At 42.9% G+C, this 72,089-nt stretch overlaps 2 protein-coding genes and 1 non-coding gene across 4 annotated transcripts; 1 reads left to right on the forward strand and 2 right to left on the reverse strand.

The window, feature by feature from the left end:
- The first annotated feature begins 3,359 nt into the window (after positions 1-3,359).
- LOC134483442 (uncharacterized) lies at positions 3,360-8,000 on the forward strand. Of its 2 annotated transcripts, XM_063278709.1 has the most exons (5): positions 3,360-3,537; positions 4,564-6,038; positions 6,673-6,839; positions 7,562-7,667; positions 7,791-8,000. In XM_063278709.1, exons 2-4 carry the CDS (start codon positions 5,938-5,940, stop codon positions 7,624-7,626), a joined length of 333 nt encoding a protein of 110 aa, XP_063134779.1. In that variant the 5' UTR covers positions 3,360-3,537; positions 4,564-5,937; the 3' UTR covers positions 7,627-7,667; positions 7,791-8,000. The 2 variants fall into 2 exon arrangements, 1 of the variants encoding a protein (XP_063134779.1); XR_010060306.1 differs by having other exon boundaries at positions 7,562-7,994.
- Positions 8,001-13,658: 5,658 nt separating this feature from the next.
- LOC134483677 (disks large homolog 5-like) lies at positions 13,659-33,397 on the reverse strand. The gene is made up of 4 exons (XM_063278884.1): positions 32,915-33,397; positions 31,573-31,716; positions 30,785-30,940; positions 13,659-13,668 (listed from the first exon to the last, which is right to left on the reverse strand). Exons 1-4 carry the CDS (start codon positions 33,124-33,126, stop codon positions 13,659-13,661), a joined length of 522 nt encoding a protein of 173 aa, XP_063134954.1. The 5' UTR covers positions 33,127-33,397.
- LOC134483705 (U6 spliceosomal RNA) lies at positions 20,494-20,600 on the reverse strand. Its single transcript, XR_010060589.1, has one exon. It is a non-coding gene; the product is annotated as a U6 spliceosomal RNA (small nuclear RNA).
- Positions 33,398-72,089: the final 38,692 nt, after the last annotated feature.

Consider the following 72,089-nt stretch of genomic DNA (forward strand, 5'->3'; position numbering starts at 1 on the left):
CAGCTGAAATATCCAGCCTTATGGACAAAACCGTTGGGGTTCAGGAGTTGCCCCATAAACCACACAAACTCTGACCTCAAGTAGAGAGGGATGGTTTTTTGAATGCCCGCCCTAAGACTGATCATCAGAGACGTAGCTGAGAATTTGTCAGGCTAGGACCCTGGACATTTTTCTATGTCAGTTTATAAAGACTAAAATGTGAGCTCATAGGCAGGTGCTGGAAGGGCTGTCTGGTTGTCAGCCCTGACTCAAGCCATTTTAGACAACAAAGGTTCATACTGACTTTTTATCTGCTTAAAGATTTATTTATTTACATATAAGTATACTGTAGCTGTCTTCAGACACACCAGAAGAGGGCATCGGGTCTCATTACAGATGGTTGTGAACCACCATGTAGTTGCTGGGATTTGAACTCAGGACCTCTGGAAGAGCAGTCAGTGCTCTTAACCATGGAGCCATCTCTGCAGGCCTCATATTGACCTTTAATTTTATTGGTCCTACATGAAGCTTATACTTATGGAATTTAAGATTAAGAAACCTCACAACATAAACAACTTCCTCCCAGTGGTTTGGGAACGGGTGGGTGGGGGAGCACCCTCGAGGGGGCTGGGGAAAGGGGTGGAATGCAGGGTTTTTGGAGGGGAAACTGGAAAGGGGGTTAACATTTGAAATATAAATAAACAAAATAACCAATAAGAAAAACATACACAAGTTATGTGATCATGCCTGACCCTGCTGTGAGTTAAATTATTTTCAGACAACAATGATAGGCGACATATTACGGCAAGAATATGAACTATCTGGCAGGCATGGAACAAAATGGCTACAGCTATGCTAGGGGCGTTGGCTTCAACAGGGATAACTACTGCGTTTTAGACCTTCCATTCCTTGTTGAATTAGCTGTACCACAGCCTATAAGGCATTCTAATAAATTTTCTTTCTCTATATACAGAGTCATTCTAGGAGAGATGATTTGTTATGTATTATTAAATGCAATGCTGATCATGAAACCCCACCACTTCCAAAGCAATATGCAAGTGTAAGTAAGTTACTGAACAATTGAACAGAAATTAAAATTTACTGCATTTATTGCCTGTGTTGGCAGGCATAGGGAACACCTGGTTGCTAACATCTCTTGGTCTCTATAGAGTAGTGGGAGAACTGAGACCCACTGAGGAGGTCTCTCTCTCTCTCTCTCTCTCTCTCTCTCTCTCTCTCTTGGTTCTTTTTTTTCTGGGGGTGGGGACCGAACCCAGGGCCTTGCCCAGGGCCTTGCACTTCCTAGGCAAGTGCTAAATCCCCAACCCCCTGAGGAGGTCTCTTAAGCAAAGACCAAACTCCTTGCAGTTACACTGGGTTCCAGGCTTGTTCTCCTGTTTAGGCCTCACTGTGGTCTATGTACACTCTATGCATTCTCCCCATGCAGGTTCACATGGACTGAACTCAGAAAGCTGGGGTTGGCAGAAAGATGCATGGTTAAATAGCCCACCAGGTTCACATTGTATCAGCTTGATTTAATCTAAGGACAAAGAAGTGGAGTTTCTCTGATGGCTTTCTTCTAAACCCTTGAAAGGATCCCTGGGGTTTGACCTCAGTACTTCATACTTCTTGCTGGGTCAGCAACACTCAGAGAAGCTTGAGATTGCCATAGGCACAGTATTAGGCTAGATATACTGAGTAGATGATACTAAGTTGTTCAGATGGTCATACCCATTTGCATGGGTTCTTAATGTGCACCTAAGGAAAGAGAGATTAATGTCCTGAGAATAAGAAGATCATTTCCAGTTCTTTTCTATCATTCCAGACTGAAAGACTGGTAGGGAGAGAATGGTAAATAATCAAGAATTCACAGATGATGCTTTGAATGAAGGGTGGGTTTCTATGCTGGTTTTAGAGAGGGTCTCAAGTATCACATGTTGCCCTCTACATGGCTGGCCAGGTTCACTTTGAGCTCAGATGAACCTCCTTCCACTTTCCAATAAATAGGCTTACAAGAGTAGCCTTCAAGGACTGTGAGGACAGCATTAGCCTTTGACAGTTGAGGTGTGTAACCCACAACTATAGTTTTAGCCACCTTTTTCCATGTCTACCAGCTATTTCAGATTGTTGCTGTTCTATGCCTGACAATCAAGGACACAGAAAAATACCCTGATAGAGAGCAAGGACATGGTGATCACATCCTTTCCTCTTCTGTATGTTCTGTTGAGGTTTGTTAAAATTCCAATATTGCAAAAAGCTTTATATAGGGCCCATCACATCAAGGGTCACTATGCACTGTTCTATCTAAAATGGCCTAATCAGAACTGACTAACTTATAACACTTCCTGCAGTCCTCATATGAGAAGCTTGAGCTTTTTGCTTTGACTTTTTCTTTCCTCTTTCTTTCTTATTTTTTCTATAGAAGTTGAGAGAAAGATAGTTAGGGCCATGAATTTGCACCCAAAATTTGAACTATGGATGTGATCAATCAGTGTTAATGTATGAATTCTATACAGTATTCATTTTTTAATATGATAGATGCTTTTGTGTTTGGTAGGGTGGCCATTTCCCAGTGTACAGGTGCTGGGACATTGCTCTATCCACTTAATGATGTTTATAGCTTCATTTTAGACGTTTATGTGCACCCCCTATATCTCTTGACTATTTTATTTTTCTGACCGAAGCTCATGGTATATCTTACTCAGGCTTGTGAGCAGTGCTCCTTTGGCGACATTGGTGCAGAGAGGAGAACCCCACAAGCAACATGAGGTTCCCTTCACTGATGGCTCCAATATTGCACTTTCCTCTGCCAACTGGTCTCCACACTTTGCCTAGCACCATAAAGACTTCAACTCTTTCTCCTAAGGAATTTCTTGGCAATTGTCGATTGCTAAGCACATGACTTCATGAGTGTTCCCCTAATACACACGCATGTTGTAAACTACCATGCAGACTATTGATGTGATTTAAAGCACCTGTACATAATGAGACAGGAGAACTTTTGACTGCATATTCAAGCTGGTATGAAATCTCAGGAAGTTTTAATGGCTAACATTGGTGAATGAGGACAATGTGAGTTAGGATGAGACATTTTTTGGGCAAGATTTGAAAGGAAACATGCATTTAGATGCATTGGAATTACTAAGGTTTTTATAATCAAGCCTTGAGGAAAATTTGGCTTTGGAAGCAGGAGATGCTCAATGGCTCTGCCCCAGGAAAGTCTCCTGGAAAGGGCACCTCTGCTTATGCTCAGTACAGGGAGATTATTAGCAGGGAGGCAAAGTCTGCTCCCCATGACATCTGCTGTCCCTTCTTGGACATTCTATTGTCTCCTAGAGAGTTCTGGCATCCTCTGTGATGTCACCAGTGTTGTAGTGACAACCAGTGCCCTAGTTTCTCTCAGTCTGAGTCTGGCAGTTACAAGCTAAGACATGTTTTCCCGTCTTCACAAGCGTTTTGGGAGGGGGAACGTCGATTGTGGAGAGACTAGAGTGAAGGAGTCTAGCCTTTCCTCTCAAAGTAATGATGGACAAAGACAGCACTTCTGGGGAATGTTCAGTAAGTTCTGGGCAGTATATTTTGAGCTTCCTGTCAGGGGGGCTGGAGGCTTAAGCTGACCTTTCTAGCAATGGGCCACAACAACTGGAGCATCTGAAAAGGAATTGAATTCCATGAATATCACAATTCCTTAAAGTCAAGGATTTCAGAACTTTAGATTCACCATCCCCACTGGGAGGCTATGGTAAGGCCAATGCTATTATACTGTGAACTTCTGGTCTTTACTTTTCAGTTCATTTGTTCTGTTACATTGATATAATAACCTCATCAGGAGTCATGGAGGGTCCACCTTTTCTGAGTTTAGACAGGGCAGCAATGTGTTTCACTATCATTGCTTCTTTAAATACAGTGGACACCTGACAGTAGGAACAGGGAGAGAATTGTGCTCCAGGCAATAACCTTATGTTCTTAGACCTTCTCTGATTTATTCTAACTGGCAGGGTCGTCGTTAGCTTTATATATTAGAGGTTGTGTGTTACAAACATGTTTCTACAATACAAAAGCTATTTGGAACGTGTAGACCAAGATGCAGCCTGTAACCTATTGGCACTTCTGGGGTTTTGGTGTTTCAAATAGGGGAACAGATAAGTCTGTTGACCATGTCCTCCTTGGAAATGCATTTTAAATCTAAAGTTGTTTGCCTAGAGTATCAGGGTAGGACATCTGAGTGTCTCCAATCATTCAAATGTTGTAGATGGTGAATTTATCATCTGAGTTCTGAAACCACAGGGGTGAGGAAACTAAGCTGTACCCTGTTCAGCTGATAATAATCCTGGAGAAGCCATCTCCATCGTCCATGTAAGCACGTGATATTCGGCATAGGGAACACCTGGCTGCTTACATCTCTTGGTCTCTATAGAGTAGTGGGAGAACTGAGAACCACTGAGGAGGCCTCTTAAGCATAGACCAATCGCCTAGCAGTGACACTGAGTTCCAGGCTTGTTCTCCTGTTTAGGCCTAACTGTGGTCTATGTACACTCTATGCATTCTCCCCATGCAGGTTCACTTGTGTTCTTCTACCTACAGACGCTGGGAGAGAAACATCATCCCCTGGAACTGCCCTAAGCGAGAAGCAGGCCAAGAAGGAAAAGGAGAGGCTGATTAAAGAGCTGCAGCTCATTACCGAGGAGAGAAATGACCTGAGAGATCGCCTGAGGTTTCTGACAGAGAGATCCAAGAACAACAGGTATGGATCCCTCCAAGTGCTTTGTTACATTCCTGGGTCTGCAAGGTCACCTTCATCTTCTCCTATTAAGGTTTTGGGTTCTAGAAAGCTGTGCCTCCCTATCCACCCTGTGCTAAACCTCACCTCCCATATAGAGGAGATTCAGAACCTGACCCTGAGGAGCGAGATGGAAAATGGATTCATCTGTTTCCATTTATTGAAAAGCAGAACTTGTGGTCTGAATGAAGAATTCAGGAATAAAGTCAGGGAGAGTGAGTGCCCAGTGTGCATTTGCAAAGCCCTTGACAGCTGGTGGCTTTGCAAGATTGTACTTGCAGTGAGTTTATGGTGAGTCTCTGTACTGCTAGGCAGGGCACTGAGTGCTGGAAGATCCAGGCAGCAGCCTGAGGGGCCTGGTCCCAAACTGTTCATCTCAATGCTTGAGTAGAAGGTCTCAGGCTCAGGCCTGTTTGATATTGTCTGTGTGTCTTGCCCTCTGAGACAGCAATGGTGCATGCATTTCTCCTGGTTCTCACAGTGCTCTCTGTTTCCATATTTCTCTTTCTCTTTCTCTTACTCTGTTTACATTGCTCTTTTTTGTGGATATGTCTCAGTCTGTGAGTCTGTGTGTGCATACATCCAAATGCATACGGACAACTTTTGTATGTTTATATTTCCCTCCACACTTGGAATCTAGGGGTCTACGTCTTGGCCTGAGTATTTACCTGTAACACTTTCATGGTCATGTGAATGCTTTGTTCTGGGAGCCCCACTGTCAACAACACAGTTCTTTGCCTATGTGGACACGTTTGTCTGTTTATTTTTATTCTTTGTGCAGATTATAATTTTGTGTTGATATACGGTCTGTTATCAAAACAGGAGAAAAGAAATCACAGGTTTCTGGCTGTGTTGGGGTGGGGGAGCATGGAGAGGTGTGGCCTAGGCTCTTGATAGCTTAACTGGCTTGACTGCAGATTTCCTCTTGATTGAACAAGGGAGCCAGGGAACCCTCCCTCTGGATGCCAAGATTCTGGTGTCCTGGACGCAGAAAAACAGGTTTCTGAAGCTGAAGAAGACCCCAATATGTAGAATTCAGAAGGTGTCCTTCCAAGACTGGGGTAGTACAGGACCCACCCCGAGTTCATATATTCCTAAATGCTGATGTTCATAGGATTCTATCATTTGGGGCCAGGCCACACTTCAGGCCAAATCCATATTATGAAGACCTGGAGAGAATGGAGGAGGTGGTCATGTCAATTCTGCACAACTTAGAGATGGAGAACACTGAGATCCATGAGAACAGCCATAAGCTGAAGAAGGAGATTACCTTCTCTAGGTAAGTCCTGGTCAGAAAGGCTATCACCTGTGGAATGGCCATTTCTGACTTTCTTTGTTCTGGATTGGACGGTCTTCAGCTCTGGTTCTATCTCTTGTGCTGTTTACACATCAGTGTGCCAGGGTCATTAGGACTCAGTTTTCAGTTCCACAAAAGACTGTTACTCATCCCAGGATTGTCTACGCATCTTCAGAAGGCTCCAGATAGAACAGTAGTGATTGAAGTCAGCAGAAGGTTATTAGGCTGACCTGGACCTATGGTGTCATACCAGGTTTTACAAAACTTAGTGCGTGGACCACATGTTTAGCATGACCTTCTCTTGGTTCTACTGACCTGCTTTGAGGGAGTTTGCCAACTACTAATTGATGTTGCCCCCATGCATTGGGCTTTCATGGATAGTTGTAGATCCATGTTCTTTTTGAGAGATGCGGACACTAATTGGTGCTCGGCCCAAACAAACAATTTATTCTTCCTGGAATTTACTCTTTGTGGTTTGTGCAGCAGCCTTATATGTATCGAGATGTATTTTATTAACTCTTCAGGGGTATCTGGGACCTGGTAGACTTATTGGGATTTGGGAGTAGGAATGGGAGAAAGGGGCAGCATGATCTTATTATGCAGACTGTATTTCCAGAAACCTGCTCAGCCAGCTCCTGATGGAGAACACATGTAGGAAGAAGTTGGTCCCACTGAAGCAGGAGAGCAAGGAGGGACATCTTCAGTGTGCACTGAACCAGAAATATTTGGTTGCCTTCAACAAGAAAGATAAAGACCAGCAACGTCCAGATCCAGCATCATCAGGTAGGGACGAGCAGCTGAGTTAGCTTAACAATATCTGATAAAATTTGCCAATTTGATACATCTTTGCTCTCTCCTACCACCTTTCTAATTTACACTCACAACCAGCCAACCACCTCATGTAATGGAATTGTTCATTGCTCTGCCTATGCACAAGTATTCTGGGAAGTTAACCACTTTTCAGAAACTGAATTATTTTGCAAGTATATTTTGCTGCTCTTTTTGAATCTGCAGTATAGAAATGGTGACAGATGAATAACATACCTCATTATTGCATATCCATGTGATTGATTGGATCCTATGCAGAGATTTGAACAACTTCGTGGTCCTTTGACAAATGACACTCTGTGGTCATGTGACTTCTTGTGTAGGAAGCACCTTTCTGGGATAAGAACCAAGTGCAAATGTCAAATTAGTACTTGTCATTGGCTTTAACCTTGGTGACATATGGACATCTCCTTTCTTCCTGCAACCAAATGAGGTCTCTTCCCATTGCCCTGTTCTTGGTTTGCACTGGTATAAGTCTGGGTCCCAGATTGGCAGCCCACATTACTGTGAGGCTTGCCGGGGATTTTGCCCTACCTGCAGAGTTAGCAACAATGATATCAGTTAAAAGGTCCATGTCGACTGTCCAATAGAACTGAGGTGGTAGAAGGCAGCATTCTGACAGCTGGCTTGCATTTCCCCAGCAAATCAGTATCTGAAAAACTGCCTTCCTCTCCCAGGTCTCAGAAAGTGCAAGAGAGCTGGAATTGGACACACCCCAGTAAGAGAGCTTCCTGAAGAATGAGTTGCTTTCTCAGGAGTCCCTGATGACAAACATCCTGAATGGTAACAACATTTTTTGGATGAGTATTCTTCCTCAGAGTTAATTTGTCATTTCTTAGAGACCCTCAATTTATATAACACTAAGCCAGCCTGACTGATTGAGGTCTTACTCACTTTCTTTTTCAGAAAACAGCACTTGAGAGACAACTTGGGGGACTGCCTTTCATTATGTGTGCTAGAGGAGAAACAGCAATACGTCTATGCTTCTAAATGTTCGTTAAGAATATGCTGTTTAGAAATATTTTTGTTTTGATTTTCATTGAAGTTTTCTTTTTGTTGTTTCATATTTATATGTTCTTGTTACTATTTTTCACTTTGAAATATTTTTAAATATTTTTATTCATTTTAATCCTGTTTTGTTGTCAAAATGTATTTGTTATCAATAAAAATTGAATTCTATCTCTTGACTCTTAAGACCATCATTCTTACTCAAGGGTTCTGTCCCCTCCTGTGGACTTAGAACTGACAGCTAGAGATGGATCTCTGCCTGTTCCATGGAGCCTGGGCTAATTAGTGAATTCAAAGTCACCAAGGGGTACCCAGTGTCACAGTGTCTTTTGTGAGGAGAATGTGGCTTTTTCTCCGCACACACTTTATGATGTAATCACTGACATGCTTTACCCAATTGTTAGGGTCCATGTGGTTCTTCTGAGAGAGCAGCAGATGCTCTACCCTGTGAGTCATCACCACAGCTCCTGCAGGTGGCTTTTGTTATTCCACATGAGGTGCTGTATTAGGTGGACAGGATCACCTACAATTAAATAGAGAGATCTCAGGAGATGTGTGTTCACAGGGAACTTACTGAGCCGTGCATGCTCAACGTCTTAGGTTGCCAGGCATCCCTACAGGGCTCAGGTTCCCCACTGCTCATTGTGGGTCAGGATCATCCTCCAGCATCACTTAGTGTCCATATTAGAGCAGATCTTTCACCTGTTGTCAATGATGACCATATGTGTTATACACATCTGATAAAATACAGAATAGAAAGTAGCTTCCTGTAAGCCAGCTTGGCGTAATGAGTTCTTTTGGTAGCAAGAAAAGTATCTTAGTCTAAGCAGTTTAGGGAGGAACCTCAAGAGCATCCATAGTGAATGTAGCCTACAGCTGTGAACACAGGTTTCTGTTGGAGAGCAGGCCTGTGCAGGCCCAGAACCTAGGTGGGACAGTTCCAGCTACCCTTTTTCCATGGCCAATCTGGGATCATATTGAGAATGTATTTTTTCCAGGTGACTCATTTCCAATTTATGGAATGGAACTAACGTACTGAGATTGGAGGTGACTCAGAGAGTTAAAGTACAGAAGGAATAATCCAGAATGTCCACAAAAGCTTGGTGTCACACCAGGGCTTTTAAAAGCTCAGCAGGTAGAGAAGCAATGTAGTATTTGGTTATTCTCATGCTTAGGTCTAGTCATTCATTATAAGCTGACCATGACACAAAAAGTGTCATCTGTGTCAAAACTAGTTGTAACTAGATCCACCCCACACTGTCACATCACTACCGTATTTGAGGTTCTCCGTTACTATCTAAGAACCTGGAAGAGGCCTGGGTCTTGCTACGCAAACTCATAATTTATGTGTTCATGACACTGTGTGCTTTGTTCTGTAAATGCTACCATTGGCATACAACACCTTGGATACTTTGTACTGACATCTGTCACATGAGACAATAGTTCATGTCATCCTAACCTGAATAAACTGTCCTTAGAGTACAGTGTGGTATGGGGGGCCTTCTTTTCCTGTGATATAGGAAAACATTTCCAGTCTTCAGTCAAGTCTGTCAGCCATTGTCCAGTGCCTATCTTGAGATGTCCACCTTTTCAGCTGAGAGTCTTCATCCAGGCTGCTCTGTAATCTTGTAGAAGATTAATTGTGTTCCAGCCCTAGGATTTAATTCAGTGTCCCTGTACTTACCAGACATGCTCAAAGCCATAGGTTCTACCCTAACCGTGTGTTTTTTAGAGAAAAAAATAAAGAACCACATTGCACTTGAAGTTTCTCCTCCAACATAAGGAGAGCCTGCATAGGGCCTTTAAGTAACTCTAAGCCCCAGTTCCCCACAACTCCCTCTATTGATTCCATTATTGATGTGTTTCATAGCAGCTCACTTTATTTTTGGTGTGGAAAGAATGTGCACCATGTCAGTAAAGGCTCTGTGTGTGTGTGTGTGTGTGTGTGTGTGTGTGTGTGTGTGTGTGTGTAGTCCCTAGTGAAAACTGTCCAGGTGCAGGCAGACTCATGTTACTACTGTCCCATGGCACCTTGCAGGCATTGAAATGGTGGTCTACTTTAATACAGCCTAAACCGGGCTGTGCATGGTTTGCAGTGAGATTGTGATGTCATCCCCACTAGAGAGAGCAACATAAGCTTCATTTATTACATGCTACTTTTACCAAGGTGAGGCAAAGCCTCATCTTATAGAGTGTCTGGTAGGATTTGACAGCAGGAAATTAATTCAAGGCTCAAATCAAATCAATCGATTACAAACAAAGAGAAAAATACAAAGAGTCAAGGGAACCACAAGATGTGTGTTGGTTTTTTTGTTTGTTTGTTTGCTTGCTTTTTTTGTTTCTTTTTTTTTTTTTGTTGTTGAGAAGATCCACCAGAGAGACAACCCCTTCCTCGAACAAACTGCATACAAAGAGACAATACCTAAATTGACAAAATTAGAAATGAAAAGGGGATATAACAATAGACAATGAACAAATTCAACAATCCTCCCTGGTTTGAGTGCCCTGGGGAAGTTGGGAAGCCACTTTTCCCTGACCTGTGTGACTTTCCCTGCATAGTGAGCTCTCCTGCAGGCGATGCTTTCACATGCTTCTTTAAAAGCACCTGTTCCTCAGATCTAGATCAGCTGTGAAAACAGGCCTCTTCAAGATAGTGTGAGAGCTCCCCCTCCCAGCTCAGAGCTGCAACTCCATAGGATCCTCCAGCCCCAGTGCTGGATGGGTCCCATGGAGAAGTCAGAGCAAAGTGCCCCTTCTGAGAAGTGACTTAGAACAGAAGGTTCAGAAGTGACAGTCAACCCCCAAGTGCTTCTTCCAGGAGAAAGCAACCAGCTCTCCCCTTTAAACAGTGTAGGCTCCCACATGACCCAGGTCTGTGACTGGGAAAGATTTTCTGGAGCTTAGTTGCCCAGTCACAATGGGGCTACATTCTGGATCCATGCTCATTCCTACAACAAAAGGTCCTCCCCCTCCCTCCCAGGCCTTCAGTTGAACCCAGGTCCTTCCAGGACCAACAGACTTGAGAGAACAGAGTGCATCCCAGGGGAGAGAAGAGGCCCGAATGATTTTAAATTGGAGAAAAACCCCATATCCACCATCTAACAACGTTAGGGTTTGTGCGTGAGTTGACTTCAGAATCTCAAGGTCAGATTTTCTGATAACAGCTGCTGGTGAAGCTGAAGTCTACTGTGGGTGGGATTGTCCCAGGCAGGGAGGGGATCTGACTCTGCAGGCCTGGCCAGCTTCTTCATTCTCCTGAAACTAAGTGTTGGTCAGCTGTAAATCTGAAGTGAGAGTTGGTTTTTGTCAACAAAAAGGATGACATTTCAAGTCTCACACATTATGTGAGACACACATTTACCCACAGGGGATTTGAACTTACTTCTATAGAAGTAACTGGGAGCCAACAAAGGGAAAGCATTCTTGCCTTTAGCATTCTGTCTGTATCAGAGACGACAGGGACTGGCTTCCTGGACAGACACGGCCAAGCAGACACACATTTTAATGAGGGAAAACTGAGGTAAGAAATGTCCTGGGGACAGTGATTTCAGATTGTGCCTTCAGCCAGGAATCTCTGTTGCCATTAAGGCAAGCGGCCTTGGGCCTGCTAACTTGTCACTACTTCAGGGTGTCTCTGCTCTCACACCTGCATCAGGTCCTCCTCAGATGAAGGCTTCTCAAAAAAAAAAAGTATATAAAGCAATGTTTCTCAACCTGTGGGGAGCTACCACTCACAAAGATTTATATCAGATACCTTGCACATTATAACTTAGAAGAGTAGCAATATTAGTTATGAAGTAGCAATGGAATAATTTTGTGCTGGGGGTCACCACAGCATGAAGAGCTGCATTAAAGGGTTACATCATTAGGTGGGATTTGAACCACTGCCATAGAAACTGACAGATGGGAACAGACTCCTCAGATAAGTAGAGAACCACAGTAAGGGATACTGTGTCCCACCCTAGAACCCAGAGGCAGAATCTACCCCAGGAGTCTGTGGGTCACCTTGTCTTAAATTCTCCCAGGGTCAAGAATAGCATTGATCATCTCAGCAGAGTCAGCTTGCACAGCCCACGTCAGGCCCATGTCTTCCCTTTGCAGAGAAGGATGTGGGTCTAAGTGACAGTCAGTGAGACTGAGGGGACCCTGACACTCATTTGCTTTGAGCTGTGGTTTCTTCACCTGTAAAATGGACGTGTTTCTGCTGAATTGGGTTGTTGTGGAGATTAACAGAACATACAACCTGCTCAGTGTCTGCCTGGCATGGACCCTGTTGGTTAAATGGAAGCGCTCGATGGTGATGCATTTAAAAGTAGAATATCTAGCCCAGTAGTGTTAGATGCCGGGCCCCATACAGGGGTTGTAAGTATTTTGTGATGCTAAGACCACTTCAAGTTAAAACCAAAGGCTCTTGTTTTAAATTTAAAAAAAATCAAGTATAAAATGCCAATATGAAATAATCATAATCAGAAATGAGCTAATTCCTGTGAAATCATTTAGCTTTACATTTTCTGCTTCTATTTTCAAGGCATCTAGAGTAGCACTGTACGAGATCCTAAAGCCTTCTATTATGGTGCTACCCATTCATTCCTCTCTCCTTGAGGAATTCTCAGGTGACTTAAGAAAACCTGATTTCCCTTCAGATTGTCCCCAGCTGCTGTGATCTCTCTGTCCATGGCCCTTGCCAAAAGCTGCAGAGCCAATGTGTTGTTTTACAACACAAAATTCCAGACATCTTAACAATGAAGTCTAAGGAGTCAGATGCTGAATTCAAGTAAAGCGCCATACTGTCCTTCCTAATTCACTGTTCCCCCAGAAGAAGAGCGTTGTTGCTCTCTCTGCACACTTTCTTAAAAATCCTTCAACTCAAAGACTTTCCATTGCCCTAGTTATCTTCATTTCCTATCAAGTTGTGCCTTGATCTGCTCTAGACCTAAGTGCCCTTTAGCTTTGCAGTAAAGGTGTGAGGTAGGTGAGCTGAACAGTAATGAAGTCCATGTTCACAGTAAACAAAGAGCTCTTGCATTAAATGTCTGTGCCCTGTCGATGCTATATCACACAATAGTTTTTCATTAAATAATACATTAAGGGAGATCACAGTGTGATCAAATATTTTGTATCATAACTTAGTAATGTTCTCTCTATTACATAAGTCAAGTACTGTCCTGTGTATTCTGGTCTTTTTCTGTCATGTCTGTGTGCATCACGATGGGAATCCCAAGGGACATCAATCCTGGGCTTTTGAAACTGTTGCATACAGTCAACCGGGGACCAAAACTACCCAGGAGACTACTGATACTTGACACACATAAAGTCACCTCCCTATTTTCATATACTTTATGGCAAGAAGTCACCATTGCTGACCATGTCTCATTATCGAACGTGCTTCTAAATGGAAGATTTGGGGTCAAGGAGGTCACCAAAAGCACAAAACACCCATCTCAGATAAACATGTATGCTTTATTGAATCCAAACATCCATGGATTTCAGGACACAATTAAAAGTCCAACATAAGGATAAGAGACATAGAAGAGAATTGAGATTTCCAGTTCATAGGTCCAGTAAACATCTTCAACAAATCATAGCAGAAAACTTCCATAAGGTAAAGAAATAAAAGGCCGTAAAGGTACAGCAAGCCTACAGAACGCAAAATTAATTTAACCAGAAAAATTTCCTCCATTCACATAATAATTAAAACACTAAATGCACAGATAAAAGAAAGAATATTATACGGGGTAAGGTATAAATATCCAGTAAGAAATGAATTCAGACCTTTCTGAATTACACCAGATTGCTCAACGGAGACTCAAAAAGCCAAAAATCCTGGACAGATGTAATGCAGACCCAGGTTCTACCCAGCATAAATCGCAATCACCATGAATGGAGAAACCAAGATATTTTATGAGTAATCCAAATTTAAACAATATTTTTTCTCTAAGAAAGCATAACCGAGGATAATAGGAGGAAAACTCCAAGACAATGAGCTAAACTATACCCAAGAAAAAAAACAAGAAATTCATCACCTCACAATAATTTCAAAAAAAAAGAAGAGAAGCACACAAACATAATTTCACCTACAACCAGAAAAAGAAGAGACAGCAGCAACCATTGGTCTTTAATATCTAACCAGACCCTTTGTCACGAATTCCCAAGCTCCTAGGGACAAAATTGCCAGCCAAAGTATATGCAAGGATGGGTCTATGGTTCTAGGTAACTGTGTAGAAGACTTATCTGGCATCAATGTGGTGGTAAGCTATGCTGAGGCCTGTTCCCCCACCAAAAGGAGATCCTAGAGGTGTGAGGTGGGAATGGATATGTGTGGGTGGGGGAGCACTGTCATATAGGCAAAGCTGAGCAGAAATGGGATGTAAGATTTGATGAGGGGTGTCTGGAAAGCAGGACAACATTGGAAATATAAATAAATAAAATAACCAATTAATAAAAAAATAGCCGAAAATAAAGTAGAAAGTGAAAAGGTAAAAGAAAACTGACACCAAAACAAAACTAAAGAAATCCCTGCAGTGTATTGGCCTAATGCTGCTTGTATTTTAATGCTAATTTGTAGAACTCAGGACTGGTTAACCCCCAAAAGCTGACCCTGCTCCCAGTTAACTGTGATTATGAAGAAGCCAACAGCCAACAGCTGCCCAGCAGAGAGATGGGGGAGGTGATCTTTGAGGGCTTTGCTAGAGAGGATCATGAGGAGGGAAGAAGGAAGAAGAAGCTGCCAGAGAATAAAGGAAGAACGTGTGTGATGGAGAGGAGAGGAAGAGGACAGCAGCCATGGATAAGGGAGAGGAGCACCTGGTCCTGAGGGCTGTCCAAGGGGAACAAAGAGCAGCCAAGATGCTACACAGTCAGTAAGAGTTGAGCGTTATTGTTTGGAAAGTAGATCTGATACCATGGAGGGCAGGCACCTGCCCAGCTACTGTGCTGACGAATGCACACTAAAAATAAATTTAACACAATATGTATAACCAGTAAGACAGCTCTATAGAGGATCCTAAAAGGAATACTTTAGTTTGAAGGGAAGCATAAAATACTAGAGGTCACAGGAAATAATTTAACAAAACTATGACAGTCAATCAAAAGAGGCCAATAGAAACCACAAAAATTAACAAAATGACAAAATTTAATACATGTCACTAAACTCAATTCCCCAGTAAACAGACATACATTTAGCCAGAAACAGGATCACCATCATGAGAGATGTAGAGGATACACTAGGGAAACAGACCTAAGACACAGGTCCCTATAGCAATTCTATGCAGTTTCTCTATCTAGCTGACAGAATAGATTTCAAACCAATCCTGTCCACAACATGTAAGGACATTCACTTCATACTTTGCAATTATCAAAAGATACCACAACTCTAAATAAATACATATTAAACACAAGCTTCCTAATTTTAAAAGTACATACTATCAGATAGATATGAAACTACAGATTAGCTATAACAGTGGTTGTAATTGGTTTTAATAGTCCATTCTGACCACTTGACAGATCACATGCAAATAAACAAAAGAGGATGAGCAGAATTCAGTGACATCATCAGTCAAATGGACCTAACAAACTACACAGAACTATACATATATTTTCTATCAGCCTGTGCTTCTGTCTCCAAAATTGACTACGGGTTAGGACACAGAACAACCCTCAGCAAAGATAAGAAGGTTGAAGTAGTGTCGTGCATTCTATCTGAGCACAAAGGAATCAAACTGATATCACACAATTGAAAGTACAGTCAGTGCACACACTCATGGAAAGTCAGCAACACAAACAACACACTACTGAAAGGGCCACGGGAGAAATCCATAAGGAAAAATTAAAATTCCTAGAAACGAGTGACAATAAAAACACAAGCACCACAAATCTCTGTGATACAACATAGTTTTAGGATTTATGTTGCAATCAGCAAAGCCACGGGAGTGGACCCATCTAATCCCTTTGTCATTCATCAGAAGTAGCAAATTTGGAGTGCGCTCTTTTTGGTTTATGCCGTGAATTTACTCACCACATTCCCAATTTCCCATTGCAATGATAACATTTACTTTTGGCATTACACATTGGATGTGTATAATTTGCCTTTTGATTTTGTAGGGGGAATAATTAAGGGACTGCCTGGAGTATCATAAAGCACTGTGGATAAACTGTACAGAGACCGAAAGACTACAGGAGTCTTGGAAGCTGAGCTAATGTATTTTTTTATTATGATATGTTTAAGAACCTATGGGGAATTGGGAGTGGAATATGGTGATCTGAATGATAATGGCCCCCATAAACTCATATATAGGAATGATTATTCCTGGTTTGTGGAAATGTTCGGTAAGAATTATAAGATATGGATTTGTTGGAGGAATGTTATGGGATTGGGCATTGAGGTTTCCGAATTCAATACCATTTATAGTTAACAGTCACTTTCTGTGTCCAACTTGCAGATAAGATGTAAGATCTCAGCCAGTTCTTTAGAAACATGGTGTCCTACCTGCTGCCATGTACCCCAGCATAATAATCAAAGACTCATGATCTTGAAACTGTAAGCCGCAATAAACTTTCTTCTATAAGTTCCCTTGCTCATGGTGTCTCTTTGCAACATAGAAAAGAAAATAAGAGGCAGACAAGCCTGGGAAACCAGAAGAGACTGCTCCCTGCACACACATCTCGGACGCTAGAGGAAAAAGCCAAAGGCCATCTGGAACCCTGGTGCACTGAAGCTCCCGGAAACGGCGGCACAGATCTTCCTGGTTGCTGCCGCTGCAGAGAGCCCGTGGGCAGCACCCCACGAGCGAACTTGAGCCTCGGGACCACAGGTAAGACCAACTTTTCTGCTGCAAGAAAGCTGCCTGGTGAACTCAAGACACAGGCCCACAGGAACAGCTGAAGACCTGTAGAGAGGGAAAACTACACTCCCCAAAGCAGAACACTCTGTCCCCATAACTGAGTGAAAGAGAGGAAAACAGGTCTACAGCACTCCTGACACACAGGCTTATAGGACAGTATAGCCACTGTCAGAAATAGCAGAACAAAAAACAAACAAACAACCAAATTCTATTCTGAGCTGTATATGGATGTAATATCTTCTTTACGTATGATGAATATATACTTCAGGAAAGGACTGCTTCCTTGTTTCTATTAAGATCTAATATGACTAAAGGATTCTGATTAATATTCCAGAATCGTAGGCCACCAGGTTGGTATGTCATCACTCACTGAAGTGAGGTGAATTTTATAACACCTTTTGGCCACCCACTTTCAATGTCATTATGTGGTATTGCCTTAGGCTCTTTTCTACATTCCCCTGCCTTTGGCTGAATATATGTTTGAGGTCTCTCTGTGACTGTGCAAAGAAGTAAGAGCTAGGGCTGGGCCACAAAATAAGAAAGTACTTGTTCATCCAAAAACAAAAACAAAAACCAAACAAACAACCAAAAAAAACTCTAGGGTAAAATATCAGTGCTAGTGCTGAACTGAACTGCCAGAGGTAATTTTTTAAAGTAAATAACACTATCTTGGGGCTGATAATATGAATCAAATATCCTGCAACATAAGTTTGCAATGTTGCCTGCATTTTATAAATCAAGTCTGACCACCGTTTTGGTTCTTTCCAATCATGTCTGAGTGCATCATCTCGGGAACCCCAAAGAAAGTCAGGAATGGGTCCTTGAAGCTGATGCACAGGGCCAGTATAGACCTGAATATTACAGAGGACACCTTGATTCTTAACACAAGGGATCATTTCTCCATCCCTCTTGTCACATAATTTATGACAAGATGTCACCTTTCCTAACCTTAGCTTCTTTTCCTAAGTGCTGCTAAAGGGAAGATTTGGTGTCAAGAGGTCTGGACTCAGACCACAGGAACATTGAATTCATTTAAATAGTGTAGTTCATTGAATGCACACACCAATACAGTTCAACCAGAGCAACAGCTCACAACTGTGTACTGGACATTGCTAGGCCCAGCTCATTGCAAAATCCACATGGGCTAAAGCACAAGTGCTGGAAATGCTGCTGTCTATGGGCCCTGACTCGGGTCATTTTACACATAATTGTTCCTATTTTCCTTGAATCTAATGGGTCCTATGTGAAGCTCATAGTTGGGGAACTTGTTAAGATTAACAAACCTCGTAACATACAGAATATAACAGGGTATGTGACCAGCACTACACAGTTCAATGTCAGGTTTTTTTGTTTTTTGTTAGTTTGTTTGTTGGCATCCATGATGTGGAGTATCTCTGATGGCTTCCTTCTAATCCCTTGAAAGGATCCCTGGGGATTGGCCTCAGTACATCACACTTCTTGATGGGGCAACAACACTCAAGGAAGCTTGAGATTGTCATAGGCACAGTATTATGCTACATATACAGAGTAGATAATACTACGATGTTCAGATGATGATATCCATTTGTATGCACTCTTAAGGTGAACCTAAGGAAAGAGAGATCAAGGTCCTTAGAATAGAAAGATCAGTCCCAGTTTTTTTTTTCTACCATTCCAAACTGAACGACTGGTAGGGAGAGAATGGTAGATAATCGAGAATTGGTGGATGATGCTTTGAATGCAGGGTGGGTTTCTGTGCTGGTTTTAGACAGGATCTCAAGTATCTGTCTAGGAAATTGTCCATTTCCTGAAGATTTTCAAGTTTTGTTGAATATAGGTTTTTATAGTAAGATCTGATGATTTTTTGAATTTCCTCTGAATCTGTTGTTATGTCTCCCTTTTCATTTCTGATTTTGTTAATTTGGACGCACTCTCTGTGTCCTCTCCTTAGTCTGGCTAAGGGTTTATCTATCTTGTTGATTTTCTCAAAGAACCAACTTTTGGTTCTGTTGATTCTTTCTATGGTCCTTTTTGTTTCTACTTGGTTGATTTCCGCTCTGAGTTTGATTATTTCCTGTCTTCTACTCCTCCTGGGTGTATTTGCTTCTTTTTGTTCTAGAGCTTTTAGGTGTGCTGTCAAGCTGCTGACATATGCTCTTTCCTGTTTCTTTCTGCAGGCACTCAGCGCTATGAGTTTTCCTCTTAGCACAGCTTTCATTGTATCCCATAAGTTTGGGTATGTTGTACCTTCATTTTCATTAAATTCTAAAAAGTTTTTAATTTCTTTCTTCATTTCTTCCTTGACCAGGTTATCATTGAGTAGAGCATTGTTCAATTTCCAAGTATATGTGGGCATTCTTCCTTGATTGATATTGAAGACCAGTTTTAGGCCGTGGTGGTCCGATAGCACGCATGGGATTATTTCTATCTTTCTGTACCTGTTGAGGCCCGTTTTTTGACCAATTATATGGTCAGTTTTGGAGAAAGTACCATGAGGAGCTGAGAAGAAGGTATATCCTTTTGCTTTAGGATAGAATGTTCTATAAATATCTGTTAAGTCCATTTGGCTCATGACTTCTCTTAGTCTGTCGACATCACTGCTTAATTTCTGTTTCCATGATCTGTCCATTGATGAGAATGGGGTGTTGAAATCTCCCACTATTATTGTGTGAGGTGCCATGTGTGTTTTGAGCTTTAGTAAGGTTTGTTTTACATATGCAGGTGCCCTTGTATTTGGGGCATAGATATTTAGGATTGAGAGTTCATCTTGGTGGATTTTTCCTTTGATGAATATGAAGTGTCCTTCCTTATCTTTTTTGATGACTTTTAATTGAAAATTGATTTTATTTGATATTAGAATGGCTACTCCAGCTTGCTTCTTCTGACCATTTGCTTGGAAAATTGTTTTCCAGGCTTTCACTCTGAGGTAATGTCTGTCTTTGTCTCTGAGGTGTGTTTCCTGTAGGCAGCAGAATGCAGGGTCCTCGTTGCGTATCCAGTTTGTTAATCTATGTCTTTTTATTGGGGAGTTGAGGCCATTGATGTTGAGAGATATTAAGGAATAGTGATTATTGCTTCCCGTTATATTCATATTTGGATGTGAGGTTATGTTTGTGTGCTTTCATTCTCTTTCTTTTGTTGCCAAGACGATTAGTTTCTTGCTTCTTCTAGGGTATAGCTTGCCTCCTTATGTTGGGCTTTACCATTTATTATCCTTTGTAGTGCTGGATTTGTAGAAAGATATTGTGTAAATTTGGTTTTGTCATGGAATATCTTGGTTTCTCCATCTATGTTAATTGATAGTTTTGCAGGATACCGTAACCTGGGCTGGCATTTGTGTTCTCTTAGGGTCTGTATGACATCAGTCCAGGATCTTCTGGCCTTCATAGTTTCTGGCGAGAAGTCTGGTGTGATTCTGATAGGTCTGCCTTTATATGTTACTTGACCTTTTTCCCTTACTGCTTTTAATATTCTTTCTTTATTTTGTGCGTTTGGTGTTTTAACTATTATGTGACGGGAGGTGTTTCTTTTCTGGTCCAATCGATTTGGAGTTCTGTAGGCTTCTTGTATCCCTATGGTATCTCTTTTTTTAGGTTAGGGAAGTTTTCTTCTATGATTTTGTTGAAGATATTTACTGGTCCTTTGAGCTGGGAGTATTCACTCTCTTCTATACCTATTATCCTTAGGTTTTATCTTCTCATTGAGTCCTGGATTTCCTGTATGTTTGGACCAGTAGCTTTTTCCGCTTTACATTATCTTTGACAGTTGAGTCAATTATTTCTAAAAATATGGAACGCTTCACGAATTTGCGTGTCATCCTTGCGCAGGGGCCATGCTAATCTTCTCTGTATCGTTCCAATTTTAGTATATGTGCTGCCGAAGCGAGCACCAGGATAGACATGCTTTATCAGCAGGTCTCAGGGTAGAACTGGATATGTGACCCTGTTCTACAGCACTGTCCAGAGTGGTAAATGCAGCTTCTGAAGAGGAATGCAGGCCTGGCCTCTAGACCTCCACCTTCCAGGCCTGTCTGGAGAGCCTGATGCCCTGGCAAAAGAGGCTCCTTCTCTCCAGAGGAGCACTGCAGTCAAATGACATCTCAGTGATGAAAACTATCAGTCCCCAAAGGCATGCCACTGAGCAGAGATAGCCTCAGTCATGCACCTCTGCCCATCCCCAGTTCCTCGTGTCAATAACTCAACCCTTTCATGAACTAGATGGCAATACTTGAGGCAGGATGATCAGTAGTTTACTGGCCAATCTGGGCTCTATGAGACGCTCTCCCTGAAATCAGAGCCAGCAGGAAATTCAGTATGAAAGCTCTTTGTAGCCAAGCTCAACAACCCGGTTCAGAGCCTGGGACCCCACACGGTAGGATAAAGTGACTCCCATGCTTTTTCCTCTACCTTCAACACTCATGCTTTGGAATGCACACCCCTACAATGAGATCAATACACATGGAATAAAAATTAAACAGATAAATTAATGAAGACAATGCAGACAAGGTTTTAAAGGATCCTGGGAGTCCTCACTCTGCACTTCCCTTTCCTTTGCCTTGGGAACATCACCTGCACCAGAGGTTGAGACTTCCTCCAAGAGAGAGAGGAGAGATGCACTGTTCATTCCGCTGGAGCTGTGCAAAGACCAGAGCCACCTGCCTTTTCCTGATAGTGGGAGCTGGGCCCAAGTGTGGGGTGCTCCTACTAGAGGCACCACAAGAAGAGGACCACCTTCCTCAAACCTTCCTGGAAGTCAGAGCACTGGCTATGGACTTCCCTCAATCCTCAGAGGACTCTCTTTCAGTGATGGCTCAGAGCCTCTTAGGACAGAGAGGGACCAGAGCTTCCCCCCAAAGCAAGATTCCGGTCTTATCTGACAGTTATGAGGGCTTAGGGATAGGACAGAGGATGTGACAAGGTTACATGTAGCACAGGGGCTAGGTTAATAAAGAAATCAAAGAGGAAAGAAACCTGGAAAAATTCCTCATCTGTTCTTTTTGCTCTGTTCATAGAGATGAGGTGACAGTGTGGGGTAGAGGACTAGGACACAGCACAGCCTTCTCTGCTCATGGTTAGCTTTCTAGGCTGCCTGGTCACTGTGACCAGCATCTTTTCAACTGTGCCATTCTACTACCAAGGCTGACACAACTGGTGACCATGTAGCAATAGGACTGTACTGACTTAGCAACATTTGGAATCACACAATGATCATGTGTCACAGATGGGTTTCTTTTTTTAGAAAAGGATTAAAACAAAAACTATTTATTTTCTCCATATGAGTGAGTACACTGTCCCTGTTTTCAGACACAACAGTAGAGGGTAGAAGATGAGATTAGAAATGGTTATGAGACACAATGTGTGGTTGCTGGGGATTGAACTCAGATCCTCTGGAAGAGCAGTCAGTGGTCTTAACCACTGAGCCATCCCTCCAGCCCCAGTATATTGTATTTTCAATATTGTTTGTTTTATTTCTTTTCTCACCTATGTCTGTATGGTGTTTCTGTGAGTACAGGTACTCATGTGCCTGTGTAAAGGTCAGGGACAACCTGAGCACAGGTCCTCACCTTCTACCTCTCGTCCATGGCTGTGTATGCTAGGCTAGCCCTTCCCCCTAATCCTAGAGACTGTCCACTTTAGGCTCCTGTCTCCCTGTGGGAAATGTTGGATGACAGACTCTACTGCATCCAGGTTTATGTGGCTTCTAGGGACCTAAACTGTTGTTGGGCTCGTTCAGATGAAAATAAACACCATTTCACAGCCCTGGCTGGGCCAGTCAGCGCACGGGTCTTTGCTGCTCTTGCAGAAGACTTGGGTTCAGTCTCCAGCACCCGGGTCAGGTGGCTCACAACCACCTGAGACTCCAGGTCCAGGGACTTCCAAGCTCTTCTGGATAAACCTACATGGCAAAAGCAAGGCTGGGAGCTGGAGGCTTCTGGTGTTGGCTTCTCCCTGCAGTAGGGGGCAAATCATGGGCATGTGAGGTAACATGGATCCCTGTAATTCTACAAAGTGCAGAAGCTCCTGATGTCCCTCATGGTGCCCTAGAGTCTGTCCACCACACATGGAGGCTTCAGGAACATGGCCTTTTCCTGACCTGTGTGCACTGTGCATCCTCACTCTCTACCCCCTGCTTTTTGGGGTTGGAAATCTCAGGTGTAGGAGGTGCCTACCATAGGCCTCTTCTCTCAGCATTTCAGCATTTTACCCACTTGACCTTCACCAGGCATCCTTTGCTCTACACAGTTACCTCAGCCTGTGACCCTCGTCCTCCAGACTCTTGTGAAGCAAACACCCATGGGTGTGCAGCTCTCATAGTTAGCCAGGCTAAAGGGGAAGGCAGCAAATCCTTCATGAACTCTACAGCTCCTGAGGCCTAGGAAAATGTCTATACCGGGGCTAAATTCATGCTGCCCTGTAAGACTACATTTTTCCTTTAAACAGAAGGATGTGTGGTGGTGGTGGCACAGACCTTTGATCCTAACACTTGGGAGGCAGAGGCAGACAGATTTCTGAATTCAAGGCAGCTTCCTCTACAGAGCTAATTCCAGGTCAGCTACACAAAAAACAACACTGTCTCCAAGAGTAAAACAAAAAGAGAAAGAAAGAAAGAAAGAAAGAAAGAAGGAAGGAAGGAAAGAAAGTTAGGAAGGAAGGAAGAAAGAAAGAAGTGAAAAAAAGAAAGGAAGGAAGGAAGGAAGGAAGGAAGGAAGGATTCATATTTTGTATACAATGAGATGCCTGCCTGTCTATACCTGAACCACCATGTTAACTATAACTCTTGTCACATCTGTATTAATTCAAATACTGAAGGCCAAATGGTTAAATCTTAATGACTATACAATTGGGGGGTGGTGCTGAACAGATGGTTGGTTTAGTGGCTAAGAGCAGAAGACCAAGGTTCAGTTCCCAGTGTCCACATGGTGGCTCCTATTAACCTGTAATTGCAATTCTAGGGAATCAGTCTGGACTTCACGGGCACCACACATACCACATGGTGCACAAGCTTTTATTAGGTGAAACACTCAGGCCCATAAAAATAAGTAAATAAAATATATGGTTAACAGACACTGTGATTCAGGAAGTTCTTAGTGACTTTGGTTATCATTTCTCTCTCCTGGAGACCTGTCTGCCTCATGCTCAGCCTCCCTGGCTTCTAGGACATTTCCTAGCTCTGTGGAGCATGAAGTACTCAACACCATAAGCCAAGCATTGCAAAGCCATCTTTACCTTCACTGCTACACCTTCTCCATGGCTGTGTCTAAAGGGAGAGGCTTGGAATCTCACAGATGCAAGGCCAAACCTGTTGGGCTATGTGAGCCCACCCACCCAATAGTCAGATCTACTCCTGTCCTTGGCTATGGCATGAGGCTCTTAAGACAAATTAATCTGAAGGATCTCAACAGCTATGCTGTTAGACCTCTCATTGCTCTGCCCGACCTACAAGCTCCTTTCCTGGCTCAAATTCACACCCGAACTCCTCTCCTGCCTCAGCCACCATCAGCTCTTCTACTCCTCTCCACCTGTGCTCTGAATAATCCACACTAAGGTGGACGTTAACCTCTTGTGGACCTCCAGACGTATGCTTGTGATTACTCTTCATTGGCTGTTTTGTATAGGTAGGCGGGTTCTTCTAGTCTCATGCAGAAAACTGCTCACACATTTTGGATCTTACAACACCCTCTTGATTGAGAATCCTGACTAATGACTGACTGAGCCTTCCATCCCTGAAGCCACCCTCTGTCTCCCAGTCCAAGATAAGAATCCCCACCCTAACCCCAGGGTGTACAGTTTCATCTCAGAAGCTAGACTCTGCACTGCCCATTACCTTTTGTTTCTCTGCCTCTAATTCTGTTAAATCGTTCCTCTCTTCTTTAAAACAAATTCATTTTGTTGTTTATTTTTTGAGACAGGGTTTCTCTGTTTGGCCCTGGCTATTCTGACAGGCTCTCTGTAGATCAGACTTGTCAGGAAACCAGATATCTGCCTGCCTCGGCCTCTTAAGCACTGGGATTACTGGATTGTGCCAGCATGTTTAATTAAAAATTAATTAGTGGCAGTGCATGTTGGCACATGCCTTTAATTCCGTCCGTTGGGAGGTAGAGGCATTGTGAGTTCCAGGACAGCCAGGGCTATAAATTAACACCTTGTCTCAAAGAAAACAAGCCAAAAATGAAACAAAAATGTTGCAATATGGTCTTCCCTATGTAACTGAGTCTGTTCTTGAACTCTGAATCCTCCCACTTTCACTCAGGTGCTAATCAGCAGGCTTCTGTCTTGACTTTCACTGCGCACTCAGGGCTGCCAGGACTGTTACCTCTCCCAGTGTAACTCCTGACTCTCTCATCAGCATCATCACAAAACTCCTGCTAAGAATTAAGGAAACCTGAATTCTAAGGAACAGTCGGAGCTACAGTATTTCCAAAGCTCACTCTAATACAGATGGATCCTATGCTGCAGTAAAATGGTCACAGCTGGAGGTCTTAATTCCAGGACTTGGGACAGAGGGGTTGGAGGATCTTGAATTCAAGGTTATTTTTATGTTCCATTGTTGCTCAAAGCGAGTTGGGCTGCTACAAGATACCCTGTCTCAAAACTATACCAAACACACCTAAAATGAAACAGAGGAGTTTGAGTGGGCACAGATGGGAAAGCTCGGCACTTTATGGCTAAGCCACCTGCTGCCAGCACCAAAGTCCATGCACAGCCCCAATTCTGAGCTGTGTCTGGGACCCCACTTAGGAGCATGCACCAAAGTAGCTCAGATCCAGGGCTTTTGGTCTAAGAGGAATTCAGGCAGTAACACTTTGGATGCCAGTTCTCCAGCTCAACTGCCTGTCAGCCCAGGATCTGGTCTTAGTCATGGCTTGGCACCCCTAAATTCCTCCCAGCTGTGCTCTGAACTCACCCTGTGCCCCGTTCTGATGACTCTGCCATTCTCCATGGGAGTAGCCTCAAGAAGTCCCTCACATCTGAAGCACCAATCTGAGTGCACTAAATACTGCAGGGGAGGGGCGTGGCCAGCAGAGCACCCACCCCTTTCAGCTGTAGAACATTTAGCTCTAGAGTGAGCACTGCTGTGCATTGTGGAACTTAAGCAGTATTCCAGCCTTGGCCTGGGAAGAGCCGTTGACACCCACACTTTCTGGCGTGACATTGTCTCCTGAGGATAGAGTCAGGTCAGGAGCGGCAACTGATGTTCACGAGAGACAAACTTTCTTCACCACCTGCCCATGCTGGCCCTAGGATCTGGGCTTTTTGGGTGACATGAGTGCTGAGCCCCCCAGGTAGATGGGTTTTCAGGGGTCAGGTGGTTATTGTCACCAAAGGTATCCACAAGGATAAGTCATACTCTACTAATTCCCATATTAGATCCCTTCTCATGGGTCACAGAGGTCGTGCTGGGTCCTAAATGTGGACCCAGGTCCCTGGCACTTTTGAGGAGACTGGTCAGGGTGCAGGCTTCAGGATATTTTGTTTGAATTATTTTGGGGGATTTTATTTTTACTGTTGGGGGCAAACCTAGGGCTGCCATGTGCTGGGAAAAGGCTTTGCCACAGCTGTAGATCATCCCTAATTATAAACTCGTAAATTCTCCCAATCCTGGAACTTTCTAGGTCCCTCACATGATGCAACCTTTGGGGGATTCCTCACATAGAATCATGGGGTGGATTGCATCCCAAAGAGAGAAATGTTCCCCAGTGTCTGCCTGTGGCTGTGGTGATGAGAGTGGATGTAGTGACCAGTGGACGGCAGGGCCCTTGTGAAACCCTTTTGGTTTACACTTGAGTGGAACCTTCACCATGCCTTTTTTTTTTTCTTGAAACACAGGTTGGCCTGGAACTTACAGTCTTCCATCACTCTGACTCAGTTTCCCATGACTGGGATCACAGGCTTAAATTACTATGCCCATCTTTTTTTTTTTTTTTTTTGTATTTATAAATCTTCTAAAAGCCAGAGGATCTAGAATTTAAAATTTTGCGGTCCAAGGCATTTCCAACAGGGGATTCTTGACCTAGGAGTGTCCAGACCAGTGTTTATTGTGTGGCTACTTCATTCCCATAACAGCTTATTTTTGACAAAGAGTTCCAAGGTGTGATGTCACTGGGCATCAGGCGGTGTCCCAAATAGCAGCACTGACTCAGGTTGTAATTTAGGCTGGAGAAACTTACTAGGACCATGGTAATACTAGCATCCTGGGGCCTCACATGTCCTTAGTCTGATCTAGTGAAGAATCAACTGCTCTTGAGGGTGGATTGGAATTCTAGTCACTGTGAGGCAGGAGCATTAGTATCCTACAGCCACTCTGGGCTCCATAGGAAGACCCTGTTTCAATAGTAAAAGGGTCACCTGGGAGTTCTTATTGTCTTCCCTGAGGCCTTCCTGCTGGAGTTAGAATAGCTGTCTCACCAAGTTGAAGTAGAGGGCAGAATGTTGGTGCCTTCTATAATGAAGACTAGTGACAGATAGTTTATGGAAATTCTAGAAAGATCTACAGGTATTTATGTCCTGTGCATGGGAATTGCTGGCTTCCCTGTGTCCTTTGCCTTTAATTTGCAGTCCATGGGGCACCTGGGAATGTCCCCAAACCAGGCTGCACACAGGGCTTGTCCCATGATTCTCACTTGCACCCAGTGTCTGCCTGATTGTCATAAGTCTGACAGAGCCACTGTATGCTCTCCTGACACCTGCGGAGAGCAGTATATGGGACCCTACCATCCCCACAGTGCCCATCAGTGTCTACAATGTCCCTATATGGCACTGAGATGGTCTAAGCTCCTTCCCGCCTATATGGTGCATCAGAATCTGACCATTCCTAATTTCCTCCTCTCACACCCACACTAGAAGCCCTGTACCCACACTAGCCCCAGCTGGCCTGTTGCCTACTGACATCTCATGGACTCTGTCCCAATCCCCTGCCCAGCCCTGCCCTGCCCTGCCCCAATCCCCTGCCCAGCCCTGCCCTGCCCTGCCCCAATCCCCTGCCCTACCCTGCCCTGCCCTCACTCAGCTGACAATGTGGACATCTCAGGACAGTCACTGGACAATGGCTGACACACTTGTCTGAAGACTGGAAATGTTTCTCGATCTTGGAGAGGAAAGAAGGACCCTCCAACTACACTGTCCTCTAAGGAAGTTTATTCAGGTGAGGGATGACAGGGACTGTTTTGTCTCACGTCACACATGTCAGTAGTAAATATCCTAGGTATTGGATGGCGCTGTTAGCATTAACAGAACAAAGCACATAGTGTTGGGAAGGATAATAAATTATGAGTAGGATTAGAAAACCCCAAGCCTCTTCCAGGTACTAAGAGAGCAAAAAATGCCACCAAACCCAGCATTAATGTGATAGGTTGGTTAAATCTAGTTACTAGATTCTAGTGTGATACCTATGACTTTTTGTGTCATGCTCAGCTTATAATGACTAGAGGACCTAAGCTTGAGAGTCACCAATGCCTCTCCCTTGCTTCTCTAGCTGCTGAGCATTGAAAAGCCCTAATGAGCCAGCATCTGTTTGCAGACATACTGAATAAGTCTTCTGCACTTTATCTCTCTGAGTCACCTCCACTCTCAGTAAGTCAGTTTAATTCCATAAATTGTAAATGAGTCACGTGGAAAATATACTTTCTCAATACGATCACAGATTTCCATGTAAAAGGTGAAACATGAACTATCCCACCTAAGTTCTGGGCTAGCACAGACCTGCTCTGCAAAAGAAACATGTGGTCACAGCTGCAGTCTGCATTCAGTATGGGTGCTCTTGAGGACCTCCCTAAACTGCATAGATTAAGATAATTATCTTGCTTTCTATCCAAAGAATTCATTATGCCAAGTTGGCCTGTAGAAGGAGGCTAGTCTCTTCTGTATTTTATCAGATGTGCTTAATGTATATAATCATCGATAGTAAGTGAAAGATCTGTTTGGAATTGAAACTGAGTGATGCTGGAGGGTGATCCTGAATGCACAATGAGCAGTGGAGGCACCAGAGCCCAGTACGGATGCCTAGCAGGCTGCCACATTGAGCAGGCACCGCTCAACCACCTGTACATACACATCTCCTGAGATCTCTCTCCTTAATGGGAGATGATGGCGTCCATCTAGTATAGCACATGCCCTGGAAGGACAAAAGCTACCTACAGGAGCTGTGGTGATGGCTCACAGGTTAGAGCATCTGCTGCTCTCTCAGAAGAACCACATGGTCCCTAACAATCATCTACAATGGGGAATGCTATTCCCTCTTTTGGATCATGAGGGAAATGCACTCAGGAGTGGCCCAGACAAACATTTGAAAAAAAAGATCCATTGAGTTAAATGATAAAAATAAATATAATCAGCAACAATAAAAAACACAGCATATGAATGATCAAATGAAACAGCACCTATAAAAACCTATTTCCCAAAATGACGTTGATGGTCATTATCTTTGTGGTTTAATACTAATGCTGTATTGTAAGAAAAACAGAGGCACATGGTTCTTGATTAGGATTATTCTATATTCCTTTGTGAAAGTTGTCATTTTTTCTGCAGCTCTACAGGCATGAGTGTGTGTTACTCAATATCTGGGCAATCAGTCAATAAGGAATGTGTGTTGTAGACTGATATAGATTAGGATGAGCAGAACACATGACAGCATGGATACAGTATGTCAGTGATTACATCATAAAGTGTGTGTCCATAAAAAAAGTCACATTATCCACACAAAAGACACTATCACCCTGTGTACACCTTGGTGGCTTTAAATTCCCTATTTACTCATGCTGCCTGGACCATGCAAAGATCCATATCCAGCTGTCAGTTCTAAGTCTACAGGAGGGGAAAGGACCCTTGAATAAGATGGTCTTAAGAGTCAAGAGTTACAAATCAATTTTTATTCATAAGGAATACAATTTACAAAAAACAGGCATAAAATGAACAACTAAAATGGTATAAAAAATGAAAAACAGTTACAAGAATATATAACTATGATATAACAAAAAGAAAACTACAATGAAAATCATAACCAAAAACATTTCTTAACAGCATTTTCTTAATGAACATTTAGAAACACAGTTGTAGTGCTGTTTCTCCTCTAGGACACGAGATGTCAAGGCAGTCCCCTCAGATGTCTCTCAAATGGTGTTATCTGTATGAGAGAGGAGAAAGACCTCAATGAGACAGGCTGGCATACGGATACATAAATTTAGGGTCTCTATACAATGTGGAAATTAACTGAGAAGAAGAATATTCTCCCCAAAAAAGTCTTTGACTGTTGAGGATTGTCGTCAGCAGGGAACTCCTGACAGAGAAACTCACTCTTCAGGGGGCTGTCTTCCTGGGATCTGTCCTATTCCATGTCTCCTGCAGTTTCTGAGACCTGGGAGGAGAAGGCAGCTATTAAGACACTGATTTGGTGGGGACATGCATACCAGCTGTGAAGTTGCTGCCTTCTGTCCCTTCAGCTGCATTGGACAGACAGCACTGATCTTTTCACTGAAATCATTGCTGATATCTCTGCAGCCTGGGGAAAGTCACCAACAACCCTCACAGTACTGTGGGATAACAAGCTGCTCCTCAAACTTCTACCAGTGAAAACCAAGAACGGGGAAAGGAGAAGAGACCTAACTGGGTTGCAGGAAGAAAGGAGAAGGCCACATGATACTGAGATCAAAGCCAATGACCAGGACTCATTTGCCATTTGCACTTGGTTCTTATCCCTACAAGGTGCTTCCAACCATCACATGACCCCTGTATGACCTTTGTCACACGACCAAGAACTCGTTCAAAACTCTTCATAGCATCCAATCTATGACAGGGAAATGCAGTCATGTGATATGTTATTCCTCTGTCACCATTTCTGGACTGCAGTTACAAAAAGGGCAGAGAAGTGTACTTGCCCATAATTCAGTTTCTGAAGAGTGGTTAACATCCCAGAATACTTGTGCATAGACAGAACAATGAATAACTCTATCACATGAGGTGGGTGACTGATTGGGTGTGGGGAGATTAGAAAGATGATAGGGGAAGCAAAGATGTATCCAATAGGCAAATGGTATCAGACATTGTCAATCTGACTCAGCTGCTTGTTCCTACCACATTTTGCTGGGTCTGGAGGTTGCTGGTCTTCTCCTGTTCGTCTTCATCTTTCTGGTTCAATTCAAACAAATATCGCTGTAACTCCTTGCTCTCCTGCTTCAATGTGACCAACTTCTTCTTGATACATGCCTGGTCCATCAGGAGCCGGCTGTGCAGGTTGCTGGAAACACACTCTGCATAGTAAGATCCTGAAGCCTCTTCCTCCCATTCCAACTGCCAAATCCCACAAAGTCCACCAGGACCCAGATACCCATAAAGACTTCATAGAATACATCTCCATACATGTAAGGCTGTTGCACAAACAGCAAACGGCCAATCCAGGGAAGAATAAATTGTTTCTGTGACCCAAGCACCAATAAGAGTCCATGTCTGTCCAAAAGAACAAGGGATCTACAACTACCCATGAGAGCCCAATGCATCGGGACAGCATCAATTAGTAGGCAGCAAATAACCACAAGAGGACAGTAGAACCAAGGGAGGTCATGCAAACCATGTGGTCCACACATTGAGCTTTGTTAAACCTGGTATGACCCCAGAGCCGCAGGTTGGCCTAATAACACTCTGATGCCTAAATCAGTGTAGTTCTATCCAGAGCCTTCTAAAGATGCATAGACACTGTGGTGATAAGTAACAGTCTCTTATGGAACTGAAACTGAGTCCAAAAGACCCACGGCACAGTGATATTTAAACAGCAGAAGACATGGACCCAGAGCTGCAGACCCTCCAGTCCAGAACAAAGAGAGGCAGACATGGCCATTCCACAAGTGATGGGCCCTTCTGACCAGTACTTACCGATAGAAGTTAATCTCCTTCTTGAGCTCCTGAAATTTCTCACGATGTTCAATGTTCTTTGTGTCTAAGTTGTGCAGTAATGACATGACCTCTTTCTCCTTTATCTTCAAGTTTTCATAAAATGGATTTGGCCTGAAGTAGGGGCTGGCCCCTGGAAGATAGAACCCAATGAACATCGAGGTTTAGGATTATAGGAACTCAGGCTGTGTCCTGTACTACCCCAACCCTGGAAGGACACTTTCTGAATTCTTCATATTTGGCTCTTCTTCAGCTTCAGAAACTTTGAATTGTGTGCCCAGGACAATAGAAACTAAGCACCCAGATAAAGGGTCCCCTGGCTCACTTTTTTCAATCAGGAGGGCTGGATCTGCATTCAAACCTGTTATGCTATCAAGAGCCTAGGCCACAGAGATTACCCAACCACACACACACACACACACACACACACACACACACACACACACACACATCCAGAAACCTCTGATTTCATTTTTCCTGTTTTGAAAAGTGGAATGCTACAAGCCGAATAACTAATATTCTAGAGGCAGACAGTACACATAATTCTGGAGATGAGACCAGATATTGCCACAAACTTATAATCTGCCCAAGGCATACAAATGTATAGACAAATGTGACTACACAGGCAAAGAACTGTGCTGTTGAAAGTGGGGCTTCCAAAATAAAGCACTTACACCTCCACGAATCTATTATAAAGGTAAATCCTGAGGTCAAAAAACAGACCCCTAAATTCCAAGTGTGCAGGGACATAGAAACATCTAAAAGTTGTGCATATGCATGCAGACCTGTGCACACACAGACACACAAACTGGGACACACCCACAAGAAAAGAAAAGTAAACAGACTCAGAGAATGAGAAAGAGAGACAAATATGGAAAGAGCACAATGAGAATCAGTAGAAATGCATGCACCATTACTGTCTCATAGTGTAAGGCACAGAGACAAGAAGGAGCAGGCCAGAGCCTCAGGCCTTCTACTTAAGCATTGATATGAACACTGTGGGACCTGTCACCTAAGGGTGCTGCCAGGAGATGATAGCGTTCAGTCACCTTCCTAGCAAGTACAAACACTCTCCACAAACTCACAGCACCTAGAACCGTGCAAAGCTGCCACCTGTCAAGGGCTTTCCAATTGTACACTGGGAACTCATGCTCCAGTGACTTTATCCCTGAAATCTTCACTCAGATTGCAAGTTCAGATTTTCAACAGGCAGAATCAGAGAGTCCATTTTCAATCTCACTCCTCAGTAAGGGTCAGGTTCTGAATCTCCTCTCTATGGGAGATGAGGTTTAGAACAAGGTCGTTTGTTTGGAGCAATGCACACCTCTTGCTCATGGATCCACCTGTCACATAAAGGAGGCGATCTGTCAGCTCATTTCTCTCCTTGGTAGTTAGCTCCAGTTCTCTATTCAGCCTCTCCTCTTCCTCGTTGGCCTGCACCTTGTTTAGGACATTTTCAGGGGATGACGTCTGTCTGCAGGCCTCTGTAGGTAGAAGAACACAAGTGAACCCGCATGGGGTGAATGCATAGAGCATACACAGACCACAGTGAGGTCCAAACAGGAGAACATGCTTGGAAGCCAGTGTCACTGCAAGGAGTTTGGTCTATGTGTAAGAGGCATCCTAAGTGGATCACAGTTCCCCCACTACTATATAGAGACCAAGAGATGTAAGCAGCCAGGTGTTCCCCATGCCCGCCCACACAGGCTTACAAGTACCAGAGAGATGCCTTCTCCAGGATTATTATCAGGTACGCAGGCTACAACCTGGTTTCAGGACCCTTACCCCTCTGGTTTCAGAAGTCAGATCATCAATTCAGCATCCACAATGAATTGATTGATCAGGGATACTCAGATATCCTACACTGTTACTCTAGTCCAATAAAAAGTCATGTAGGGGGAGGACATGGTCAAAAGAATTATTAATTCCCCCTACTGAAATGACAAATGCCCCAGAAGTGCCAATAGGTTACAAGCTCTTTCTCTACCTGCTCCATATAGTTTGGCTACTTTAGAAAAATATCTGCTACACAGAACCTCTAATATATGAAGGTAAGATTGGCCCCGTCAGCCAGAGTTAGTCAGAGGAGTTCTAAGAATATAAGGTCATGCCAGGAGCACAGTTCTCTCCCTCTTACTACTGTCAGATAGTCACTGAATTTAAAGAAGCCATGAAAGTGAAGTACATTGATGCCCTGTTTAATTCAGAAAAGTTATACCCTCCATGCCTCCTGATGGTGTTATTATATCAGTTTCACTTACCGAATGCACTGTAAAAGTAAAGACTAGAAGTTCACCCAATAATAGCATAGGCAGTGCCATATCCTCCATGTGGTTATGGAGAAACTAATGATGTGAAAACCTTGACTTTCAGGAATTGTGATAATCATGGAATTCAATATCTGTGGAGATGTTCCAGTGGTTGTGGCCCATTGCTATAAAGGCCAGCTGAAGTCCCCCACACTCACCCCTGACAGGAAGCTCAACATACACTGCCCAGAACTTACTCCACATTCCCCATGTCCTGTGTCCATCATTACCTTTAGGTTTCGTTTGCTTCACTCTAGACTCTTCTCTATCAACATCAACTCTCCCAAAGCGCCTGAGAAGACGGGCAAACATGTCTGTGGATATATCCTTTGGACACTAAGAGAAAAAGTAGGGAATTGGTTGTCACAACGATACTGGTGACATCACAGGGATTCCAAGGTCTCTCTAGGAGACAATAGAATGTCCACGAAGGGACGGCTGATGTCACGGAACAGACTTTGCCTCCCTGCTAATGTTCTCCCTGTACTGAGCAAAAGCTGATGTGCCCTTTTCAGGGGACTTCCCTGTGGCATCCCACTGAGCACCACATGCTTCCAAAGTCAAATTTGGCTCTAGGCTTGATTGGAAAAACCAAAGTCATTGCTATGTATCTAAATGAGTGCTTCCTCCCCAATCCCTGCACAGAAATGTTTCATCCTACCTCAAATTCTCCTCAGTCAGCAATATTACCCATTAAAGATTACTGAGAAATCGCACCAGTTCCTATAAGTAGCCAAAGAGGTCTCCTGTCTCATCATGTGCAGGTGCATGAAATCACACCCAGAAATAGCCTGTCGGGTAGGTTGCAATGTGCGTGTGTATTATAGGTACAACCTGAAGCTTTGTGCTTAACATTTGACAGTTGCCACCAGATTCCTTAGGAGAAAGAATTGCATTCATTATGGTCCTGGCAACAATGTGGTGATCTGTTAGCAGAGGAAACTGAAATATTGGATCCACCAGTGAATGCACCCTCAGGCTGAGTGTGGGGCTCTCCTCTTTGCACTTAAGTTACCAAAGTAGGATTGCTTACAGGCCTCTCTAAGCTATAACGTGTGATTTCATCTGAAAAATAAAATGGTCAGCAGATGTTGGGGGGGATGCAGCCAAAGGAGTAGGACAAGCCTAGAGACATAACTCAGTGGACAGAGTAAGAAACAAGCATCTTCACTCCTGTTTCATGGATCACCCCACAAAACACAAAAGCATCTATCATACTAAAAAAAAAAAACCAGTTATTTTATTGAATGCATACACTAATACTGTTTACAGTATTAGTAGCAAAGCTCAGATTTTGGGGGCAGATCCATGACTTGAACTATCTTCCTGACAACATATAAAGCAATAAATAAATAAATAAATAAATAATAAGAAAAAAACACAAAAATAAAAAAACACAAAAAGCACAAGCCTCTCATGTGAAGTTACAGAAGAGTGATCCAGTGGTCACTTCTGACCAGGCCATTTTAGCTATGACAGTGCATAGTGACCCTTAATTTGATGGGTCCTATATAAAGCTCTGTGCAATATTGTCATTTTAACAAACCTCATCCAGAACATACATAACGACACAGGATATGATTGCCATGTCCTTGCTGTGTATCAAGTTATTTTTCTGTGTCCTTGATTGTCAGGCATATTACAGCAACAATCTGAGATGGCTGGTAGACTTGGAAGAAAGTGGATATGAAAGATCCCCGTTTGATATCAGTACAGCCATTTCTTAAGCATGAGAATCTTTTAAGCTGGCCCTCGCTTAGCCCCTAGACATTAGACAATAGACCAGAAAGTACAGAAAGCACATTCCCACCCACTCTCTAGGAAGCTGCCTGACCATAAGAACAGAAGGTATAGAACATATTTACTGCAGGGCAATTAGAAGACAGGAAACATCTCTGGGAAGCTGACTGACCACTATAGAAGTGAGATGTCCTTGGTACTGAATGCAGCTGTGCTATAGGCTGACATAGCTATAGCCTTGTCCTGGGAACTCCAGAAGAGCAACACCTGCCAAGACAGATATCCTTGGTCCTTGTCCTGGGAACCCCAGGATAAGAAAACATATATCAAGTTAGACGTCCTTCCTACTGAAATAGCTACATTGATGTGGTTACGGCCTTATCCCAGGACGAGAAACATCTGCCTAGTTATCCTTGGCACCGAAATAGCTGAGCTAATGAAACTGTGTGATGGTAAATGACTGTTTAAGCTGTACATTTCTGTTGTTCAAGGCTCCGCACATCCCTCCTGCGTGTGGACCATGTCGAGCCCCAGTGCATTGGTATCCCAAAGTAAACCTCTTGTTTTTACATCAAGACTGAGTCCTGTGTGTTCATGGGGTGGTGATTGTCCTCAGGACTGGAGCGAGAGTCTCCTCTGTCTGAGGGTCTTTCAGATAAAGCTATAGTTGTGGGTTACACACCTCAATTCTCATTGGCTAATGCTGTCCTCACAGTCCTTGGAGGCCCCTTTGTAAGACTACCTGTTGGAAAGTGGAAGCAGTTTTATTTGAGCTCAAAGTGAACCTGATGAGCAACGTAGAGAACAAGATGGGGTAATTGAGAACCTGTCTAAAACCAGCACAGAAACCCACCCTTCATTCAAAGCATCATCTACCAATTCTTGTATTTTTACCATTCTCTGCCAACCAGTCTTTCATTCAGGAAAGGTAGAAAAAAACTGGAAATGATCTTTGTATTCTAAGGACCTTGATCTGTCTTTCCTTACGTCCACGTTAAGAACAAATGAAATGGGTATCACCAGCTGAACAACTTAGTATCACCTACTCAGCATTTCTAGCCTAATACTGTGCCTATGGCAATCTCAAGCTTCCCTGAGTGTTGCTGCCCCAGCAAGAAGAATGAAGAACTGAGGTCAAACCCCAGCGAACCTTTCATGGGGTTAGAAGAAAGCCATCAGAGATACTGCACTTCTTTGTCCTTAGATTAAATCAAGATGATACAACGTGAATCTATTGGGCTATTCAACCATACATCTTCCTCACAACCCCACCTATCTGAGTTCATTGCTTGGCAGATTTCATGCCCCACCATCCTAGATATCTCTTGATTCATTGCTGCCAAGGGCCAGGTTTCCTGAGTTTTGTTTTTTTATAGAATTGGGTGTAGTCAATCATAGTTGCCCTCTGTAAGAAATGACAAATATCTATAATAACTGACCACACTGTACTTGTGTATACAAGTACAGTAGTGGAAAATTCAGCATAACTGAGGAGTGGGAAATCACCACTGTGTCCTGGCCTTTCTCTGCCCATATCACAGCTCACAGGCGGCTGGGGCAAACCTTGAGTTCCTCTGTAGAAACAGAGTGATGTTGAATGGACACTGAGCAGGCAGAGCAACACAGCTGAGGCAACTCAATTCCAGCAACAAATGCATTATTTGTTTCCCATCTTAACAGCTCCTTTTGAGGACGTGTCCCCACACCCAGCTTAAACACAGCAATTTTCATACATGCCAGCCTGCTATTTCATATTCTTGCTGTAATACGCCTCCACATCATAGATTTCAAAAAAGAAAGAAAATAAACCTGACACTGAGAAGGGTGATGCTTGTCAACATCTAGTGTGTTGGGGGCCCAGGTACGGTCACAAATAACCAGGACACAGGGGATGCAGAGCAAAGGCAGATGCAACTGCATGCAGCTGCAAGCTTATTAACCCTTATATAGGCATGAATATGCATTACCTCACTTTCCCTTTTGGCAAGATATAATAAGATCGTTATTCCCATGATACCAGGAACGACTGAGGCAAGACTAGGCAAAGAAGTGAGACTAAGCAAAGGCTTCTTCTTAAAATATCTGTATAGCAAATCACCCCTCTTCCTAGTATCACAATATACTTGTCATAACCCAGAGAGCATGAGAGCCGCTTCCACAAAAAAATGGACACAGTACAGCATAGTGTAAGGTAAAGTGAGAAAAACATTTCCTTCTCAAGGGCAGCATTGCAGCCCCTGCTTGCATCTCTCAGCCGTCTTTCCTTGATCCTGTCTGGGAAGTGTCTCTCAGTGACTCCTCAATTTCTCTCTTTGTCCTTTTGTTTTAAAAGTAACACCTTCTATAACATAGCTAAATGTCCTTGAAGAGGTTTAATCATGCAAAAAGAAAGCAATATAATATATAATGTATGCAACCTTTAATGAGTGTATCTATTTTCTTAGGGGTATTATTCAGATACCTTCCCAGATCTGGATTTAACTTTGGTAATTGTTATCTGTCTACAAAATCAACAATATCGAATAAATATTCCAGTTTTCTGGCGTAAAGTCCTCGGGAGTAAGAACTAATGATTTTGGAATTTGCTCGGTGTCTATTGTTATGTCCCTCATTTCATTTCTGATTTTTAATTTATGTATTGTCTCTCTTGTGCATTGTTAGTTTGAGGAGGGGGTTGTCTCTCTTGTGGATCTTCTCAAAAAAAAAAAAGAGGAAGAAAAGAAAAAGACAGCTCTTGCTTTCCTTGACTTTGTATTTTTCTCTTTGTTTCTAAAGGCTTGATTTCAACCCTGAGTTTATTGCCCTTGATCAGATCCTACCAGACTCTCTATGGGATGAGACTTTGCCTCACTTGGTAACAGCAGCATGGAATAAATGAAGCTTCTGCTGATCTCTGTTGTGGTGTTGCACACCACAATCTCACCGAAAACCATGCATAGCCTGGTTTTAGGCTCTATTAAAGCCGCCCACTATTTCAGTGTTCCCTGCAAGGTGCCATGGAACGGTAGTAACATAATTCTGCATGCACATCGACAGGGTTCTCCACGGTCTTCTGGGTCATTTGATAATAATTTATAGTGAGTTCATGGATGAACACACACACACACACACACACACACACACACACACACTTTACTGACATGTTGCATATTCTTTGCACACCAAAAATAAAGTGAGCGTTACTGAAAATGAAAATGCACCAATAATGGAATCGAAGGAGGGAGCTGTGGGGAAGCTGGGGCTTAGAGTTACTTAAAAGACCGATGCAGATTCTCCTTCTATTGGAGGAGAAACTTGATAGACAATGTGGTTCTTTATTTTCTTTCTCTAGAGCACACAGTACTAGGGTGGCAGCTAGGGCTTTGAGCATGTTTGGCAAGTACTGTAGCACTGAATTAAATCCTAGGGCTGGAACCCTATTAATCATCTACAACAATTACAGGGCAGGCAGGATGACGACACTCAGCTGACAATGTGGACATCTCAAGACAGTCACTGGACAATGGCTGACACACTTGTCTGGAGACTGGAAATGTTTCTCGATCTTGGAGAGGAAAGAAGGACCCTCCAACTACACTGTCCTCTAAGGAAGTTTATTCAGGTGAGGGATGACAGGGACTGTTTTGTCTCACGTCACACATGTCAGTAGAAAATATCCTAGGTATTGGATGCCGCTGTTAGCATTAACAGAACAAAGCCCATAGTGTTGGGAAGGATAATAAATTATGAGTAGGATTAGAAAACCCCAAGCCTCTTCCAGGTTCTAGGAGAGCAAAAAAAAAAAAAAATACCACGAAATACAGCATTAATGGGATAGTTTGGTTAAATCTAGTTACTAGTTTCTATTGTGGTACCTATTGTCAGTGCCTGCGCCGACAGTGTGTGCATATCGGGTGTAGGTTTGTGGGGTTGAAAGAAAACACGTACATGGGTCACCCCTTTTTAGCGAGTGCCACCAAGGCTTTACTGAGATCTCCTTATATACCAGAGGCAAAAGCAGTGGAAAAACAACAAGGCAGGTGAAAATCCCCAACCAGGAAAATAGGACAAGTCTGTGAGGTGAAAGTTCCAGCCCAATCAGGGGCATAAACAGCTTCTTCAAAACAAGAAGCAGGAAAGCTCAGTGGGGAGGAAGGGTGCCATGGAAAATCCCAGCCCCAAATCAGGGGCTAAGAGCAGCTGTCAAAGGTGTAAACAATTTCTTGCTATAGCAGGCTGAAAGGCTCAGGGAGGGGGGAGGGAAACACCAAGGTAGGGCCCAAATGGAACCTTCACTGGTGGCTCTAATGTTTCACTTTCCTCTGCCAACTGGCCTCCACACTGTTTCTAGGACCATAATGATTTCAAGTCCTCCTTATAAGGAATTTTGTGGCAACAGTTGAATGCTAAGCACAAGGCTTCATGAGTGTTCCCCTAACACACACCCATGTTGCAACCTTCCATGCAGGCTATTTCTTGATGTGATTTCAAGCACCTGTACATAATAAGACAGGAGAACATTTTGACTGCATATTCAAACTGGTATTATTTCTCAGGAATTTTTAATGGCTAATATTGGTGAAGGAGGATAATTTGAGTTAGGATGAGACATTATTGGGCAGGATTTGGAAGGAAACATTCATTTAGATGCATAGGAATTACTAAGGTTTTTATAATCAAGCCTTGAGGAAAATTTGGCTTTGGAATCAGGAGATGCTCAGTGGCTCTGCCCCGGGAAAGTCTCCTGGAAAGGGCACCTCAGCTTATGCTCAATACAGGGAGAACATTAGCAGGGAGGCAAAGTCTGCTCCCCATGACATCAGCTGTCCCTTCTTGGACATTCTCTTGTCTCCTAGAGAGTTCTTGGCGTCCTCTGCTATGTCACCAATGTTGTAGTGATAACCAGTGCCCTAGTTTCTCTCATTCCGAGTCTGGCAGATACATCCTAAGACATGTTTTCCAGTCTTAGAAGTGTTTTGGGAGGGGGATGTCGATTGTGGAGAGACTAGGGTGAAGGAGTCTGACCTTTCGTCACAAAGAAATGATGGACAAAGAAATTGGTTCGGGGGAATGTGGAGTAAGTTCTGGGCAGTGTCTTTTGAGCTTTCTGTGGAGGCAGGGGGAGGGATGGTGGGGGTCCTGCAAGCTTAAGCTGACCTTTCTAGCAATTGGCCACAACAACTGGAGCATCTGCAAAGGAATTGAATTTCCATGAATATCACAATTCCTGAAAGTCATGGATTTCAGAACATTAATTTTCCCATCCCCAAAGAAAGGATATGGTAAGGCCAATGCTACTATTCTGTGAACTTCTGGCCTTTACTTTTAAAGTTGATTGGTGGCTTGTTTTTTGTTTGTTTATTTATTTATTTAGTTGGTAATGTTATTTATTGCCCAAGTCAAACATCTGGGTTACATCCTGGGACCCATATGACAGAAGGAGAGAAATGGCTCCTGAAAGTTGTTTGGTCATGTGCTGCACACACACACACATACACACACACGCACGCACGCACACACACACACACACACACTCACACAAACACACTCACACACACACAGACACTCACACTCATACACACACAAACTGTTACGCAATAGTAATTTTTCTTAGAGTCTGATATAATTGGTTCTAATACAAAGACAGGCTGAGTGTAGTTACTATATAATTAAATAGTACTCATGCTCTCAGGCAAAGAGTTTAAAGTTTATAGGTACCTAATAAACTCGCATTGGGACATATAAAGAACATTTAAATGTTCAGCAGAAATACAAAGAACAACTAATTTAATTTGTTAAAAGTGAAAGCGTATACAATTCTGAAGGTTTTTATGCTGGTTTTATTATACATGTAATTATGAAAAGAAAACATACATACTTGATCAATGAAATGAGGAAGAGTGATTTAATGAACAGAAAAATGGATGGTACTTCAAAATTTCCATGATTACATATTAACTATTTAATTCCCTCCACAATAGCAAGAAACGGACATTATTATTTATGCGACATTACAGATACATAAACCGAGAAAATATTGTTTGGCTGATTTTCTGAGCTTCCTTAAAGATATAGTTAATTGACAGAGCTGTGCTTTAAAATTAGGGTCCATATTCTTCTGTTTTAAATGTGTGACACTTTTCTCTTTTTTTTTCCATCTTTATTAAATGGGTATTTCTTATTTACATTTCAACTGTTATTACCTTTCTGGGTTTCCAGGCAAATATCCCCCTAACCCCTCCCCCTCCCCTACTCTATGGGTGTTCCCCTCCTCATCCTCCTCCCATTGGCACCCTCCCCCCCAACAATCCCTTTCACTGGGGGTTCACTCTTGGCAGGACCAAGGGCTTCCCTTTTATTTCTAGTGGGTGCTGCTCTCCCTGCTCCGTGGGAAGTGGGTGGGGGAAGGCCCGGGCCTGAGGTGAGTTGGAACTGGGGTAGAAAGGCATAGGGCCTCCTAGGTGAGAATGCCAAACCACCACTGCTGCTGCAGCCACCATGGAGAAGCCCTTGTTCCTGCTGCAGGGAGGAGAGTCTGGTGGCCACAAGATGGCTGAAGGGGAGCTGAGAGTGGACAGCTTCATCACCTGCCTGCTGGAGGTATGAGGATATCGTCCGGGAAAAATTGTGCAGATGAGTGGAGCAGAAGTCTGAGGGCTGTGTATCACGTCTCGTGAAATCTTTCTTAGCCAGCCAACAGCTGTGAACACAGGTTTCTTTTGGAGAGCAGGCCTGTGCAGGGCCAGAACCTAGGTGGGACAGTTCAAGCTACCCTTTTTCCATGGCCAATCTCAGATCATATTCAGAAAGTATTTCTTGGGCTAAAGAGATGGCTTAGTGTTTAAGAGCACTGACAGCTCTTCCAGAGGTCCTGAGTTCAAATCCCAGCACCCACATGGTGGCTCACAACCATCTCTAATGAGATATGATGCCCTCTTCTGGTGTGTCTGAAGACAGTCACGGTGTACTTGTATATAATAAATAAATAATTAAATAAATCTTTAAAAAAAAACAGTATTTCTTCCAGGTGATGGATTTCCAATTTATGGAATTGAACTAACTTACTGATGGTGGAAGTGACACAGAGAGTTAAAGTACAGAAGGAATAATCCAGAATGTCCACCAACAGTTGCTGTCACACCAGGACTTTTAAAAGCTCAGCTGCTAGAGAAGCAATGTAGTCTTTGGTTATTCTCAAGCTTAGGTCTTCTAGTCATTATAAGCTGACCATGACACAAAAAGAGTCATCTATATCAAAATAGAGAATAGTAACTAGATTCACACCACACTATCACATTACTACTGTATTTGAGGTTCTCAGTTAATATCTAAGAACCTGGAAGAGGCCTGGGTCTTGCTACACATACTCATAATTTATGTCCCCATTGTCAGCTGAGATTGTTCATGCAGCCTGGGGTCAAGGAGGTCATCCCACAAAGCACAAAACACCCATCTCAGATAAACATGTATGGTTTATTGAATCCAAAACATCCATGAATTTCAGGACACAATTAAATGTTGAAACCTGAGGATAATAGATAGAGAAGAGAATTAAGATTTCTAGTTCATAGATGCAGTAAACACCTTCAACAAATCATAGCAGCAAACTTCCATAAGGTAAAGAAAGAAAAGGCCATAAAGGTACAACAAGCCTACAGAACATCAAACTAATTGTACCAGAAAATTTCCTCCATTCACATAATAATTAAAAGGCTAAATGCGAGCAGCTCTCTGCCCCCAGACCCGGTGAGAGAGAGACCCAACCGCCTGGTCAGGTGGGCACTCCTGAGGCTGCAGAGCAGAAGAGACCACCAACTCTGCTCACCCCTGCCCACATCCCTGGCCCAAGAGGAAACTGTATAAGGCCTCTGGGCTCCCGTGGGGGAGGGCCCAGGAGCGGCAGGACCCCTGCCTGAGACACCGCTGGAACCTGAAAGAAACAGACCGGATAAACAGTTCTCTGCACCCAAATCTCGTGGGAGGGAGAGCTAAACTTTCAGAGAGGCAGACAAGCCTGGGAAACCAGAAGAGACTGCTCCCTGCACACACATCTCGGAAGCCAGAGGAAAAAGCCAAAGACCATCTGGAACCCTGGTGCACTGAAGCTCCCTGAAGGGGCGGCACCAGTCTTCCTGGTTGCTGCCGCTGCAGAGAGCCCATGGGCAGCACCCCACGAGCGAACTTGAGCCTCAGGACCACAGGTAAGACCAAATTTTCTGCTGCAAGAAAGCTGCCTGGTGAACTCAAAACACAGGCCCACAGGAACAACTGAAGACCTGTAGAGAGGAAAAACTACACGCCCGAAAGCAGAACACTGTCCCTATAACTTACTGAAAGAGAGGAAAACAGGTCTACAGCACTCCTGACACACAGGCTTATAGGACAGTCTAGCCACTGTCAGAAATAGCAGAACAAAGTAACACTAGAGATAATCTGATGGCGAGAGGCAAGCGCAGGAACCCAAGCAACAGAAACCAAGACTACATGGCATCATCGGAGCCCAATTCTCCCATCAAAACAAACATGGAATATCCAAACACACCAGAAAAGCAAGATCTAGTTTCAAAATCATTTTTGATCATGATGCTGGAGGACTTCAAGAAAGACATGAAGAACTCCCTTAGAGAACAAGTAGAAGCCTACAGAGAGGAATCACAAAAATGCCTGAAAGAATCGCAAAAATCCCTGAAAGAATTCCAGGAAAACATAAATAAACAAGTAGAAGCCCATAGAGAGGAGACACAAAAATCCCTGAAAGAATTCCAGGAAAACACAATCAAACAGTTGAAGGAATTAAAAATGGAAATAGAAGCAATCAAGAAAGAACACATGGAAACAACCCTGGATATAGAAAACCAAAAGAAGAGACAAGGAGCTGTAGATAGAAGCTTCACCAACAGAATACAAGAGATGGAAGAGAGAATCTCAGGAGCAGAAGATTCCATAGAAATCATTGACTCAATTGTCAAAGATAATGTAAAGCAGAAAAAGCTACTGGTCCAAAACATACAGGAAATCCAGGACTCAATGAGAAGATCAAACCTAAGGATAATCGGTATAGAAGAGAGTGAAGACTCCCAGCTCAAAGGACCAGTAAATATCTTCAACAAAATCATAGAAGAAAAATTCCCTAACCTAAAAAAAGAGATACCCATAGACATACAAGAAGCCTACAGAACTCCAAATAGATTGGACCAGAAAAGAAACACCTCCCGTCACATAATTGTCAAAACACCAAACGCACAAAATAAAGAAAGAATATTAAAAGCAGTAAGGGAAAAAGGTCAAGTAACATATAAAGGCAGACCTATCAGAATCACACCAGACTTCTCGCCAGAAACTATGAAGGCCAGAAGATCCTGGACTGATGTCATACAGACCCTAAGAGAACACAAATGCCAGCCCAGGTTACTGTATCCAGCAAAACTCTCAATTAACATAGATGGAGAAACCAAGATATTCCATGACAAAACCAAATTTACACAATATCTTTCTACAAATCCAGCACTACAAAGGATAATAAATGGTAAAGCCCAACATAAGGAGGCAAGCTATACCCTAGAAGAAGCAAGAAACTAATCGTCTTGGCAACAAAACAAAGAGAATGAAAGCACACAAACATAACCTCACATCCAAATATGAATATAACGGGAAGCAATAATCACTATTCCTTAATATCTCTCAATATCAATGGCTCAACTCCCCAATAGAAAGACATAGATTAACAAACTGGATACGCAACGAGGACCCTGCATTCTGCTGCCTACAGGAAACACACCTCAGAGACAAAGACAGACACTACCTCAGAGTGAAAGGCTGGAAAACAACTTTCCAAGCAAATGGTCAGAAGAAGCAAGCTGGAGTAGCCATTCTAATATCAAATAAAATCAATTTCCAACTAAAAGTCATCAAAAAAGATAAGGAAGGACACTTCATATTCATCAAAGGAAAAATCCACCAAGATGAACTCTCAATCCTAAATATCTATGCCCCAAATACAAGGGCACCTACATACGTAAAAGAAACCTTACTAAAGCTCAAAACACACATTGCACCTCACACAATAATAGTGGGAGATTTTAACACCCCACTCTCATCAATGGACAGATCATGGAAACAGAAATTAAACAGTGATGTCGACAGACTAAGAGAAGTCATGAGCCAAATGGACTTAACAGATATTTATAGAACATTCTATCCTAAAGCAAAAGGATATACCTTCTTCTCAGCTCCTCATGGTACTTTCTCCAAAATTGACCATATAGTTGGTCAAAAAATGGGCCTCAACAGGTACAGAAAGATAGAAATAATCCCATGTGTGCTATCAGACCACCACGGCCTAAAACTGGTCTTCAATAACAATAAGGGAAGAATGCCCACATATACGTGGAAATTGAACAATGCTCTACTCAATGATAACCTGGTCAAGGAAGAAATAAAGAAAGAAATTAAAAACTTTTTAGAATTTAATGAAAATGAAGGTACAACATACCCAAACTTATGGGACACAATGAAAGCTGTGCTAAGAGGAAAACTCATAGCGCTGAGTGCCTGCAGAAAGAAACAGGAAAGAGCTTGACATATGTCAGCAGCTTGACAGCACACCTAAAAGCTCTAGAACAAAAAGAAGCAAATACACCCAGGAGGAGTAGAAGGCAGGAAATAATCAAACTCAGAGCTGAAATCAACCAAGTAGAAACAAAAAGGACCATAGAAAGAATCAACAGAACCAAAAGTTGGTTCTTTGAGAAAATCAACAAGATAGATTAACCCTTAGCCAGACTAACGAGAGGACACAGAGAGTGCGTCCAAATTAACAAAATCAGAAATGAAAAGGGAGACATAACTACAGATTCAGAGGAAATTCAAAAAATCATCAGATCTTACTATAAAAGCCTATATTCAACAAAATTTGAAAATCTTCAGGAAATGGACAATTTCCTAGACAGATACCAGCTACCGAAGTTAAATCAGGAACAGATAAACCAGTTAAACAACCCCATAACTCCTAAGGAAATAGAAGCAGTCATTAAAGGTCTCCCAACCAAAAAGAGCCCAGGTCCAGACGGGTTTAGTGCAGAATTCTATCAAACCTTCATAGAAGACCTCATACCAATATTATCCAAACTATTCCACAAAATTGAAACAGATGGAGCACTCCCGAATTCCTTCTACGAAGCCACAATTACTCTTATACCTAAACCACACAAAGACACAACAAAGAAAGAGAACTTCAGACCAATTTCCCTTATGAATATCGACGCAAAAATACTCAATAAAATTCTGGCAAATTGAATTCAAGAGCACATCAAAACAATCATCCACCATGATCAAGTAGGCTTCATCCCAGGCATGCAGGAATGGTTTAATATACGGAAAACCATCAACGTGATCCATTATATAAACAAACTGAAAGAACAGAACCACATGATCATTTCATTAGATGCTGAGAAAGCATTTGACAAAATTCAACACCCCTTCATGATAAAAGTCCTGGAAAGAAGAGGAATTCAAGGCCCATACCTAAACATAGTAAAAGCCATATACAGCAAACCAGTTGCTAACATTAAACTAAATGGAGAGAAACTTGAAGCAATCCCACTAAAATCCGGGACTAGACAAGGCTGCCCACTCTCTCCCTACTTATTCAATATAGTTCTTGAAGTTCTAGCCAGAGCAATCAGACAACAAAAGGAGGTCAAGGGGATACAGATCGGAAAAGAAGAAGTAAAAATATCACTATTTGCAGATGATATGATAGTATATTTAAGTGATCCCAAAAGTTCCACCAGAGAACTACTAAATCTGATAAACAACTTCAGCAAAGTGGCTGGGTATAAAATTAACTCAAATAAATCAGTTGCCTTCCTCTATACAAAAGAGAAACAAGCCGAGAAAGAAATTAGGGAAACGACACCCTTCATAATAGACCCAAATAATATAAAGTACCTCGGTGTGACTTTAACCAAGCAAGTAAAAGATCTGTACAATAAGAACTTCAAGACACTGAGGAAAGAAATTGAAGAAGACCTCAGAAGATGGAAAGATCTCCCATGCTCATGGATTGGCAGGATTAATATAGTAAAAATGGCCATTTTACCAAAAGCAATCTACAGATTCAATGCAATCCCCATCAAAATACCAATCCAATTCTTCAAAGAGTTAGACAGAACAATTTGCAAATTCATCTGGAATAACAAAAAACCCAGGATAGCTAAAGCTATCCTCAACAATAAAAGGACTTCAGGGGGAATCACTATCCCTGAACTCAAGCAGTATTACAGAGCAATAGTGATAAAAACTGCATGATATTGGTACAGAGACAGACAGATAGACCAATGGAATAGAATTGAGGACCCAGAGATGAACCCACACACCTATGGTCACTTGATTTTTGACAAAGGAGCCAAAAGCATCCAATGGAAAAAAGATAGCATTTTCAGCAAATGGTGCTGGTTCAACTGGAGGGCAACATGTAGAAGAATGATCGATCCATCCTTATCACCCTGTACAAAGCTTAAGTCCAAGTGGATCAAGGACCTCCACATCAAACCAGACACACTCAAACTAATAGAAGAAAAACTAGGGAAGCATCTGGAACACATGGGCACTGGAAAAAATTTCCTGAACAAAACACCAATGGCTTATGCTCTAAGATCAAGAATCGACAAATGGGATCTCATAAAACTGCAAAGCTTCTGTAAGGCAAAGGACACTGTGGTTAGGACAAAACGGCAACCAACAGATTGGGAAAAGATCTTTACCAATCCTACAACAAGAAGAGGCCTTATATCCAAAATATACAAAGAACTCAAGAAGTTAGACCGCAGGGAAACAAATAACCCTATTAAAAAATGGGGTTCAGAGCTAAACAAAGAATTCACAGCTGAGGAATGCCGAATGGCTGAGAAACACCTAAAGAAATGTTCAACATCTTTAGTCATAAGGGAAATGCAAATCAAAACAACCCTGAGATTTCACCTCACACCAGTGAGAATGGCTAAGATCAAAAACTCAGGTGACAGCAGATACTGGCGAGGATGTGGAGAAAGAGGAACACTCCTCCATTCTTGGTGGGATTGCAGACTGGTAAAACCATTCTGGAAATCAGTCTGGAGGTTCCTCAGAAAATTGGACATTGAACTGCCTGAGGATCCAGCTATACCTCTCTTGGGCATATACCCAAAAGATGCCTCAACATATAAAAGAGACACGTGCTCCACTATGTTCATCGCAGCCTTATTTATAATAGCCAGAAAATGGAAAGAACCCAGATGCCCCTCAACAGAGGAATGGATACAGAAAATGTGGTACATCTACACAATGGAATATTACTCAGCTATCAAAAACAACGAGTTTATGAAATTCGTAGGCAAATGGTTGGAACTGGAAAATATCATCCTGAGTGAGCTAACCCATTCACAGAAAGACATACATGGTATGCACTCATTGATAAGTGGCTATTAGCCCAAATGCTTGAATTACCCTAGATCCCTAGAACAAACGAAACTCAAGACGGATGATCAAAATGTGAATGCTTCACTCCTTCTTTAAATGAGGAAAAAGAATACCCCTGGCAGGGAAGGGAGAGGCAAAGATTAAAACAGAGACTAAAGGAACACCCATTCAGAGCCTGCCCCACATGTGGCCCATACATATACAGCCACCCAATTAGACAAGATGGATGAAGCAAAGAAGTGCAGACCGAGAGGAGCCGGATGTAGATCGCTCCTGAGAGACACAGCCAGAATACAGCAAATACAGAGGCGAATGCCAGCAGCAAACCACTGTACTGAGAATAGGTCCCCTATTATAGGAATCAGAGAAAGAACTGGAAGAGCTTGAAGGGGCTCGAGACCCCAAAAGTACAACAATGCCAAGCAACCAGAGCTTCCAGGGACCAAGCCACTACCTAAAGACTATACATGGACTGACCCTGGACTCTGACCTCATAGGTAGCAATGAATATCCTAGTAAGAGCACCAGTGGAAGGGGAAGCCCTGGGTCCTGCTAAGACTGAACCCCCAGTGAACTAGCCTATGGGGGGAGGGCGGCAATGGGGGGAGGGTTGGGAGGGGAACACCCATAAGGAAGGGGAGGTGGGAGGGGGATGTTTGCCCGGAAACCGGGAAAGGGAATAACACTAGAAATGTATATAAGAAATACTCAAGTTAATAAAAAAAAAAAAGGCTAAATGCACAGATCAAGAAAGATTACCATTAAAAGGGGTAAGGTATAAACATCTAGTAACAAATAAATTCAGACGTATCTGAATTACACCAGACTTCTCAACAGAGATTCTAAAAGTCAGAAAATCTTGGGCAGATGTAATGCAGACACAGGCTCCTATATCCAGCATAATCCTCAATCACCATAAAAGGAGGAACCAGGATATTTCATGACAGAACCAAATTTAAACAATTCTTTTCTCTAAGAAAGCACAACTGAGGCTAATAGGAGGAAAACTCCAAGACAATGAACTAAACTATACCCAAGAAAAACCAAGACATTAATCTTCTCTCAATAATTTAAAAAAAGATAAGCACACAAACATAATTTCACCTATAACCAGAAAAAGAAGAGAAAGCAGCAATCATTGGCTTTAATATCTGACCAGATCCTCTTTCCCTAATCCCCAAGCTCCTAGGGGCCAAACTGCCAGCCAAAGTGTATGCAGGCATGGGTCTATGGTTCAAGGCGAGGCCTATTGCCCCACCAAATGCAGATCCTAGAGGTGTGAGGTGGGGATGGATATGTGTGGGTGCAGGAGCACTGTCACATTGGCAAAGCTGAGCAGAAATGGAATGTAAAGTTTGATGAGGGGAGTGTGGAAAGCAGGACAACAGTTGAAATGTAAATAAATAAAATAACCAATTAATAAAAAATAGCCAAAAATAAAATAACAAGTAAAAAGGTAAATGAAAATTAAACCAAACCAACCAAACAAACAAAAAAAAATCCCTGTAGTGTATTGGCCTAATGCTGCTTGTATTTTAATGCTAATTTGTAGAACTCAAGACTGGTTAACCCCAAATAACTGACCCTGATCCCAGTTAACTGTGATTATAAAGAAGCCAACAGCCAACAGCTGCACAGCAGAGAGATGGGGGAGGTGAGCTTTGAGGGCTTTGCTAGAGAGGATCATGAGGAGGGAAGAAGGAAGAAGAAGCTGCCAAAGAAAAAAGAAAGAAAATGTGTGATGGAGAGGAGAGAGGAAGAGGACAGCAGCCATGGTTAAGGGAGAGGAGAGCCTGGTCCTGAGGGTTGTCCAAGGGGAACAAAGAGCAGCCAAGATGCTACACAGTCAGTAAGAGTTGAGCGTTATTGTTTGGAAAGTAGATCTGATACCATGGAGGGCAGGCAGCTGCACAGCTACTGTGCTGACTAATGCATACTAAAAATAAATTTAACACAATATGAGTAAGCAGTAAGACAGCTCTGTAGAGGATCCTAAAAGGATTAATTTAGTTTGAAGGGAAGGACAAAATACCAGAGAACACAGGGGATAAATTAATAAAACTAGGAAAGTTAATCAAAGAAGACTGTGAAAACCACAAAAATTAACAAAATGACAAAATTTAATACATAGGTTTAAATAATAATTACATACCACTAAACTCAATATCTAGGGTGGTGGGGCATGAATTCTGCCATGGTCTGAACTCAGAAGGGTGGGGTTGGGAGAAACATGTCTGGTTAAATAGTCCACCCACATTGTGTCAATGTGATTTAATCTAAGGACAAAGAAGTGGAGCATCTCTCACGGCTTTCTTCTAACCCCTTGAAAGGATCACTGGGGTGTGGCCTCAGAATTTCATACTTCTTGCTATGTCAGCAACACTCAGGGAAGCTTGAGATTGTCATAGCACAGTATTAGGCTAGATATACTGAGTAGATGATACTAAGTTGTTCAGATGGTGATACCCATTTGCATGTGTTCTTAATGTGGACCTAAGGAAAGAGAGATCAAGGTCCTTAGAATAGAAGGAACATTCCCAGTCCTTTTCTACCATTCCAGACTGAAAGGCTGGTAGGGAGAAAGTGGTAAATAATAAAGAATTAATAGATGATGCTTTGAATGAAGGGTTGGTTTCTGTGCTGGTTTTAGACAGGGTCTCACGTATCCCATGTTGCCCTCTCCCTGGCTGGCCCGGTTCACTTTGAAGTCAGTGCTTCCATTTCCAATAGACAGTCTTACAAGAGGGGCCTCCGAGGTCTCTGAGGACAGCATCAGCCATTGACAGTTGAGGTGTGCAACCCACAACTATAGTTTTAGCCACTTTGTTCCATGTCTACCAGCTATTTCACATTGTTGCTGTTCTATGCCTGACAATCAAGGACACAGAAAAATAACCTGATAGAGAGCAAGGACATGGTGATCACATCCTTGCCTCTGCTGCATGTTCTGGATGAGGTTTGTTAAAATTCCAATATTGCAAAAAGCTTTATGTAGGGCCCATCACATTAAGGGTCACTATGCACTGTTTCATCTAAAATGGCCTAATCAGAACTGACCGCCAGACAACACTTCCTGCGAAGTTCCTATGAGAAGCTTAAGTTTTTTGTGTTTTTTCTTCTTCCTTCCTTCCTTCCTTCCTTTCTTTCTTTCTTTCTTTCTTTCCTTCCTTCCTTCTTTCTTTCTTTCTTTCTTTCTCTCGCTTTATAGGGTTAGAGGAATGTATTTTGGGACACGGATCTGTCCCTAGTATCTTGGCTATGGATGTGATCAATCAGTGTTAGTGTATGCATTCAATAAAATATCCTTTTTTGACTAAGGTAGATGCTTCTGTGTTTTGTGGGGTGACCCATTGTCAATGTGTAGTGAGTTGGGGCCCTGGGTATGGTCGCATACCCCAGGAAACAGGGGGTGCAGAGCAAAGGCAGAAGAAACTGCACGCAGTTGCAAGCTTTATTAATCCTTATTAAGCTAAGAATATGCATTACTACAATTTTCATTGTGTCAAGATACCATAAGATCATTATTCCCAGGATACCAGGAACAATGAGGGAAGATTAAACAAAGAAAGACGAATAAACGAAAGCTTCTTCTAAAAATATTCATATAACAAATCACCTCTCTTATTATAATCAAAATATACTCACCATTACCAAGAGAGCGTTAGAACCACTTCCACAGAAACGGGACACAGCAGAACATAATTTAAGGCCAAGTGAGAAAAACATTTTCTTCTCCAGGGCGGCATTCCAGCCCCTACTTGAATCTGTCACCAGGCCTTTCTTGACCCTGCCTGGGAGCTGCATCTCTATGTCTTAACAATTCCTTCTTTTTTCTTTTGTTTTAAAGTAACACTTTACATAACATAGCTAAAGGTCCTTGTAGGGGTTTAGTCATGTAAAAATAAAGCAACATAATACATAATGTACATAAGATTATGGCAAAACTAGCTCCTCCCATGCTATGGAAAATCCTTTGAAGCCAAGCCTTGGGATCTAATCCTGTCAATTGATCAGCCAATAATTTCGCTATTTCCATAGGGGTAGTATCTTCTAGCTGTTTACCAAAAGACATTCGAACATCATATTTCAAGGCATTAATTACTTTTGAAGCACTTTCATTACCCTCTAAATAGGCTTGAATTAACTTCCAATCATGTTCTGTGTCATTATCCATATATTTACTAACAGAAAAGTAGTAGGATTTCATCATGATAAGCAATATAAGCCCGATAACTGGCATTGGCCGCAGCAGAAGAAACCATGACTAAAACACACATTGCTAAGAATAAGTGCTCAGCAGTAAAGGACTTTCCTGAAGGGGACAAAATTATTCCTTTCAGTGCTTAATCGCTTCACCTGATCCCACATATGTAATAGGGTTGTCACTGCACGGATCCTTATCCATTGTTGTTTGTGGACACTATGAGAAGCCAGGGCCTCAGTAATGGAGGACACCTCCTCATCTCCTGAGAACATCCATCAGGAGAAAATGGAGCTGGTTTAACTGGATTCCTTTGAGGGTAGGGAGCAGTTCTTATTATTCTGTGCTTGGATCCATCTCCCAGGTAACCAGAATAGTCTCCCATCCTGTAATGAGACAAAACCCTCTCCCCTATATACAATGATGTCCCTTCCTGCCATTCAGCATCCCGGGCAATTTTTATCCATACTGTCTGTTCCATGCCTTCTGGGGGGAAGTTCAACAAAGTGTCTATCGGCTCTTGATATAACTTCACCTTGTGATAAATTAAGAAAATTAATAACATATAATGCTTGTGCCAATATAGCTCTGGGACTGGTCTGCAAACTCCATTCAGGTTGCATAAGGCCATCTCTTTTCCCCCTTTTTAATTTTATAATTTGTCATTTCAGGGTATGGTGAATTCTTTCAACAAAAGCTTGTCCTTGTGTATTGTGTTCCGTACCAGTAATATGTACAATACGATATCGTTGACAAAATTGTTTATATTGATAAGAAATATATGTTGGTCCATTATCAGTTTTAATTTTAGAGGGCAGTCCCATAACAGCAAAAGTTTCCAATAGATGCTGTATAACATGAGCAGTGCGTACTCCTGGCAATGGTGTAGCCCACACAAATTTTGAAAAATTATCTATGCTTACATCTATATGTGAAAGGCGACCAAACTCAGAAATATGGGTTATATCGATCTGACACGATGTATTAAGTTGCATCCTTCTGGGATTAATATGAGATGGAACACATTTTATACGTGAAGACTGACACATAGGACAATTAGCAATAATGTGTTTGGCTTGAGAATAGGGAAGCTAATATTTAATATGTAAATATCCTGTATTGGCATGATTATGACTGTGTTCTTCTGGGGTAGCAAATGCCACTAATTGATCTACCATATGATTGGCAAGTGTTAAAGATTCTGGAAATTTTGAATGTGATCTAGTATGTGTAATAAATATTCTAGAGTTTCATAATAACAATAGTCCTTTAATATGTGAGAATAACATTTAATATAGGCTTAGATGTAGAAACAACAGCAGTCGCAATATTCTGTACTACTCCTACAACATAAGCAGACTCAGCTATAATATTTTTACATCATGAGTAAAATCCTGGAATACATTAATTACCGCTAATAATTCATTTTGTTGTACTGACCCAAAAGAAGATTCTTGTCCCCAAAATTAATCTTTGGTCCAATAAGCCATCTTGGTGTTAGAGCCATCTGTAAACACAGTAAAGGCTGATGGTAATGGATCAACAGAAATTAGTGTATTTATCAAATTTTTTTTGTTTTTTAAAGCAATCCCACAATTTACTATGGGGAGGATGAAATTCAATATTTCCAGTGTAAGAAATCATGGCTAATTGAAAAACCTCAGACATCTGCATTAAATATTCCCCTTTATCTTTACTTAATGGGAAAACAATAGCAGCACAATCATATCCCCACAGAGTAACAGGTCTTTGTATGCCTTGCTGAATAATTAAAGAAATTTGTTCCTCATTATTTGTTAATGTTTGGTTAAAGTTTTATTTAATATAAACCCATTCTAAAGGCAACTCATCCTGAGCGAAAGTGCCTGTAGGATATTCAAGAGTATTTAAACATATAATTTAATAACTCTATCTGGATCAATACGTGCCAAATATGCATCTTTCCATTTTCAGAAAAGATACCCTTGCATGCCTTCATATAAGCATTAATATCCCCAGCCTCCTTTATAGGTAATAATGCTCTCCTGTACTCTTCATTAGCATTTTCAAAAGCAGGCATTTGCAGCAGTTGTCCTCCAGCTTCCTCTCCTACCATTGTTCTTTCCAATGTTAATTTTAATATACATAAAAACTTAATATATGGTTCATAGAAAGCTACTACCTTTTTCAACCAACCAGTATCATCCTTTATAATAAGTCGGTTGGGCCACACCTTGAATCGATGCTGGCCTAATTATAGGAAAAGAAAAAGCAGGTGAATTCGTCATCATCATCGTGTGAATCTAATGGTCAACATGCCATCCTTGGGAAACGACTTAGAAAAACCTGCTTCAGGCAGTGGTGCAGAGGGCAAAACTTTTACTTTCGTTTTGTCTTAATGAAGCTCTAGCTTCTTGTTCTGTATTCGTTAATACCCTGTCTGCTTTCATGGCCTTGAACACAGTAAAAATTACAGCCCAAAGACCAGAAATTGGAATCTTTTTGCCCTGCCTAACAGCATTTTTCACCTTAACTTTCACTTTGACCCAGATATCAGAATCCCTGGAACCCTCGTCAGGGAACCATGGAGTTTACTCTTGCTGTCTCTAAACACTTTTCTAAACCAGACTGATAGACATGAATTCCCTGCACTCTTAAAGATGCTTAAGCATAGCGAGATGAAGAGAAGATTTATCTTGTCCCATATCCTTGTAATAAAATGTACTTACCTTATCTGACTGTCCAGACTTACCTTCAGGGACCCTGTCCCAGTGCCATAGGTCGACGTCTAGGGTGTTGGGAGCCCTGCGTCCGGTCGCATTCCTTTCTGTGTTTCCCGATGCTCAGTGGCCATGCCACTCCAGCATGCTTTGAAATGAACCAGTCCGCAACCACCACCACCACCACCACCACCACCACCACCACCACCACCACCACCACCACCACCACCAATTTGGTTTTGTAAATAAAGTTTTATTGACATCGCCATCCTCAGCATTTACATCCTGTTCAGTGCTGCTTCTGGCTGCAGCTGCAGGGCTTAGGAGCCACAGAGCCCTTTAGGCTCCCAGAGCTGAGAGCATTGACCATTAGCCTTGTTTGTGAAAGAGGTGACTGACCCCTGTGCTCGAGGTGGCCTTTCTGTGCCCCTTAACCCATAGCATAGGTCTCTGTGCCATCCTCTCCCTTTGCTATGGTGTGCACTTCCTGGTACATTTCCGTTAGCTCTTGACATTTCCAGAGCATTGGTCTTGCAAATTGAATTTGCATGCACCAGGAATAGACCTGATAGCAGGGTGTGGGACACTCCCTATGGGGACCCTGCCCAGGGGCATAAGCTTACTTTTCCAGTCAACTCCCTGAACAGTGAGCCGTTGTGGGACAAGGTACTTCACGACATGACTTGACCTCTCTGCAGTGCACCCAATCCCTGCTTGGCTCAGATGTCCCCCAGAGAGGTTGTGTGTGTGTCCCCAGTAGAGGCAGCACTCTGTGGTGGCATTGACATGGCATCCAGGAAAGTCAAAACCAGAGGGACATGTCGGGCAGTTGGAAGCAGATGTCTGTGTCCATGGAGAGAAGGATGGACTAGACACTCCTACAGGGGGTGAGCTGAGAAGCACTTCCTTGGCTTTTTCACAGCCGTGTAGGCTGCATGCCATGCTGTGTACCCATGCTGTGCTGAAGCCCCAGGCTTTGAGTCTCCCACAGCTGCTGTGTCCTGGGTCCAGGGTAGGATTAAGCAGACTTCAGCAGGAGAAAGGTGAAAACCCTGGTTGCAGGGTGGGGATGGCACAGTCATAACACTCCTGCACATGAGGCTTCTGACTTAGAGCCGTACAGAAGCTGTGACAAGCCAGCTCTGGTGACACTCATCTGCAATGCCAGGCCATGGGGGATAGAGGCAGTAGGATCAGTTGTTTAATTATCCTTGGCTACACGGCAAGTTCGAGGCCAGCCTGGGCAACTTTGTCTACTAAAATAAGACAAAACTAGGTCTTGACTCTGAGCATCACTGCCTGTACCTGGCATGGTTGCCCCACCCCAGGTAAGAAACCCCTCTGTCCAGAGGCCATAACTGCAGGAGACCCCTGGCCAAGTGTCTATACAGGGCCCTGTTTGACTGGTCTGTGCTGAGGACCAACCACGCTCTCCTCAACAGGAAGGACATGGGAGAGGCTGTTTCTGTGAGGTCCCGGGCCCTGAGACGGCCAAGAATAAACCCTGTCCTTGGGAAAGCCATGGAGACTAGGAACCCAGGGGATCTCTGCAAACACCAGGGCTGGCAGGGGACTCTGATCCTCTACAGCAGCTGCTCTCAATCTGTGGGTTCTACATCAGAGCTCCTGCACACCAGACATTTACACTACAGTTCCTCACAGTAACAAAGTTACACTCATGAAGTAGCTCTCCAATAAGTTTATGGTTGGGATCACAACATGAGGAACTGAAATAAAGAGACACAGGATTAGGAAGGGTAAGAACCGCCATTCTATAGGAACCCAGGCATCTGCACTCGGTGTCTGGAAGTGTGGTAGGCTAGGCTTCACCCTCAGCGATGCCAGCATGTGGGCACCAAGCCTAGGTTACACCCCAATGCTTACTGGATATGTGCAGGCCTGGTTCCATCAAGAAGTAATAAAGGAACCCTTGGTAAAAAAACACTGGGTACCAAACAGGTCAGGAAAACACACCCCTCTGCTGCAACTCCTCTCAGGAGGGCTAATCTTTCCAGGAGGCCCCGGCTATAACCAAACCTTGTCTCCCAGTGCTTGCCCATTGGTGTCTTGGCCATTTTCAGATTTGAGGACTTTGAACAGAATAGCTTCCAGCAGATTTGCATCAATGAATCCAACAAGCAGTTGCAGTCCTACTTCACCCAGCGCATCTTCAAGCTGAGGCAGGTGAGAGTGGACACCTATTCCCCAGCCCAGCCCGGCCATCACCCTGAATGTCAGCGATGTCCCTCAGTATCAGCAGGATGGGGCCTGGGCACCGTAGGTTCCCCAGGACCTAAAGCTATGTCCTTGAACTAAGTGCCATGCTCAGCCCTTCCAGCTTCTTTCAACCCTTCTGGATGCTCAACTGCTCCTGCAGCAAGGCATCAGTGTGCACATTCTGTTATGTCATTTGTGTGTGTCTACAGGTGGTCAGAGCCTGTCCACTCTGTTTCTTTCCTTTTGCTATATTTGCCTTTCTGAGGAGGCAGCACCCACAGGTATGGGAGGCAGCCACATGCATATTCTGCAGCCATGTCTCACTCCTCTGAGGCTCAGTCCCACTTACACACCTACCCTCCAACCTCCCCACTCCATGTCACCCCTGGAGCTCTGTAGACCTTCCTGCTTTCTGTCTTTATATAACTGGTGACACTGCAGCCCTCAGTGGTGTCATACAGTGTTAGTTTGTCTTTGCACTGCCTGGAGGTCTGACTTAGGAGAATGGCTACCATTCTCATTCCTGTTCAAGGGTCAGAATCTGAATCCTATGTATGGCTGAATAATATTCCAGCACATGGCTGGGCCATGTTGAATTTACACAGTCACCTATGCATCTTATATTTTGGCTTGTAAACACACACATATAAGACTCAAGTGACACCCAAGTGGAGAATTGCTGGAGTCCTCCATGGCTTTCTGAACCGTCTGAGAGACCATCCTGTCCACAGTGTATAGGGCACCATCTACTCATAGCTCACACAGCATGAGAAGATTATGGAGGGTTAACCTGGCTTCTCTGTCTCCTACTTTCTGCCACACTAGCCCTAGCATCTTTCTGTATTGCAGTGAATGTTTAGAACCCAGGAGGATGGCAGCTTCCTTGATCAAATATACCAAGTTCCTCCTTGCCTGCTTTGAGACTGAGTCTCATGCAGCCCAGGCTGGCTTTGATCTCACCATTAGTTACGATGGCCATGAACTCCTGGTTCTCATGCCTCAGACGTCTCTGAGTGCTGGGTGACAGGTATGCACCACTCTTAAGTCCTGCCACTGGGACAAGAATGAGCAGAGCCAGCTCTGAAGCACACACTTTGCTGGTGTCAGGGATGACTGACTTATGATCCTGTCTTCCTTGCCCATGACCCTTCTCCTTGGTGCATGCCATCCTTCCTCCCTGTGACTCATGGGGGACACCAAGCCTGAGGATGTCAGGAAGAAGTTTACTTACTTCACTCGGTTGGAGGCTGTTAGGTTCCTGCGTCAGTACGTGAGATTCAAGCTAGAAGGTTTGTGGCATGAGAAACTGGAACAGAACTGGAATGGCAGGAACAATCGTCGCCTGGCTCTGAGGAGACCAGGTGGGCAGAAACTCATCGTTGGGCAGGTAGTGAGCTCAAGACCAGGCTGGGCATTGCTCAGCACATGTGAACAGGTGTGCTTACATGGACATGTGTTTCCCCCACATGGTCACCACTTATCCAGGCACGGTGAATACTCCAAGGAGCTTTTTATGTTTTAACATTGTGTGTGTTTGTGTGTCCATACATACATATACACACATACATTCGTACATATACACGAATACCCGTACATGAAAACACATGCATATACATGACTATACACATTCATGCTCACACACAGATACATACACACCTACATGCATACACATATACACACACACATACACACACATACACACATACACACATACATGCATACACACATACACATATACATACACACATATACACACATACAATACATATACACACATACAAATACACTTATACACACACATAGACAGACATATACACACATATACATATACACGTATACACATACATGCATACACACATTCATATCCACACATACATACAGACATATACATATATACTCACATACATGTAAGCACATGAGTGGAAGCCAGAGGACAGCTTGGCCCTTAGTTCTCTCCCTTTTACCACGTGGGTCCTGGGGATTGAGTCAAGCTCATCAGACTTGACAGCAAGCCCCTTTAACTGTAGAGCCCTCTTGTTGGCTGCCAGTCACCTCTTTCCACAAATTCTATCCATGGTGGAATGTTTACAGTTGTTATTCTCATGATTACTTCAGCAATAGGGCAGACATCATTTACACTGCATTAGGAGTTATAATTCATGTAGATGTCAGGAGAGCTGGAGGCGTGGATCAAGAAGAGAGCCCACTTTCAATGTCATTATGTGGTATTGCCTTAGGCCCTTTTATACACTCCCCTGGCTTTGTCTGAGTATATGTTTGAGGTCTCTCTATGACTGTGCAAAGAAGTAAGAGCTAGGGCTGGGCCACAAAATAGGAAAGTACTTGTTCATCCAAAAACAAAAACAAAAAACAAACAAACAAACAAACAAAAATAGCTCTAGGGTTAAATATTGGTGCTAGTACTGAACTACACAGCCAGAAGGTATTTTTCTAAGTAAATAACGCAATATTGGGGATGACAATATGATCAAATATCCTACAACATAAGTTTGCAATGTTACCTACATTTTATAAATCAAGTCTGACCACCGTTTTGGTTGTTTCCAATCATGTCTGAGTGCATCATCACGGGAATCCCAAGGAAAATCAGAAATGGGTTCTTGAAGCTGTTGCACAGGGCCAGTATAGACCTAAATACCACAGAGGAAACCTTGATTCTTATCACAAGGGATCATTCATCATCCCTCTTGTCACATAACTTATGACAAGACGTCACCTTTCCTAAACTTAGCCTTTTTCCCAAGTGCTGCAGAAGGGAAGATCTGATGTCAAGGGGTCTGGATTCAAACCACAGGACACTGAATTCATTTAAATAGGTGTAGTTCATTGAATGCACACACCAATACAGTTCAACCAGAGCAACAGCTCACAACTGTGTACTGGACATTGCTAGGCCCCGCTCATTGCAAAATCCACATGGGCTCATGCACAAGTGTTGCAAATGCTTCGGTCTATGGGCCCTGACTCAGGCCATTTTACACATAATTGTTCCAATTTTCCTTGAATCTATTGGGTCCTATGTGAAGAATACACTTGGGGAACTTGTTAAGATTAACAAACCTCATAACATACAGAACATAACAGGGTATGTGACCAGCACCACACAGTTCAACGTCAGAGTTTTTTGTTCTTTGTTAGTGTTTTTCTTGGCATCCATGATGTGGAGAAGTATTACAGAACAATAGGAAAGAGCTGGCTGCTGTGTAACAAATTCACTGCTATTAAGGTAGGTATGGGGGCAAGACCTCAGCAGTAGCCCTTAAGATGGGAAGAAGGTTCCTCAGAAAATTGGACATTGAACTGCCTGAGGATCCAGCTATACCTCTCTTGGGCATATACCCAAAAGATGCCTCAACATATAAAAGAGACACGTGCTCCACTATGTTCATCGCAGCCTTATTTATAATAGCCTGAAACTGGAAAGAACCCAGATGCCCTTCAACAGAGGAATGGATACAGAAAATGTGGTACATCTACACAATGGAATATTACTCAGCTATCAAAAACAACGAGCTTATGAAATTCGTAGGCAAATGGTTGGAACTGGAAAATATCATCCTGAGTGAGCTAACCCAATCACAGAAAGACATACATGGTATGCACTCATTGATAAGTGGCTATTAGCCCAAATGCTTGAATTACCCTAGATCTCTAGAACAAACGAAACTCAAGACGGATGATCAAAAGGTGAATGCTTCACTCCTTCATTAAATGAGGAAAAAGAATACCCTTGGCAGGGAAGGGAGAGGCAAAGATTAAAACAGAGACTGAAGGAACACCCATTCAGAGCCTGCCCCACATGTGGCTCATACACATAGAGCCACCCAATTAGACAAGATGGATGAAGCAAAGAAGTGCAGACCGACAGGAGCTGGATGTAGATTGCTCCTGAGAGACACAGCCAGAATACAGCAAATACAGAGGCGAATGCCAACAGCAAACCACTGAACTGAGAATAGGACCCCCGTTGAAGGAATCAGAGAAAGAACTGGAAGAGCTTGAAGGGGCTCGAGACCCCATATGTACAACAATGCCAAGCAACCAGAGCTTCCAGGGACTAAGCCACTACCTAAAGACTATACATGGACTGACCCTGGACTCTGACCCCATAGGTAGCAATGAATATCCTAGTAAGAGCACCAGTGGAAGGGGAAGCCCTGGGTCCTGCTAAGACTGAACCCCCAGTGAAGTAGACTGTTGGGGGGAGGGCGGCAATGGGGGGAGGGTTGGGAGGGGAACACCCATAAGGAAGGGGAGGGGGGAGGGGCATGTTTGCCGGGAAACCGGGAAAGGGAATAACACTTGAAATGTATATAAGAAGTACTCAAGTTAATAAAAAAAATAATAAAAAAATAAAAAAAATATGGGAAGGAGATGATGTGTTTGATAACTGAAAGGAGCTGCCTCAGCTGTGTTTCTCTGCCTGCTCAGTGCCCATTCAACATCACTCTGTCCCTGAAGAGGAACTCAAGGTCTGCCCTCTGCTGCCTGTTTATCAGGAAGAGGCACAGAAAGGCAAGGCCACAGCACTGGTTTCCAATCCCTCAGTAATGCTGGATTTCCAATAATGTACTTGTATACACAAATACAGTGCAGTAAGTTGCAATAGATACTAATCATTTCTCACATAGGGCAGCAGTTGATTGACTACAACTAATTCTATTAAAAAAAAGAAACCTGGCTCTTGTAGAAATATACAAAGAAATATCTAGGATGGTGGGGGATGAATTCTGCCATGGACTGAACTCGTGGAAGTGGGGTTGGGAGAAAGATGCATGGTTAAATAGCCCACCAGGTTCACATTGTGTCAACTTGATTTAATCTAAGGACAAAGAAGTGGAGTATCTCTGATGGCTTTCTTCTAACCCTTTAAAGCATCACTGGGGTTTGAACTCAGAACTTCACACTTCTTGATGGGGCAACTACACTCAAGGAAGCTTAAGATTTCCATAGGCACAGTATTATGCTACATATACAGAGTAGATAATACTAAGATGTTCAGATGGTGATGTCCATTTGTATGCACTCTTAATGTGGACCTAAAAAAAGAGAGATCAAGGTCCTTAAAATAGAAAGATCAGTTCCAGTTGTTTTCTACCATTCCAAACAGAACGACTGGTAGGGAGAGAATGGTAAATAATCGAGAATTCGTAGATGATGCTTTGAATGAAGTGTGGATTTCTGTGCTGGTTTAAAACAGGGTCTCAAGTATCACATGTTGCCCTCTACCTGGCTGGCCAGGATCACTTTGAGCTCAGATAAACCTCCTTTCACTTTGCAATAAATAGGCTTATAAGAGTGGCCTCCAAGGACTGTGCGGACAGCATTAGCCTTTCACAGTTGAGGTGTGTAACCCACAACTATAGTTTTAGCCATGTTTTTCCATGTCTACCAGTTATTTCAGATTGTTGCTGTTATATGCCTGACAATCAAGGATGCAGAAAAATAACCTGATGCAGAGTAAGGACATGGTGATCACATGGTGATCTCATGGTGCCTCTTCCGTACGTTCTGGATGAGGTTTGTTAAAATTCCAATATTGCAGAAAGCTTTATATAGGGCCCATCACATTAAGGGTCACTATGCACTGTTCTATCTAAAATGGCCTAATCAGAACTGACTCCCATATAACACTTCCTGCAATCCTCATATGAGAAGCTTGACCTTTTAGTTTTGACTTTTTCTTTTCTCGTTCTTTCTTATTTTTTGCTATATAAGTTGAGACAAAGATAGTTAACGCCATGAATTTGCCCCCAAAATTTGAACTATGTATGTGATCAATCAATGTTAGTGTGTGCATTCTATAAAGTATTCATTTTTTACTATGATAGATGCTTTTGTGTTTGGTGTGGTGGCCATTTCCCAGTGTACAGGTGCAGGGACCTTGCTCTATCCACTTAATGATGTTTATAGCCTCATTTTAGACATTTCTGTGCACCCCCTATATCTCTTCACTATTTTATTTTTCTGATAGAAGCTCATGGTATATCTTACTCAGGCCTGTCAGCAGTGCTCCTTTGTCGACATTGGTGCAAAGAGCAGAACCCCACAAGCAGCATGAGGTTCCCTTCACTGGTGGCTCCAATATTGCACTTTCCTCTGCCAACTGGTCTCCACACTTTTCCTAGCACCTTAAAGACTTCAACTCTTTCTCCTAAGGAATTTTCTGGCAATTGTCGATTGCTAAGCACATGACTTCATGAGTGTTCCCCTAATACACACGCATGTTGTAACCTACCATGCAGACTATTTCTTGATGTGATTTAAAGCACCTGTACATAATGAGACAGGAGAACTTTTGACTGCATATTCAAGCTGGTGTGAAATCTCAGGAAGTTTTAATGGCTAACATTGGTGAAGGAGGACGATTTGAGTTAGTGAGACATTTTGGGGCAAGATATGGAAGGAAACATTCATTTAGATGCATAGGAATTACTAAGGTTTTTTATAATCAAGCCTTGAGGAAAATTTGTCTTTGGAAGCAGGAGATGCTCAGTGGCTCTGCCCCAGGAAAGTCTCCTGGAAAGGGCACCTCAGCTTATGCTCAGTACAGGGAGAACATTAGCAGGAGGCAAAGTCTGCTCCCCATGACATCAGCTGTCCCTTCTATGACATTCTATTGTCTCCTAGAGAGTTCTTGGCATCCTCTGTGATGTCACCAGTGTTGTAGTGACAACCAGGGCCCTAGTTTCTCTCAGTCTGAGTCTGGCGGTTACAAGCTAAGACATGTTTTCCCGTCTTCGCAAGCGTTTTGGGAGGGGGAACGTCGATTGTGGAGAGACTAGAGTGAAGGAGTCTGGCCTCTCGTCTCAAAGTAATGATGGACAAAGACAGCACTTTTGGGGAATGTGGACTAAGTTCTGGGCAGTATATATTGAGCTTCCTGTCAGGGGGGCTGGAGGCTTACGCTGACCATTCTACAATGGCCACAACAACTGGAGCATCTGAAAAGGAATTGAATTTCCACGAATATCACAATTCCTTAAAGTCAAGATTTCAGAACATTAGATTCTCCATCCCCACTGGGAGGATATGGTAAGGCCAATGCTATTATACTGTGAACTTCTGGTCTTTACTTTTACAGTGCATTTGTTATGTTACATTGATATAAAAACCCCATCAGGAGTCATGGAGGGTCCACCTTTTCTGAGTTTAGACAGGGCATCAATGTACTTCACTATCATTGCTTCTTTAAATACAGTGTATATCTGACAGTAGGAAAAGGGGGAGAATTGTGCTCCAGGCAATAACCTTATGTTTTTAGACCTTCTCTGATTTCTTCTAACTAGCAAAATTTTTGATCACACTGTGATCTTCATGAATGTATTATTTAATGAAAAACTATTGTGTGGTATAGCATCGCCAGGGCACAGACATTTAATGCAAGAGCTCTTTGTTTACTGTGAACATGGACTTTATTACTGTTCAGCTCACCTACCTCACACCTTTACTGCAAAGCTAAAGGGCACTTAGGTCTAGAGCAGATCAAGGCACAACTTGATAGGAAATGAAGATAAGTAGGGCAATGGAAAGTCTTTCAGTTGTAGGATTTTTAAGAAAGTGTGCAGAGAGAGCTACAATGCTCTTCTTCTGGGGGAACAGTGAATTAGGAAGGACAGTTGGGAGCTTTACTTAAATACAGCATCTGACTCCTGAGACTTTATTGGTAAATTAATGTCTGGAATTTTGTGTTGTAAAACAATGCATTGCCTTTGCAGCTTTTGGCAAGGGCCATCGACAGAGAGATCACACCAGCTGGGGACAATCTGAAAAGAAATCAGGTTTTCTTAAGTCACCTGAGAAGTCCTCAAGGAGAGAGGAATGAATGGGTAGCACCATAATAGAAGGCCTTAGGATCTCAGATAGTGCTACTCTAGATGCCATGAAAATAGAAGCAAAAAATGAAAAACTAAATGACTTCACAGGAATTAGCTCAATTCTGATTATGATTATTTCATGTTGGTATTTTATACTTGATTCATTTTTTAAAAGTTTTAAAATAAGAGTCTTCGGTTTTAATTTGAGGCTGTCTTAGAATCATGAAATGCTTACACTCTGGGCAACTAAACTCCAGGAAATCTTCTCCAGTCATACAGCTGGGTCATATGTGAGGCAACAACTGTTTAAAAGGGAGAGCTGGTTGCTTTCTCCTGGAAGAAGCACTTGGGGGTTGACAGTCACTTCTGAACCTTCTGTTCTGAGTCACTTCGCAGAAGGGGCACTTTGCTCTAACTCCTCCATGGGACCCATCCAGCACTGGGGCTGGAGGCTCCTATGGTGTTGCAGCTCTGAGCTGGGAGGGGTAGCTCTCACCCTGACTTGAAGAAGCCTGTTTTCACAGCTGATCTAGATGTGAGGAACAGGTGCTTTTAAAGAAGCATGTGAAAGTATCTCCTGCAGGAGAGCTCACTATGCAGGGAAAGTCACACAGGACAGGGAAAAGTGGCTTCCCAACTTCCACGGGGCGAGCGAACCAGAGAGGGCACAGGATGGTTGAGGAGTTTATGAAAGGCCTGCATCTCCCTGAAAGTCTTCCAGCAACTCTACATCCCACCACTATCCCAGGCTCACAGGTGAGGATCAGCAAAGCCTGCCACCTACTGGGGTCCCTGCAAAGTAAACCTGGAGTGGTGAACTGGGGAAAACACTTCAGGGGAGGGGGAGACACCAGTCCCCAGGGCCAAGCCTGGCATCTGTTCATTTGGCTCTGGCTTCTAGGTGTTGCCTAGTGCAGGGCTTGGTGAGCCCAGATCTCAAAAGTCTTTGGCCAAAGAAGTGAGAGCCCACAGGGCAATGCAAACCACGGCAGGGCAGGGCAGAGCAAAGCCGCACTCCAGCAGACAGTGTATAAGCTATGGGCTCGCGGGACTGGCAGGAGCAGGGCTAACCCTTGCTCTTTGGGCAGGGCAGGGCGGGGCGGGGCGGGGCGGGGCGGGGCGGGGCGGGCAGGGCAGGGCAGGGCAGGGCAGGGCAGGGCAGGGTGTTCCGCACTCCAGCAGACATTGTATAAGCTATGGGCATGCGGGACTGGCTCATTATAAGGCAGGGGAGTAACACACTCCTTCTAAACAAAGAATGACTGTACTAATAATCTAACCTTAATATTTTGAATTTCTTGTCCCATATAAAGAACTGCCTCTTCTAGAGCATTCGCCCTGTCTTCAAACCCTCCATGTATCTTTCCTTGAATCAATAAAGCAATACTAACATTCTTAGATAACTTAGATGAGCAGTGTGGACCTCTCTAACCAAAGAAGTAGTAGATAAGGCAAAAGGAGACATTACACCAATCAGAGCAGTAAGACCCAGAATTAAGGCAACCACAAAACGCCTACCTCTACGAAGTACACAGGAGGCATGATGAATGGCCTCTATGCCAGGATCAAAAAACCATGTCCCATTAACATAGACAGGCAAAAGTACATAAGGAGGTTGTCGTACTATGACAAAAACATTTTTCCTTGTAACAGTAAGACAATTAGATAATTGACAATTTATGCAAGTAACATGATAAACACCATGACCATCCTGACAAGGGAAAAATCGCCATGCTCTTCAGAGGAAAGAAAGGAGAAAGGAGCAGCCACACAGGCTAAAACGGAAGCAGAAACTCTCTTAACCTCAGAACGAGGTCTAATACTTTATGAGGAGCAGCCAAAAGACGCTATAGATCAGGCTGAACAGGAAGCAAGTGGGAATTAAAAATTGGGGGAAAGGTAGGGGAAGCCCATCCAGGGGCAAACCAGGCATTAGCAGGGGAGGTCGGTAAGGAAGCATCTCCTTTGGTAAACCTATACTGTTTCAATTGCATAGATAATCATGTTCTGGACTACTAACAGACCAATCTAAACGTTTAAAAGTTTGAACTGTAGGGCTAAAGGGAGTAAAGTACGCAGCTTTGGAGAGAAAACCGCAAGACCACCATTTAGGGTAGCCATTAATAGCAATATTCTCCCAAACAGAGATCAGCTCCTCGCCATTCTAACAAGCAAACAAAAGGGAAGGCAAAGGACCTGAAGAAGATGGAGGAGAATAATGAAAGCCTCCTTTAAAAGGTAAACATAATTTTAGAAACTGAATGTCTCGCTGACTGGTGGAATCGTCACTACAAGCATATTTTCGAGGAGTTGGAGACTCTGAAATTAACTCTCTCTCCTCTAAAGAGAAACACCCTTTAATGTCATTTTTAACAGTAAAGCATGTGGGAAGGGAGTCAGCGATTCCAGAATAGTTGTAGCAAGTCAAAGTTCGTTCTTTGAAATAAGAACTACTTTCTCCTCACCTTGACAAGGCCAAATTCCCAAGGGGCCACATGAAACAAGGGAGGATCAGGTAAATAAGCCCAGTAGGAGTCTTGGGCAGCAGCATAGAGAAAAATAATTACCTGGGTGAAGAGAAGTGAAAGCATAGCAGGAGAAGATTGGAGGGAGTAACTGGGAGGCAGAGAGGAAGCACGCTATCTCTTGCAGCAGAGACCAATTCTTGAAGCTGATCCCAAGTTGGCCACAGCGTGGTAGATGAGCGACCATGCAGCTGAAGCCTGGTGAAAGCAGAAGTGAGGCGCTGCTCAGAGCTGTCTGGCGTCATCAGGAATGAGGCACGCTCCGCTCTCATCGTTCGCTGTCGGTTGTTGAGGGGAGACTTTCTGCTTTTCTGCCCTGGGATTGTATGATCTGATGAGGCGGTCCGGAATCCAGACTGGTGACTCGGCATCCTGTGGAAAGACACATGCATGCCCCCTTGCGGAGGAGAGAAGAACATCTGGTCCCTTCCACATAGATGAAACAGCTTTCTGCAAATCTAACGGATGGTGATGTTCCCTAGGATCGCAATGGTGCTGTTGCAGATCTACCTTGAGAATCTTTTTTTCCCTTTTCTTCTTTTTCTTCCATCTAAATTAAATTGGGTATTTCTCATTTACATTTCAAAGGTTATTCCCATTCTCTTTTCCAGGCCAACATTCCCCTAACCCCTGCCCCTACCCTTCTATATGGGTGTTCCCCTCCCCATCCTCCTCCCATTACCCCCCCCCCGATGAATCCAGTTCACTGGCGCTCCAACCTTGACAGGACCAAGGGCTTCCCTTCCACTGGTGCTCTTACTAGGCTATTCATTGCTACCTATGCGGTTGGAGCCCAGGGTCAGTCCATGTATAGTCTTTGGGTAGTGGCTTAGTCCCTGGAAGCTCTGGTTGGTTGACACTGTTGTTCATATGGGGTCTCAAGCCCCTCCAGCTCTTTCGGTACTTTCTCTGATTCCTTCAAACGGGGTCCCATTCTCAGGTCAGTGGTTTGCTGCTGGCATTCGCCTGTGTATTTGCTGTATTCTGGCTGTGTCTCTCAGGAGAGATGTACATCTGGTTATTCAAATAATTACTTACAAAAAGAGCATGATAATAAGTGAGTGGGGGAGACATATTTTAATTCTCCTCCCTGTACCTTAGCCATTTGTGTCTTTAATATTTGGTTAGATCTCTCAATAATTGCCCGCCCTTGAGGATCATATGGAATGCCTGTAGTGTGTCTAATAACAAATTTAATACAAAAGTTTGCAAAGGCTTTAGATTGATAAGCAGGACCATTATCAGTTTTCAGATGCAGCAGGATGGCAATAAATGCAAAAGAAGTAAACAAATGCTGCTGTACATCCTTGAATGCTTCTCCCGTCCTGGCTGTGGCCAAAATAACTCCAGAAAGGTATTAACAGTAACTTGAACAAAGGAAACATTTCCAAAACATGAAACATGAATTACATCCATCTGCCGTAGGATTCCAGGCTTGAGTCCTTGAGGGTTAACTCCAGGCAGAGAAGCTGGAAGTGTTGTAGGACACGCAGAACAATGTTTTACAATCTGACGAGCTGCCTCTCTACTCAAAGAAAATTAATATCTCAGTGCCTGAGCATTTTGGTGGTGAATACCATGGGAGGCGATTGCTCTACTAACATCATCTAAAAGCGAACCCTGAGTCAATAAATTTGCATATGAGTTTCCTGTGACTAAAGGTCCAGGAAGACTATTGTGAGCCCGAGTATGTCCCACAAAACAAGGAATCAAGCGTTGACGCACCAATTGTTATAATTTTTGTAATAAGGTATTAATTGTTGTTTTGTCTGTGTTGATCACAGCTATCTCAATAACAGGGAAGAGTCTATACACATTTTGAGAGTCAGGATAGAGGTTAAAATGAATCGAGGAATAATGAGAAAAAACTTCAATAACTGCATATAACTCTGTCTTTTGAGCTGAGGTAAAGGAGGTCCTGGTGTCAGTTTCAGAAACAATAACGAATGGCTTTTCCATTTGAAGAACCATTGGTAAAGAATATTTTTCCTTGATCTAAAGGCTCCATAGAGAAGGCAGAAGGAAATATAACTTGTTGTCAATTCAGAAAATGTAACAGAGGATTTTTTGGAAGATGATATGACACTTGCCCCTTAAAGGAGACAAAAGCTAATGCAAAGGAACCAGAAAAATTTAGCAACCACTCAACCTGAGTGTTGGTGCAGGGTATTCTAATCAATTCAAAATCTTTACCCAATATCCCCTAATCCTTCTCTACCCTCCATAATGAGCTGAGCTACTAAATCATAATAAGGAATCAAAACGTGGGGAGGGAGCAGGCAAATGGATCCATTCTAAAGGTCCTTGTTCTTGCCAGATAACCCCGGTGGGTGATAGGGAAGTATGCAGGATAACACATTCACAGGCCTCATATAAATCAATTCTGACAGTGAGTTGTGCCTGGATGGCCTCCTCAAACACCTGCAGAGCCTTTTGTCCCTCTTGAGTTAACACTCAGAGAGATTTGGGACAATGATCTCTCTTTAAAATATCAAAAAGTGGCTTTAATTGGCCAATGGAAATTTTTACGTAAGGTCTAATCCAGTTGATTTCTCCTAGCAGTTTTTGGAAATCATTTAAGGTTTTCAACTTATCCATCCTAAACCTTAAGACTGCATGTGAAATAGGATCAGAATAAAGAATTCTCCCCAAATAATTGTATGGGGGATCCTTTTGAAAATTTTCAGGAGCCACTATTAGCCCATACTTACGCACACTTTGTATAAGGTTATCCAAAGCTTGATTCAGCAAAGTCAGGGAAGAATGAGCAATCAAAATATCATCCATAGAATGAAAAATCAACAACTCAGGAAACTGTTGACGAGTGGGAGACAAAGCCATATCCACAAATGTTTGACACAAAGTGGGACTATTTTTCATTCCCTGTGGGAGCACTTTCCATTGAAACCTCTGGTAAGGCCTTTGTAAATTTGTTGAGGGTAAACTAAAGGCAAAGGCTTCCTGTCATCTGGATGCAAAGGGATAGTAAAGAAACATCTTGCAATCTATAACACACGCAGAGCATCCTTCGGGAATCTCTGTGGGAGAGGGCAGTCCTGGTTGCAGAGCCCCTTAGCCTCCATGGCTGCATTCCCCTTCCTTACATCTTGTAACAATCTCCATTTGCCAGATTTTTTCTTAATCACAAAGATAGGTGTATTCCAAGGCCTGGTGGAGGGTTAAATATGACCGTTATCCAGTTGTTCTTGTACAAGCTGAGTAGCTGCCTGGATCTTTTCTTGACAAAGGGACCACAGATCCACCTAGACACTTTGATCAGTGGCCCAGACTGTCTTATCCCCAGTTAAGTCAATTATCCCAGAGATACTTTTCCACCTAAAAGAAGTCTAACCTCATCCTCATAATTAGCTTTAAATAAGAGAAATTGTCCCTCTGTGAGACAGGACCTGGCCAGGATAAATCAGTCTGCAGGAGTGAGCCAAATGCCTACCAGATTTTCCACAAGGGAGAGGACATAAGGTGAAGTAGGGCCATATTTAGAAGTATTTTCTTTTCATTCCTTAACAAGTTTA

The sequence above is a fragment of the Rattus norvegicus genome, chromosome 19 (assembly GCF_036323735.1).
Source record: "Rattus norvegicus strain BN/NHsdMcwi chromosome 19, GRCr8, whole genome shotgun sequence".
Taxonomy (NCBI): Eukaryota; Metazoa; Chordata; class Mammalia; order Rodentia; family Muridae; genus Rattus; species Rattus norvegicus.

Coding starts and splice junctions, on each gene's coding strand:
- LOC134483442 (XM_063278709.1), top strand. CDS start 5,938: ATGGAGGAGGTGGTCATGTCAATTCTGCACAACTTAGAGATGGAGAAC. Junction 6,039..6,672: donor AAGGAGATTACCTTCTCTAG/GTAAGTCCTGGT, acceptor CTGTATTTCCAG/AAACCTGCTCAGCCAGCTCC. Junction 6,840..7,561: donor TCCAGATCCAGCATCATCAG/GTAGGGACGAGC, acceptor TTCCTCTCCCAG/GTCTCAGAAAGTGCAAGAGA.
- LOC134483677 (XM_063278884.1), bottom strand. CDS start 33,126: ATGCTCTATGCATTCACCCCATGCGGGTTCACTTGTGTTCTTCTACCT. Junction 31,717..32,914: donor GGTGGATCCATGAGCAAGAG/GTGTGCATTGCT, acceptor TCCAGGGGCCAG/CCCCTACTTCAGGCCAAATC. Junction 30,941..31,572: donor AAGGAGATTAACTTCTATCG/GTAAGTACTGGT, acceptor GTGTGTTTCCAG/CAACCTGCACAGCCGGCTCC.